Source organism: Embiotoca jacksoni, unplaced genomic scaffold (genome assembly GCF_022577435.1).
Source record: "Embiotoca jacksoni isolate LCO1_2020_lvr unplaced genomic scaffold, fEmbJac1.0.p SCAF_1, whole genome shotgun sequence".
Lineage (NCBI taxonomy): Eukaryota > Metazoa > Chordata > Actinopteri > Embiotocidae > Embiotoca > Embiotoca jacksoni.
The window spans coordinates 16,823,259-16,882,496 of record NW_027185229.1 but is presented as its reverse complement, the minus strand read 5'-3'; the positions used below and the strand labels follow the sequence as shown (position 1 = coordinate 16,882,496).

Here is a 59,238-nt window from a genome sequence, read left to right as displayed (position 1 = left end):
AAGAATTTCTTGTTACAGATTTTGGGTAAAAAAAAAAAAAAAACTATTTTGTGAAATTATGGTCAAATTTAGAGATTTGGCGACATTTCAATTTGCAACAGATGTTTTGATCAGATTTGGAAACACACCCAAAGTGTTTTGTGAGGGACTTTAAAGTCAGCCAACATTTGTTTGACATTTGTTTTACTGCATACATATTTCTTGGACAGAGGAAATTAAAGTGCTATAAATATGATTATTGTTCTACTTTCTACTGTCCTTTCTCCCCTACAGAAAATAAACCTAATTAAGTTCGGGATTTCATAAAACACAGACCTCAGCACGTGTTTCTGCTATCATGAGGTATCGTCGGTTTCACAAGTTCCTAGATTAGCAACTGTTAGGCCCAATTCTGCTCCTTTGTCATAGGGAAGATTTGAAAGGCTTCTGCAACAGAATACCAGTGACATTTGAGAGCTTCTCCACAGCTAAACTGAGAGCCTCCGCAATGCCACGGTGCATTAGGAGATTAGCATACAGACCAGAACAATGTCTGAACCTCAGTAACCGATACGCTTGCCAGAACGATATTTACACAAGGTTAAAAAATGCTACATTGTTAGTGTCTTGCTTTATTTATACACTTTTAACATCTACCTCCAGTTTAACAGCGTCTGATGTGTGGCACCGTTAGTCATCCAGTAAAATTGTTTACGATAGAATAAATGTGCGCTGTGCTCTTTCTCTCCAGCTACTACAGCGCCTTAGAAGGCCGTGGTTTCTATTTCAAACAAATAAATTACAATAATTAAAATTAAAATATTTTTAATGAATACCTGGGGAAAACTACACTTACTGGTCATATAAATTTTAGTTTGTAAAACTCCGATAATTTGGTAATAACAGAAATAAGGAGAATCCACCATAATCTGTCATTCAAAAATACAATCTTTGTAATATTTCCCTTTTAAATTCTTATCATTGTCTAAAACTTCCCTCAGTACACAAGCAATTCTGTGTGTAAAGGTAACATGAGTTTAATCTGTGATTAACTGCCTGTGTTGATCAGAGACAAAAGATGCCAGAGATCTGTGTGGTGGCAAAAAAATACTCAAGCAAAGAGCATAAAACTTCATGACCAAATAAAGGAGGTAATTTCTGCTGAGTGAACATTCATCTCTCTATATAAGAAGGTAGGCTGGACGTCTCCAAGGACTGCCAGGAGACAAGCCAAAGTGAGTGAGTGACAGAGGAAAGCCAGCAGCTTATTGAACAATGCAGGGCATGACCACTTACTTCCAGAGACAGAGCTGTCAAGGATTTCAATGCACTGTAAGTCATCTTTTAATACAGAATAGTTTAATTATAGTTAATAATTTGAATTATTTTTTATGTCTTTCTTCAGAATCCTCCTAAAACCATCAGTAGTTGTTCTTCTGGAGAGAGGAAAGAAGGTAATTTATTTATTGTATCATAATCTCATTTTAACTAAAGACATTTATCAGAAATATCTGAGTTTAAACGTGATACTAGACTCAGACATCGATCTAATAATGCCATTACACCTTTAACTCATGTGGAATGATTGACTAATCAATTAACACATTACATTTTCTGCTTCTCAGTTTATTAATTTGTCCACAGCTTTTAAATAAATATTTTTCAGCAGATGTATGAAGTAATGGCATCAACAAAGATCAAACACAGTTAAAACACAATTGAACAAAGATGTTTTTCTGTTAGAAGATATTAACACAGTCCAGCTAAAACTGAAAACAATGTCCATTTTTCTACGTTCTTTTTTTGAGGGAAATATCCATCACAGCATTTTCCCTTTTGTATTTTCTTGCAGTAAAGAGTCATCATGGGGGATGCAGAAATGGAGTGTTTTGGCAAGGCGGCCATTTTCCTGCGGAAGCCAGAGAGAGAACGGATTGAAGCTCAAAACACTCCCTTTGATGCCAAAACATCCTATTTTGTGACTGAGCCCGCTGAAATGTACCTGAAGGGGAAACTTATTAGCAGAGAGGGCGGCAAAGCCACCGTGGAGACTTTGTGTGGAAAGGTGAGAGTGATGCCACTTTTTCACAACTCATGTTATAATATACAGTACAGATGCACTGATCGTGACGTGCTCTCATTCAACGCTCAATGTAGCACTGTGTGATGGTCTCTGAAAAGTTTACATTTTGTGATTAAAAGAAAACTATGGAGCAAAATTTGAGTTTAGAAGGGTTAAGAAATAAGTTGACAAAAAGTGAATGAATTCAGTGAATGTATTGTGTTGTTCAAAGCTATGCTCTTTCTCAGATTAGCCCTTAAAGGGAGAATTTAACTGATTTTGTATGCTTTTTAAACCTGCAGACTGTAGTATACTGTACATGATGATGAATTGTGATCACCTCAGTTTTTCCTTTCTTATCTAAGAGACTTGTATGTTTTATTCTTTGCATCAGACTATCACTGTGAAAGATGATGCAGTCTTCCCCATGAACCCTCCAAAGTACGATAAGATTGAGGACATGGCCATGATGACCCACCTCAGTGAGCCTACTGTGCTGTATAACCTCAAAGAGCGCTATGCAGCATGGATGATCTATGTGAGTTTGTCTTGATCATCCCATCAATAGATCAAAGTTACAATGACACAGGGAAGATATGTGTCATGAACGATCCTCTCTGTCTCCACAGACCTACTCAGGGCTGTTCTGCGTCACTGTGAACCCCTACAAGTGGCTCCCGGTGTATGATTCAGGGGTTGTCAATGGATACAGGGGCAAGAAGAGGATTGAGGCTCCACCCCATATCTTCTCCATCTCTGATAACGCCTATCAGTTCATGCTCCAAGGTAACTTGTTTGTTTAAATATAACAAAAATTTAAAAAAAAACTTTGCCCTATTGTTTAGTTAGTTTTAATTTAATTTAATTATTCTATTTTATTTTATTCTATTTTAATGTATATACTGTGCATTTTTATTTTTAATATTTTTTACTGTTATTTCATTGCTTTCCTGTATCTATAAATGCTGCTCTAGCAAAAAATGTCCCCTTGGGGATTAAGAAAGTATCTATCTATCTATCTATCTATCTATCTATCTATCTATCTATCTATCTATCTATCTATCTATCTATCTATCTATCTATCTATCTATCTATCTATCTATCTATCTATCTATCTATCTATCTATCTATCTATCTATCTATCTATCTATCTATCTATCTATCTATCTATCTATCTATCTGTCATGTGGTAAACATGTTGTGAATGTCTTAGGGAGCCTACTGTGTTAAGTAGCAGCTAACCTTACCTATCTTTTGACCTACACAGTGCTGATAGTAGTATAAGTATATATTTTTTTACATCTGTTAAAGTAAGTAATGGGCTCAAAGCAAAAACTTAGCAATTATGTAAATAATATCAAAATGTGTTCCTTTCTTGCAGACCGTGAGAATCAGTCTATCCTCATCACGTAAGTTTGCCTCTAAAATACAAATGATTCATCAAACATAAGGTCAACCTGCAGTCAGTGTAACTGCATGTCAAAAACTAATTCATATAGAGTAATACTGACTGGGTAGTATGCACCACAGCACTAATCAGAACTGAGGTCTACTTCAGTGTTTGCTTAGCTTGCCTCAAACATGGTGGTTCTCGGGCTAATGAAGCTGTTTTATGTCTCTAGTGGAGAATCTGGTGCAGGAAAGACTGTCAACACCAAACGTGTCATCCAGTACTTTGCGACAATCGCAGTGGCTGGAGGAAAGAAAGTTCCTGAGCCAGCGAGTGGAAAAATGAAGGTAAATGAACACATACTGTATGTTCTGAGAGAAAAATGTCAGACAAGTTCACAGACAAATTGAACATGACCTCTTACCTTCAGGTATTAAGCATTGTTATTTTTTCCCCACTGGATCGTTTTCGGAATTAAGGGGTCGCTGGAGGATCAAATCATTGCAGCCAACCCACTGCTGGAGGCTTACGGTAATGCCAAGACTGTGAGGAATGACAACTCATCCCGCTTTGTAAGTGTTTGTTGACCTGGTCTTTCAAAATAATATTTTAAAAAGCAGACAGTTATAATTCTCACCAGCATTCTTCTTTTAAATAGGGTAAATTCATCAGAATCCATTTTGGAACAACTGGAAAGCTGGCATCAGCGGACATTGAAACTTGTAAGGCTGAAAATGATACTGGAGATAGCTCAGTTTGTTTCTGTACCTTCAGCTTATAGGGCACCCACTGGTTTGTAACTCTCATGCCATTCTGCCTCGGTTTATAGATCTGCTGGAGAAGTCTCGCGTGACATTTCAGCTGTCTGCTGAGAGGAGCTACCACATCTTCTATCAACTCATGACAGGCCACAAACCTGAGCTACTAGGTTTGAGATTAATGAATAAGACTTTAATTCTGTCTGTTTTCAGACAGAAAGTTAACAACAATGCTTTACCAAATATATGGAATATATTCTGTGATATTTACATCTTTTTTGCTTTCTTCAGAGGCTCTCCTGATCACCACCAACCCTTACGACTATCACATGATTAGTCAGGGTGAAATCACTGTCAAGAGTATCAATGACATTGAAGAATTCATCGCCACTGATGTAAGAACAACTTCACTTTGATGACTGCATTTAAATAGACCTCTGTTCACTTTTATGACTATTGTTTATGATTACATAAGGGGTAATATTTAGTACCCCTACAAACCATCCTAATCCCATATCAATCTCATCTCTGAGGCGCATCATTTTGAAATTTTTTTTTTTTTAAGACTTTGTCGGTAAAAGGGTGATTCAACTCTCTTCATTTCTGAGGCTGTAATAATATTTATGGTTTTGTTGTATTGAATTGAGAGGGCGTATGGTAGTAATGTGATGCAGGGCTGTTGCCTCAAAGCAAGAAGGTTCTGGTTCCAAACTGGGGCCTTCCTGTTTGGTGTTTGCATGTTCTCCCTGTGCCTGCGTGGGTTTTCTCCGGCTTCCTCCCACAGTCCAAAGAATATCAAGGTTGATTAGTGTTTCTAAATTGGCTATAAGTGTGAATGTGAGAGTGAATGGTTGTCTGTCTCTGACTGGCACGCAGTGCAGGATGTACCCTGGTTTGGCCCCCGTGTCCCTGTTCTTTGAGGATTAGTTCTAAAATGTATTGGCAATTGGTGGATGCGAAGGTCAAATAGAACACACATTCAGATTTGATCAATAATTCGCTTCTTTTCACTCACAAAGCAAAATTAACTGTATGTGGTCTGTGTTTTATATGTATTCATCTTTGAATTGTTCTTTTATTCACAGACTGCCATTGACATCCTGGGCTTCACTGCAGATGAGAAGGCAGGCATTTACAAGCTGACAGGAGCTGTGGTGCATCATGGAAACATGAAGTTCAAGCAAAAGCAGCGAGAAGAGCAGGCTGAGCCTGATGGCACTGAGGGTAACATTTAACTTTTCTTTTGGTTTGCAAAACTTTTGAAAAGTAGCAGTCAGATTCCTTCCTGTCTCTACAATGTGAAAACCATTTTAAATCAATTCTCGTTTTCCCCTAGTCGCGGATAAAATCGCATACCTCATGGGCCTGAACTCAGCTGATGTGTTGAAGGCTCTGTGTTACCCAAGAGTGAAAGTCGGAAATGAATTTGTGACCAAGGGTCAGACTGTCCCACAGGTAAAATGTTCTCATACAGTCCTGTGATGCTGTTTAACCTGTTTAATCCTTATTTTTAAATACATTGTTTTGTACGATTTGACAACATCCTAAGTAATGATCAATAATTGTTCTCTATCAGGTCAACAATTCTGTCTCGGCTCTCTCCAAGTCTGTCTATGAGAAAATGTTCTTGTGGATGGTCGTCAGAATCAATGAGATGCTGGATACCAAACAGCCAAGAAGCTTTTTTATTGGTGTCCTGGACATTGCTGGGTTTGAAATTTTTGATGTAAGTATGTGTGGCTGATACATAACTTTAGGCAGCTTTATTTCAGTACTTCTGTTAATGAGTAGAGAACTTTTTTTAAGGCATTTGCTGATCTTTGGTATCTTAATGTCTTTAGTTCAACAGTTTGGAACAGCTGTGCATCAACTTCACCAATGAAAAACTGCAACAGTTTTTCAACCATCACATGTTTGTCCTGGAGCAAGAAGAGTACAAGAAAGAAGGAATTGAATGGGAGTTTATTGACTTTGGTATGGACCTGGCAGCCTGCATTGAGCTTATTGAGAAGGTGAGCCACATGCTGCACTGTATATTGACAAACACAGAAAATTGTCTCATGATTTGAAAGGTTTTGTTTTAAATCATCCTTTCATCATGACAGCCAATGGGCATCTTCTCCATCCTTGAAGAGGAGTGTATGTTCCCCAAGGCGTCAGACATGACCTTCAAGAACAAACTGTATGACCAGCATCTTGGAAAAACCAAAGCCTTTGAAAAGCCAAAGCCAGCCAAAGGCAAAGCTGAGGCCCACTTTTCTCTGGTGCACTATGCTGGCACTGTTGACTATAACATTTCAGGCTGGCTGGACAAGAACAAAGACCCCCTGAATGACTCTGTGGTTCAGCTCTACCAGAAGTCTTCAGTCAAACTTTTAGCTTTCCTGTATGCATCTCATGCCTCAGCAGAAGGTACATGCTTTTATATATCCTTATATATTATTGGATGTTAAAAATACAAATTCATTACTTGTACTGAATTTAATCACTTCACTGTTCACGTCATTGTTCTTTTCACAGCTGAAGGCAGTGCCAAGAAAGGTGGCAAGAAGAAGGGTGGCTCTTTCCAGACAGTGTCAGCATTGTTCAGGGTAAGATGTCAAAGAATAACTTCATTGCATTTATGTTTAATTTAATGAGTTTTGCTAATGTAATGCCCTTTTAATTCTTCAGGAGAATTTGGGCAAGCTGATGACCAATTTAAGGAGCACTCATCCTCATTTTGTGCGCTGCTTGATTCCCAATGAATCCAAGACACCAGGTACATGACAAATCTCCACAGGGCAGTAGGGTAAAGCATTTAATGTGCTTGAACTGTTGTCTTTATCATTGTATCACTGTCTTCTAACTTCTATAGGTCTCATGGAGAACTTCCTGGTCATTCACCAGCTGAGATGTAATGGTGTGTTGGAAGGTATCAGAATCTGCAGGAAAGGTTTTCCCAGCAGAATCCTCTATGGTGACTTCAAGCAGAGGTAAGAGAAACATAATCTCTATAGTCATTGAATGAAGCTTTTTTTTAATCTATTAACTGGTTTGTGACTCAAATCTTTGCTTTTAGATACAAAGTATTGAATGCCAGTGTCATCCCTGAGGGCCAGTTCATTGACAACAAGAAGGCATCAGAGAAACTTCTGGGATCCATCAATGTGGACCACTCTCAGTACAAGTTTGGCCATACCAAGGTAGAGTAAGAAAGGCTCCTCAAAAAAGGCTATTCACAAAGAGTTATAAGACAAACTAAAGACAATGATTAATAACTCAAAAATAATTGAAATTATTGACTCTCAGGTGTTCTTCAAAGCTGGTCTGCTGGGAGTTCTGGAGGAGATGAGAGACGAGAAACTGGCTCAGCTGGTTACAATGACTCAGGCTCTCTGCAGAGGTTTCCTTATGAGATGCGAGTTTGTCAAGATGATGGAGCGGAGGTACTGTAGACACTACAGCTTTATAAATCAAAGGGCAGCTGTATAATTGTAGAAGACAACTTCAATGTAATTTCTTATCCAATTCTTTCTTTCGGGGTCCAACCAAAACTAATTAAATTAGCTTTCATCTAAATAAATCTATTTCCCTCAATATCTTTTATCCCCAGGGAGGCCATTTATACCATCCAGTACAACATCCGCTCATTCATGAATGTCAAAACGTGGCCATGGATGAAGTTGTACTTCAAGATTAAACCTTTGCTGAAGAGTGCAGAGACTGAAAAAGAGATGGCCTTAATGAAGGAGGACTTTTTAAAGACCAAAGATGATCTAACAAAGGCTCTGTCTAAGAAGAAAGAACTGGAGGAGAAGATGGTTTCTCTGCTACAGGAGAAGAACGACTTATTATTGCAAGTGCAGTCTGTGAGTTTGATCACCACACTGTATGTACATGTCCACCAATTATCCTGTTTGAAATTACTCATTTGGTTAACAAACATACTTGCATTGACTTTTAGGAAGGAGAAAACCTCACGGATGCAGAGGAAAGGTGTGAGGGGCTCATTAAAGCAAAAATCCAGCTAGAGGCTAAACTCAAAGAAACAACTGAAAGACTGGAGGATGAGGAGGAAATGAATGCTGAGCTGACTGCAAAGAAGAGGAAGCTAGAGGACGAATGCTCAGAGTTGAAGAAAGACATTGATGACTTGGAGCTCACCCTTGCCAAAGTGGAAAAGGAGAAACATGCCACTGAAAACAAGGTTATTACACTTGTCCTTAGTAAGGTGTTATTTTACTTTTGTGTGGATAAATATATCAGTTTAATTTGAATATTTGTAAACCTTTATAGGTCAAAAACCTTACAGAGGAAATGGTCTCTCAAGATGAGACTATTGCTAAATTGACCAAAGAGAAGAAAGCCCTCCAAGAGGCCCATCAGCAGACCCTTGATGACCTTCAGGCAGAGGAAGACAAAGTCAACACTCTGTCGAAGGCCAAAACCAAACTGGAGCAGCAAGTGGATGATGTGAGTCTTTAAAAAATGCTTTTGAAAATAACAATAATTTACCAGAAATCCCCACTGTGTCTTTATGAAACATTATTATCACATATTCTTGACAGCTCGAAGGCTCTCTGGAGCAAGAAAAGAAACTTCGTATGGACCTTGAGCGAGCTAAAAGGAAGCTTGAAGGTGATTTGAAACTAGCCCAGGAATCCATCATGGATCTGGAGAACGACAAGCAGCAATCTGACGAGAAAATAAAGAAGTGAGAATAAGAATTCATTCATCCACTAACACCAAAAGATTCTGTGAGGGCTCTTACAAAACAACTTAATTTTACTCCTTTCCCCCACTCTAGGAAGGACTTTGAAATTAGCCAGCTCCTGAGTAAGATCGAGGATGAGCAGTCTCTTGGAAGCCAATTACAGAAAAAGATAAAGGAACTTCAGGTATAATTAGTAGCATTAGTAGTAGCGCGAAAACATTCAAATAGCTTCAAAGATTTTAACTTAAACCTCGTGTTTTTCAGGCTCGTATTGAGGAACTGGAAGAGGAGATCGAGGCTGAGCGAGCGGCTCGGGCCAAGGTGGAGAAGCAGAGGTCTGATCTCTCCAGAGAACTTGAGGAGATCAGTGAGAGGCTCGAAGAAGCTGGTGGAGCAACAGCAGCTCAGATCGAGATGAACAAGAAGCGTGAGGCCGAGTTTCAGAAGCTGCGTCGTGACCTCGAAGAGTCCACTCTGCAGCACGAGGCAACCGCTGCAGCTCTCCGCAAGAAGCAGGCTGACAGTGTGGCAGAGCTGGGAGAACAGATTGATAACCTCCAGAGAGTCAAACAGAAGCTGGAGAAAGAGAAGAGCGAATTTAAGATGGAGATCGATGATTTCACCAGCAATATGGAGTCTATCGCCAAAGCAAAGGTCAGAGTGCTGCATTTTATTAAAGGGAAAATAAATGATCATCTTTTTGTTTTGACTAATAAATTCTTCTTTTCATCAGGGAAACCTTGAAAAGATGTGCAGGTCATTAGAAGATCAGCTGAGTGAAATCAAGTCCAAGAATGATGAGAATGTTCGTCAACTAAATGATATCAGCGCCCAAAGAGCACGACTTCAAACTGAATATGGTATGAAGCTCACTCTACAGGTTTATCTTATTCTGAAAAAACAAGGTTCCTACGCAAGAGGCCAAACCTGCATCTCTTACCCACATTGCAGTGGTGCCAATCTGCCCTGTATGAGGAGAAATGCAACCAGTAGCAAGAACCCCAAACAATGCCCTTTGGTTTGAAGTTTGTGTTAGCATTTGTGGATATTTCTTAAAGCTTAGGAAATTCTTACACACACAGTTTACATGTTACAAGTTCAAAATAAAGCCACCTGTTATTTGTGACGAGTTTTAATGGTTATGAGACGGCAAGTTCACAAGTTCCACATTCAAAGTATTTAAAGTTCTTTTCAAATTGCAGCAGTGGAAAATGTATGGGGCTATCGTGGTTTAGCAGAACACATTTATGTCAACAACGTTCTATACATTGAATCTTGTATATTTCCTGTTGTTCTGATTTACATTAATTATTTAAATATCTTTAATTAGGTGAAAGTGCACGTCAGCTGGAGGAGAAAGAAGCTCTTGTGTCTCAGCTGACCAGAGGCAAACAGGCTTACACTCAGCAGATTGAAGAGCTGAAGAGGCACATAGAGGAGGAAGTTAAGGTAACATTCTGTAAAACAGGAGGATAATCACAGAGGAAAACGCCACGAAATGATCAACATTAAATATTAGTCCGGTTCTCATTTGGATTTTAGGCCAAGAATGCCTTGGCTCATGCTGTTCAGTCAGCTCGTCATGATTGCGACCTGCTCAGAGAGCAGTATGAGGAGGAGCAGGAAGCCAAAGCAGAGCTGCAGCGTGGAATGTCCAAAGCCAACAGCGAGGTGGCTCAGTGGAGAACCAAATACGAGACTGATGCCATTCAGCGCACTGAAGAGCTGGAGGAGGCAAAGTAAGTCCTTTGTTTTAGCCTTTTCTACATGTAACGAGTTAAATGTTTTACTGTAAGTTTGAAAATTAAATGCTCTTAATAGGAAGAAGCTTGCCCAGCGTCTTCAGGATGCAGAGGAAACCATCGAGGCGGTCAATGCAAAATGTGCCTCTCTGGAAAAAACTAAACAGAGACTGCAGGCTGAAGTGGAGGACCTGATGATCGATGTGGAGAGAGCTAATGCTCTGGCTGCTAACCTTGACAAGAAGCAAAGGAACTTTGACAAGGTTAGACATTTTTGTGTGCTTATTCACCAGAATATGTAATGTGTGGTCAAGAAAGAAAAACAAATTAGATTACTGTACCTTCAGGTTCTTGCAGAGTGGAAGCAGAAGTATGAGGAGAGCCAGGCAGAGCTGGAAGGAGCTCAAAAAGAAGCTCGTTCTCTCGGCACTGAGCTGTTCAAAATGAAGAACTCCTATGAAGAAACTCTGGACCACCTGGAGACCCTGAAGAGGGAGAACAAGAACCTACAACGTATGAAAAAAAAAAAAATAATAATTAAAAAAAAAAATCCAGTTTTTGTGCAAGTGCATTTTCCTTAGTTTATCTGTAGTAGTTTGATTTTAATTCCTATGCAATGATAATCTGCTCCAACAGAGGAGATCTCAGACCTGAGTGAACAACTTGGTGACACTGGAAAGACGATTCATGAGCTTGAGAAGGGGAAGAAGACAGTGGAGGGTGAGAAGTCCGAGATCCAGACTGCTTTGGAAGAGGCAGAGGTAAAACTGAACTCTATTTGCTTTTTTACAGTTACAGTGACATCAGAACTACTTTGTCCTAATTTAAAATTCATCCACTGTACAATAGAAAGATACTTAGGGAAAACTGTAATATAAACCTCTTGACCAAACTTCAGGACATGAGACATAGAAGGAAAATCTAAAATACTGCAAAAAGAAAAAGTGCATGTTTGTATTCCTGATTCCGCTGAAGCTTTGAGACTAGTCTAAAATATAAGTGGAGCTGTAAAGCATATCTGTGAGTGACTCATCTAGCACAGTTGTTAGACATGACACATCTGAGCTATTTTTCTTCACGATGACTTAGTTTTTAATAAAGGAGATCTGCTGCAGTTAATAATGTCCAAACTTGTTTACAGGCTACCCTGGAGCATGAGGAATCCAAGATTCTCCGTGTTCAGCTTGAACTCACCCAGGTCAAAAGTGAAATTGATAGAAAACTTGCAGAGAAGGACGAGGAGATTGAACAGATCAAGAGGAACAGTCAAAGAGTGATAGATTCCATGCAGAGCACTTTGGATGCTGAGGTCAGGAGCAGGAATGATGCCCTGAGAATCAAGAAGAAGATGGAGGGAGACCTCAATGAGATGGAGGTTCAGCTGAGCCATGCCAACCGCCAGGCAGCCGAAGCCCAGAAACAGCTGAGAAACGTGCAAGGACAGCTTAAGGTACGACCACTGAAGGATTTGTGCACAGAGCACCTTCTTTCCCTCTAAAAGTAGCTGCAAGTGTTTGCTGATATCTATTGATTTGTTTTACAATTCAGGATGCTCAACTTCATCTCGATGAAGCCATTAGAAGTCAGGATGACATGAAGGAGCAGGTTGCAATGGTGGAGCGCAGGAACAACCTGATGCTGGCTGAGGTCGAGGAACTGAGAGCTGCATTGGAGCAAACAGAGAGAAGCCGCAAAATAGCTGAACAGGAGCTGGTGGATGCCAGCGAGCGTGTGGGACTGCTGCACTCTCAGGTACTTTTTAAGTCTGACGAATTTAACTATTATTCTTTAGTTAAACGAAGGTGATTTTTAATCGTTCTCTATTTATTATAGAATACTAGCCTCATCAATACCAAAAAGAAGTTGGAGGCTGACTTTGTTCAACTCCAAGGTGAAGTAGACGATTCTGTCCAGGAAGCAAGAAATGCTGAAGAAAAGGCCAAGAAGGCCATCACTGACGTGAGTCACCCTGATACATTTCTATGGAGTAGGCATTTCTCTACACAAATATAGCACACGATACAAATTCTTTGAAATTGCAGGCTGCAATGATGGCTGAAGAGCTGAAGAAAGAGCAGGACACCAGCGGTCATTTGGAGAGGATGAAGAAGAACCTGGAGGTGACAGTGAAGGACCTGCAGCACCGCCTTGATGAAGCTGAAAATCTGGCCATGAAGGGAGGCAAGAAGCAGCTCCAGAAACTGGAAGCTAGGGTAAAGATACATTTGTTTGCCAACTCATTCTTTTACAATATTTACTTTTTAACTCCCGGTAAAAGGATACATTGTTCTTCTTTCAGGTGCGTGAGCTTGAGACTGAAGTTGAAGCTGAGCAGAGACGAGGAACGGACGCTGTCAAAGGTGTTCGCAAATTTGAGAGAAGAGTGAAAGAGCTCACCTATCAGGTAGGAACCAGGTAACCATTTGCTCAATACTGTTGTCTGACAAAAGTGCATATCAATACATTTCAGATGTAAATTAATGTGATCCCGCAGACGGAGGAGGACAAGAAGAATGTCAGCAGACTTCAGGATCTTGTTGACAAACTGCAGCTGAAAGTGAAGGCTTACAAGAGACAGGCTGAGGAGGCTGTAAGTCACATACATTTAAACTTTGTTTTTCTATTGTCTTAAGTACAATTGCACGAAGAATACAAAAGTATAATAATTTTGAAAGTAAAAACGCAGTTTGACGTTTTTTACTAGAGAATTTAAGCCTTAAAGGATGTTAACTCCATTGTTGAATTTCCTCAAAGGAGGAGCAGGCCAACACTCACATGTCGAGGCTCAGGAAGGTACAGCATGAGCTGGAGGAAGTTCAGGAGCGAGCTGACATCGCTGAGTCCCAGGTCAACAAGATGAGGGTAAAGAGTCGGGAACTTGGAAAAGTAAGTAAAACACAAGCAGTTAACTAACACAAGTGATTTCATGTTGGTTGAGATCCATCAGTGTGCTCCTTGCATGACAACATATTTTCTTTGACGTCATACCTCTAAGTTTTCCACTGTTAGGCCAAAGTTTCCTACCATGTTTCTTTCTGTCCATTTCAGGGAAAGGAGGCTGAAGAATAAGCTGGAACCTCTGAGGGCCCCAAATGAGAATCATAAAATATGATTTTTCATTGAAACGCTCTCCTAAAATATGCACATCTACATTCAATAAATTATTTTGCCTGTCTGCTGTCTTCAAACCTTTATTTGCACAACAAAAACAAATTACTACCAAAATACTACTCATTGGGGGGAGAGAGAGGTGTCGTCACAGCTCCAGGACTGAAAAAACACTTGTGTACTAATCAAACATGAAATGTCTGTGAGCTGATTATGACTTCATGATATCGAGTTTCAGTGTTTTGTTGCTCAAATTGAAATCTGAATCTACAACAAAATACACAAAAGCCACTATGATCCATATTTCGACCATGTTTTCCAACTTTTTTCATGTTTATTTGCAACATTTAAATTATTCATAGGGAATTAGTTAATAAAGGAGAAGCCTGCATTGATGTCACAATGCAAAACATGTACCATGGAGTAGTTGCAGTATGTCTGACAAGCCTTCATCAAAAACTGTTTTGACGTGTTTTCACAACCAAAATGTTTCATTTTTGTGATAAGACAGAACACACGGTCTCCTGTGTGACCTGAACGCAAATATGAGCTCAAGGGCTCAAACTGGAGCTTAAGCTCACCAATCAAACTTGTTCTTTGAATCCACACAAAGAAGTGGAAAACCCACAAGTTGTTGGTTGAGGAAGAGTGCTGTACCAGACTATTAACTTCTCGAAACTTGTCATCAGTGAGGTTGCTAAGCAACAATCTGAGACTCAGTCAGATAACAGTCAGCTTTATGCAACAGACACATTTTCAGTTTATAGTAATGAATTTTAAAACATTAATTTTTATTTTTTTTTAAATTTTATTTCACTTTATTAATCCCCGAGGGGAAATTTCTTCGCTACAGCAGGGGGGGCTCTCAGGGGGGAGCTGCTGCAGCAGGCTGCCACTAGTGCGGCGCCAGGTAACCTGACCTGAGGTGCATGTTTTTGGATGATGGGAGGAAGCCGGAGAACCCGGAGAGAACCCACGCAAGCACAGGGAGAACATGCAAACTCTGCACAGAAAGGCCCAGGACCGGATTCGAACCCGGAACCTTTTTGCTGTGAGGCGACAATGCTAACGTCACAAAGCAGGGAAAATTCAACACAAGTATTTAACAAGCATACTTTTAATATGTCTACTGCAACATACTAAGACAGTAATTTCAAGATATTGTTTACGATGAGGTATGTTGGATTGCTGCTCTCCTTACATGCAAATAATGAAAAGTGAGTTACACAAATCCTTTGGGGTAGAGCAACCATTCAACATGTGTTTTCTCTGTGGGGAGTCTTTTCATTTACATCATGAAAACTGACAGCTGACTCCTCCCACCACTAATCTGCATGCACCTGTTTGCTCTTGGATGTATGGCACCATGTGAGTCAGACACGACATGATTGTTAGAGGTCTCTCTTTACTACACACAGGAGACAGTCCAACATTTGATGAGTCTTTGTCTACCTATACTCTGTGTGTCTTGTCTCTTGTTAATTCTTATGGATAAACACAGCAAAATGTACAATAGTATTTTTCTCTGCATACTAAAAAACTTTAAACCCTGTCCAAACCAAAACTCTGCCAAGTAAGTGTATATTAGTGAAGCATTGCATTCACTATATTGCATTAATTCAAAAGACACCACAATAAGCACTGTAATAAACCTTTGTCAAAGAAGAGAAATATCTGATTACATTATAATTACAATATCTGATTGTTAGTTGTTTACCCAGTTAACAACAGAGGATCTCCGATTTTGACCACAAATGAATTATGAAAGCAACATTGGTTCCATTTTACACAACCAACTGAATATTATTTCACAATTTGAAGATGTATGTCTTCTTGAAATGGAAGCATATATTAAATACTGTATATTTGTATTTGTAAAAACTACCAAACACAAATCAATACACATTGAAACATCTGGTGCATCAAACATTTGAGTTCTCCTCTCTGATTAAATGTAATTAGAAGCAGTTTTACCCAAAGAAAGTCACACTCTGCAGCAGACCTACAGTTCTTCTCCTCTGAACTCTTCATCTGCTCTGTCTCTTATGTTCATCTTGTGAGGTTCAAGCTACTAAGCTTTGCTAGATAAACCCAAAATGATGTGTTAAAATGACAATACGATTTAAATCGTTTTGCATTGACTGTCTGATACCATACAACTAAATCAAACTGTGTTTCTCTTTAAGCCACATAACGAGCTATCACCTATCCAAATACAACTACTGAAAGCAGCTGACGGGACTGTTGGTTCATTGAATCACAGAAGCCAAAACATCCTACAACTCACATTCAGAGTGGTTAGTGCCAGGGACCTATCGTCTTTCCTCTGAGGACTGCAGCCTTCTGTTTGATACCCTCACTGACTGACATCGAAAGCAAACGCCCATGAGGAGCATGCCAGCTGTTTGTTTCTTGGATTTCTTTACTGGTCCTCACCCAGCCTGTTGAAAATTCATGTTATAATCCTCAACAGCTGAAAGAGAAACACAGTCCCTCTGCACTAGATTTAGGAAGACCTGCTCACTGGAATGTACTGAAGTGATAAGACCTGGAAGCTTAATCTTAAACTGAAATCTTCACCCACTTTTAAACATTTAAAGAAACCAAAATGGAAGAAACTTCTCACTTATCTACCACATGGCTGAGGAGGTCAGAGGGCCAAGGTCACGGCTGATCTGCATAGAAATATATTTCTCACAGTCACCTAACAGTAATGTAAAAATAGTTAGCAATTGTTTTGTTTTGTTGTTAAAATTGTTAATCTGCCATGAAGGAGGAACAAAGCAACATACTCTCATTTAATCTAGTGCCAACACAGTTCATTAATTGCTCATTCAGTTTACAGAAAATTAACACCGTTAATCAATTGATTAAGTCTGACAAAAAAATAAAGTCATTCTCAGATTCAACTCTCTCTAATGTGAGGGTTTCCAGCCTCTTTGTCTTATATAATAGTTGGCACAATCCAACAAAGGAAGGAGGACCCAAACGTACAGCACTGAGGCAGATTGAAGCGAACAGGACTTTACTTACAAAGATTTGAAGGATATACAGAGGCAGGAAAGAGGGAGAGAGAGACTGGGGCCCTCTTGTGGGTGGATTGAGTGACACAGGAAACAAACTGGATAATGGAAACAGCAGAAAGACTAAAACCATGACAGTAATAAACTGAATCTCTTCTGGCTTTGGGTTTTTGATAAAGTAAGATTAGTTTAGACTTTTCGAACTGCTGATGCAATTTTTTTTGCTATTTTGTGGCATTTTATAAGCTAATTGATTGATTGAAATAATAATAAAATGATGAATGAATAAAATAAACTAATCAGTAGTTTCAACCCTACTTTTATTTTGGAACAATTATTTAATATTTCAGGCATTTGTGGTTGTCCTACTGAAGATTTAGGCCTTCATATTTTGGGACTCCTGAGATACTTCCCTGCATTTAAATATTTGCATTTCCTCATACAAATACTGTAGAGAAGTGAGCAAAATACATTTTGCAAGTGATTCAAGTATTTTGTTTTAATTTATTTCAGTCATGCTGTCATTTATTTAAATCCCGTGCTTCCCACAGATGGGGCGAGGAGAGTTAATGCAATGCTGTGCTAATTTATGCTTTTGCCCCTTTGTATTTTTGTCATTTCTAGCTCATTTGGGTTTAGAGGCATATTTTAGAATGAGAAAATTAACTCTTAAATAATATGCATGACAAATATTTGAGTAAATACCTGCCTCTTCAAACCAGTCACACATGTCAAAGTATGCGAAACCTTTCACAGTAAATTGTTTTTGGCTATGAGGAGACCGCCTGTCAGTTAAACTGAAGGCCCTTGTAGTGTATAAAATATTAAGGCAGTGTACAATCGTCCGTGCAGGGCCACTGTGTATGTCTCTGTAAATATTAACATGATCCGTCAAGAAAACAATGAGTCAGTGAAGAACAACAACCATTCAAAGCTCAAGTGAAAAATATCAATAGCATTTAATCACCAAAGATAAAAACATTTAAATATCCATTTTGTAATGTGACTGACAAAATCTTTACAAAGTTAGCCTTCATCTTCTGCTGACTGCTGCACATTGTCTGTACAAAAATGAGGTGGCATTGGAGACTGGCACAACGAGAGGAAACTGTCCAGAGTAAACAACAACGTCAGCAAAATGAAAAGCAAAGTTACAGCAAAAACATGAACATTCTTATCGTTTGATACTCAGTAAATTAAAGGACATAAGACATACAAGATATATACTGTAGATCATTTTTGTTTTGCTATTTTTCTTGTAAACTGCTTCAAGCTTCAAACACATTCAGTTCCTTTCTGTTCAATACAAATATCATTCACAATACCCATATAAATAAACAAATATATAAAATAACATACATAAATTAAATAAGCAACACTTAGATCTATTTCAAAAACAAAGTTAAGTAATAAAGGGGTGTCCCCAGACATGCCACTGCCTTATTTGTTTGTTATACAGCCTTTAAATGCATGAATCAGTTCCAGTGTTTTTATATCACTGGAAGACCTTTTTCCTAGGTAAATGAATAAAGTTTAATCAGGCAGTATGATGCTCATAACTCTAAACTTCTCTGTGCTTTTACTTGCTGCCAAAAGATCTAAATTGCAAACACTGACTGGTACTGTAGGCTTCACTGAAGTCAAACTTTCAGCTTCATTCATTTACACGTAGCAAAGAGCTCAGCGGTCCCCAGCTTCTCCCAAAATATCCACAGAGGGCACAATCGCTTCTCTCCACAGAGATAGAGTCGGGTGTGGACAGGAATGTAAGATATCCATCAGACTATGTACACAAATCTGTAAATTGTTCAAAATATCATGCAAATAAATACCAGTAATTTAAAACGAAACTACAACACTGACCTCAACAGTAGTAATATATTGTACTGCAGGCTATAAAGAGTTCCACAGAATGTCTTTCCTCAGTGTACAACAGTGTTGTTTTCATAATGCAAAACAACCTAAAGTAAACACTGTAGGTCTCAGAATAACAGCTGTTTTTCTGCTTGGTATCTTTTTTGAAAGCAGTGCTTGTGCTGAGGTCGTCAATCAGTGTTGAGCTTTAATCTGCTTCTCGGCGTCCCTGCCATGCTTGGGTACAGCAGAGATGCACAACAGTAGGTAATACTGTACATAAACATTCACTCATTTCAATCAGTCCTAACTGAGAAGTACATGTTTCCGACAGGCGTCAAATATAGAATATAGAATATACAGTGTGCAGATGGGACGAAGTACAAATCTATGAAAATGGACAGTGTCTGTGCTTTGATTCAAGGCTGAACCACAGTGTAGAGATAAACGACACGTAGCAGAAGGGCAGCAGGGTTCGTTCCTGGAGGGGAGGCCAGCTGCTTGACTCACTCTTGTTGTGCTCTTTCATAAATGTGCTCCTTCAAAAATGTTTCATAAAGAGCAATCTTTTTAACATTCCCTGGCCGAGGAATCTTTTTAGAGCTCAACCATTGCAACCTTTTGAAATTCAAGTGTGTCTTTCATACGGATGAATGTCCACATCTCCAGTAAGATCCGAATATCCCTGCCATCCAAAATGACGAGTGCAACAAGGCACTGCAGGGTGGAACACCAGGCAGACAGAGAAAAACAGCATTTTACAAATATTTTGTCAAAAAAGCTTTTTAAAAATATCACCTGTTATCTGTGCTACCAGATCAAATGATAACACAAAAAGACATAAGTGACTGAATCACTGTGGGAAACTGTTTTCTGGATTTAATCCTGCATCCTTTAACTTCCTGTCACTTTCTCAACACAAAAGTCATTTTGATGACCTAAATTCACACTCAGAAATATGTTTTCCCATTGTTAATACTCTGGGATGTTTGAGCTTCACTGTGCAGAATGATGTTGTGCAGTGTTTGACACTAGAAAGTTATTTTCCCATTCATCCACTGAAAGGGGGAAGTTTTTCTGAGGTCACCTTAGAATTGAGGTTTTGTGATAAAAGTTTGGAAGCCAATCATGGTGCAACATAAAGGTTAAAAAAAACTTGAAACCTTCCGTGCACATAAACTGAGAATGGACTTAGAAACACAAATATTTGCATATTTATAGATTTTCTGAATTATATAAAAAAGGGGGAAAGCATAGAATTTAAAAGAACACATCAAACACGAGTCATTTCTACAAACATGGTATTTTATGTCTTAAACGTGTCTGTAGGGTCAGACAAGAAGTTTAAAGACATCAGCCTCTGACAAAGCGAAGGGTAAGGGTGAGTCTTTTGTTCTTTTGGTATTTTTGGACAATTTAAAGGCAAAACAACTATTTGAAAAATAATTGTCATGCTAATCGAACACGTTGATCGAAGGTCCAATATTGTATGAACTCAGATTTCCTTTTTTTTTTTTTTTTAACGTGATAAAGTAGGTTTTAGTTGCTGTATAAATACTGTGAAAGTGCCCAAAAGTCCACAGAGAAATGAAAACAGCCTGTATTCAGCAACTGAGCCGTTTGGACTTCTGTGAGTATGTGAAATTACAAACTGAGTTTGTATTGTCACAAACTCATGTATCGTAACTCACTCATGCCATATATCAACCCTGAACACGGCACACTGTAAAATCTTTCCTGTGGAAGAAAACACTGAGTGGTCATTTTGTTTCAGAGCTAGCAAGCAACAAAACCCCCAAAAAAACCTGTGATTGGCCTGGGCCTGCATCACTCAGAAAAGAGTCAGCCAAACAGAAGAAAGGGTTGTTGATGTTAATGTGTTTTAAAGACACAAACATAAAACACCCTGATTTAGGTGAAGCTCCCGAGATAAATTTAAGGGAGACGATGTAAAACAACTAAAGTTAAGACGGCAAAGAACACCAGAACATTTGAAAATATGGGACCTTTAAGCATAAAGCCTGTTCCTGTCTCGAAATAAAAGGAAACAGAAGAAAGTCAGTTTTTAACTGAACTAAATCAAATCAATCGTATGAGTTATTTTCAGTGCAACATTTCTTGCTATTGTTGTCGGAGGTCTGTTGAACCAGATCTGTCTGTCTGTCTGTCTGAGGTATGCATTATAAAACCGAAACATTCTGCCACAGTGAATCATCACATTCAATGAGACGTCAGGGGAATCTCGACAGAGGATCAAAAAGCACAGCATTGCTGATAACATATTGATAACACTAAAAGCTTTTCAGAAGCTACATTCCCCATACAGAAGCATACGTAAGTGCATTAATTCATATTTGACAAATACAACATACAAAAACGGGACAAAGAGCTTGCCATCAATCAAACAACTGATGTAACATGTTTAAAAACATGTTGGCCACATACTGACTTCTGCACATGTTTGTGTGCCTTTAGACTACATCAATAACACTGCATGTCAATTATTCTTCATTTTATCAGCTAGAATCTAGAAATATCCAATAATCATAGCTTTATTGCATTTAACACTGGAGTGTTACACGTTCCAAAACATTGCAGTCTGTTGAGGATGCACTGCTACTTGACAATTAATGCTCAGATAGTTTTGATCGTCTGTTGTTTGATTTTACATCTTACCCGACTGGAAGAACTTTAACATCATACCAAACATCTGAGGAAGGATTTCAGCACAGCAAACCTCAACTTTAACAATCATGTATCACAAGGAAACTACACAAATGTGTCATGAAAAGTCAGTGGTACTTTTCCTCGTGTTGGCTTTTCTCATCCCTTGCCCTGCTTATGTCAAAGTGCTTTGAGGAAAATAATTTATGGGTAAAAAAAACAACTTTTTAATTAAATTCTGTCCGAAATCGGGTTGGTATTTAGAGACATAAAGGACAGAGCTTATTGAGAGAGCAGAAGGAAATCATTCAGGGTCCTGTCATTTATGATACAAATAATAGTACTAAAACTGTCTTGGCAAAGGTCAGAGGTGGATTGAAAGACACTGAAGTGAATGTGGAGTTAAGGCCCGGATCTACTGCCATGTAAATACATCAGGAGCTCCTGTAGGAATGTGCAAAAATGTCTACTAGAACCTGAACATGCAAATGAAAACAGGCGCAGAGGATCAATTTTAAGACGACAAAAGCAAAGTTGCCACGAGCAGCATCTGAGCAAACTACAGGTGGGAGTCTGGCGCTTATCCAGCAGCAGATTCTGCCTATTCATATTTATATTTTCAAGTCTGTGTGTGTTGTTAAACTGTCCACTGTGTAAATGCCTTGGACATCTTTACATATAAACAGTTAACAGTTCAGGTGGACAATTCAAAACACACAAATGCTGTTATAAGCTGAAAATCCATATAAATTACAGTATAATCAAAGCTGTTCAAAAACATCAGAAAGTGATGATGAAAAACCTAAAAGATCTGAATGAAGTTGTGTCACTGCGGTTCGGCCAATAATTGTGCTCCCCTGAATAAAAGCTAGTGCATGTGATGCAGCACTTTATGGGAAGTAACTGGCACCAGATACAGTTTTGGGTTGCTCCTGTACTCGTGCACGTGAATGTAATGCCTCTTAAAGTTACCCTGTGGAGTTTCTGACCACACAAGTAACACTATGAAGCAATGTTGATGATAGAGCAGGTTGCCCACTAATTGTAAGGTTGGCAGTTCAATCTCTGGTTTCACCAGTCCTTGAGCAAAACATTGAACCCCAAGTTGCTCTGGATGACAGACGAGCACCTTGCATGGCAGCTCCGTTGCAGCTGGTGTGTGAATAAATGGGTGAACTGAAAAGGGCTTTTTAGACCCTGTCTACAATGGTAAACTGGCAATGGCAAACCATTTACAATTTATTTAACCATTTAGAAGTGGGTCCTTGTTTAGTCTAAACGATACACAGGTAGCGGTAAGATGCTAAGAAATGCAGCAATGCACTGGCAGGGAAGAGGATAACTGATAAGTAATATGGATGTGAACAAATCAAGTTTAAACTCTAGAAAAAGAACTGCTCTGCAAATGTTTAATGGGTTTATCAGACAATCTGCTAACAAGAAAACCCCACAGAGCACCTTTAATATTTCAACCCCACTATATTGTAGAAAAATATTGTTATTTTTAATCCACTACATATATATGACAATTGCAGTTACAAGTGTCTTCTTATTCTGATATCCTACAGAGAAAATTATAATCAGTTTTTAAAATATAAGATTTTATAAACCCAAAAGTGTATAACATAGAATTTGCTCCATCTTGACAAACTACAACATTATATTACTGCTTAAATCAGTAATTATATTTTTAATGTATAATTTGATTCTGCTGTCAAATTAGAATTTTTGTGTTTTGATATTTTGAATTGTTAAAATGTTTAATTCAGAACGTGTAACAAAATAAGTTCCACTTGTAAAATATTGGCATACTTCCTTAACCAGTGTCGTTTTACCCACAAACAAATAAACTCAAATGTGTTTTTTAGATCTTTTAGATTTTCCCCACCAGGATCAAACTGTGACTGACCTCTGTTCCTGCTGGGTGACTGAATAGTTAAAGTACATTTCAGCTGCCCCCCCCCCTGAATTTTTGTGGATTGATGATGTTGCGAAACCCATGTGCAAAAAAAATAAAATAAAACATGCTTGTCCCAGTTTAAGTAGCATGCACACTTAACACATTCTCTTCCTATATTTTGCACTCAAGCCCTGAAATGCCAAAAAAAAAAATGCATAAGTAATAAGGCCAAAAACACTGTGAGCTGATCCAGCGATTTCTTTCCATGCACTATGCACTGTGAGCTGTTTTTAGATAAAAAATAAATAAATAAAAAAAGGAGAATTTTGCAGTCGCTGTTTGATGTGACCTTCAGTAGATCCGAGCCTGAACCCAAACAGATGAGAAATGTCAGAGTATGTGCTCGTGTGAGAGATGAAAGAGAGGCAGAGTAAGCTGAATGAAGAGGAGGACTCCGATGGAGGACTGCAGAGAGTGACCCCGTCCACACTCTGACGTGTTTTCCTGCAAAGAGAATTAACTATATTAAGTATAAAATTATATTTCATTGAGAAATTATGACAAGTGAAAGTAAAAGGGTTTAACAAAAATCCACCGCTAACATTATAATTAAGGCCATCATACACCCTAGTTAGTTATGCGACATCATAGGTGTGTTTGATTTAAGTCACTTACCATGCTCACTAGGTGGTACATTAAAACATGAATTAATTAAGTCACATCAACCTTTTATGTTTTTTACCTCCACTGAGGCACATCAACATAATTTTTAATTATGTTGCATAGTTGTGCATTTTTGCACTGATCACACACTGCATGGCTCCACCCAGGTGAGACTGCCCCCCTGCCTGCATATTTTAGAAAAACCTACATCTTCTGTGCTGCAGCTGCTGATTTGGCTCCTGTATTTTCATTCGTCACATGATTTATAAAAAATGCCCATGTGACCATTGTTTTAAATTTGTCACAAATGCAACTTGACACAAAGCGAAGTACATCAGGTTTCAGAAAAGTACTCAGAAAGAATAAGTAGCCAGAACAAGACTTTGTTACAGTAACTAAAGCTAATTTAATTTGTTACTTCAACCCCAGATAACAGCCGACAGGAAAACTGAGGAAGATCCAATTTGCTGTTTTGTCTCTAATACCATTACCAGACGATTTGAGGCAAGAAGCCATCTGCCCCTCTGAGATCAATGAGAAAAAAATGCATCATCATTGTTAACCAGCCCACCCTCCTCTCTTTCTCCTTGTAGCAGAGAGAGTGCAGAGGCAGAGGGGTTGTTCAGTTGAGTATGTTAGTCTAGTCTGCCCGACTAGATAAAGGATAAGTGGCTAAAGGATAAGTGGCTTCAACCATGCATGGCTCTGAAATGTCTGTACCCTAACTGGGCTGTGTATTGCTAAATCAGATTGTATTGCTAAATGCCCCAATTGGGTCATGCCCCTGTTTAAAATACATTTATCACCTACTGATAATTACTGTTGATTAATATAGAAATCAAGAAGCATTGCGAGAATGAAAGACGGTTTTGATTAAAATGATAAAATTGTTGTTTTAAATTAGTCTGTGCTTCACTGACTATCTTAATAAGTAGCTACTGTAGCTAAATTCTAAATAAACAGATACAAATGATCTATTTTAATTAATGACATTTTATTTATCAGCTACATAGACCAGGCATAAACATCAATGTAATTCCTTTAGAACCAGTAACTGTTACGACCTCAAAGACTGCGTTTAAGATTAATTGTAGCATGCTGCCACCAATCATATCAGACATTTAGATTTATTTCAGTTCAGGCACAATTTAAGTTCTTTTTTGAATTAACTGTGCTTTGCAAGCTACCTTTCAACATAGCTCATCCGACTCTGACCATAAGTGCAGAGCTTGGATTTCAAAAGAGTGCAAATGTGTAAAAATGAATGAGAATAAGCACACAATTTTGTTGAGAAGAGAAGAGAGACTTAATTATTCTTCAAAATATAGTTTAGCTGTACAAAAAATGGTTTTATCCTCAGACTGTTCCATTACAAGCAAAGTATTCGGCCACAAACATAATTCTCTTCTACTTAATGTGTATGTACTTACTAAGGCACTGTAGTCAAAGCAGGAAGTCGGGCCTTTGCGATATCGTGCGTTGCTCAGTACTTCACATGGATTTTCCTCCTGAACTGATTGCTTTTAGTAAAGGGAGGTAACAGTGAACTTAACTGCCACACAGGACGGATGAGATTTCTACCTTCAGCAGAAACCAAAGCAGCACAGAGTGCGAGAGCAGAAAGGATACACTCCGTCCTGACCTGGGTCAGTCTCTCTATCTCACAGGAGCTGCAGGGAAGCGTTTCAGCCGCCACAAAGAGCAGGTTGGTGTTTTCTATCCGCTTTGCGTGAAACAGCCTGTATGAGACAGTGATGGATATTTAGCCAGCTCTGTGTGGACAGCACAGGCCTGAGAGCACAAACACGCTGCACACTTATTTTGCTGATGCTCCAAAAAACACACCGTGAGCAGTTTCCACAGTCCTGCAGCACGTTGTAGGAGTTTGTGGTGTTCGTAAAGTAGAACTGGCTTTGGATGGTCACACAGCTGCTTTCTCTTGTCTCAAAGCCCTCAACGAGGATATTGTCTGAAAGCCAAACACACATTCATCGTTTATGTGAACACAGTTTGATTTTTACTTATTGATGAGAGCTCAGATGTTTCTGGTAACAGAAGTTTGTTAATCCATCAAGGTCGTTTTGAAATAAAAATTCTAAAATTAGAGTTAACTTTTTTTTTTCCAATGTATTCTTTCTTAAAACAAAATAAAAATGAATGACTCATGCAGATATTTCCACAACACAGATTGCTTCACCTTGGTAAAGCCAGCTGTTGTAAGCCAGACTGTACAGAAGCTGCTGAGTCACAGACCTGAAAAAAAGGATTGTTTAAAAGTGGAGCTCATTGTGGAATCATCAATAAATAACAGTAAACAAGTGTCACAGTAACACAAAGCTGAAATAACAGCGGCAGCTGCCAAGCATGACAATAATAAAACCTTGGTTTCACGTGTCTGGACACATTTAAGATTGTTTTAAAGGCCGTCTCACGCGCTCCTGGTGTCATTTAATTTGCACCAAACAAAGTCTCACCATGCCACTGTGGACGTCCACCAGGCCAAGCTCAAGACGTCAGCAATGGATGGCTGCAGAGACAAAGAAAAGTAAGAACTGAAAGCAAACTTTCCCACCATCTAAAGTCTGCCAGCCTGTTGTTGTCTCTTACCACGAAGATGCCTCTCGGTGCTGCACCGGTGTGGCCGCTGCTGACCGGTTCACATGCAGACTGGTAGTGGAAGGACTGTCGTCGAGTGAAGATAGAGTTGTTGTAGAGTGCATGCATCAGGTAGGGGTCCACGTCACCGAAGAAAAGACCAATCTGTGACAGAAAGAAAGAAAAGACAATTAGAGAGGGGTCAAGAAAGTGTCGGGGAAACTGAACCTCATGGTGGTTTGACATAAACTTCTTAATTCTTCTTTAATTAATTTGGCCCTGCAATGACAACTGAGCAAAGTCAAACCCTTTAATGATCCTGTAAAAAAAGGTACCTCTGAAACCTATAAAAAAACACAATTTGAAACTGTAGAAAGTAGACAGTAGATGATCTACTGCATGGGAGTAGTCTTATCACTCGACACAGACATACCTTTTTCCAGTGATCTCTCTGATTGGACATAACCAGGAACCCGCCGTCATCAATGAGATAGCAGAGCAGGTCCTACAGACAATGAGGTATAGAACAAATACAATAGAAATGCATTGTAACACAAAGTGCTTTACAGGGTAAAATCAATAAAAACAATAATCCTCCACACACACACACACACACACACACACACACACACACACACACACACACACACACACGCACGCACGCACGCAGACAGCCTCATTCATGCACATGCATAAGCAATAAATGACTACCCTGTCAATCAAAATTTTTATAGAAACAGAAGGGAAGTCCATCAGAACACAGATAATCTCAAAATAAAGTTTGATGTGTGTAAAACTGGAAACCAAGAAAGGTTGTTTTGTCACTCAAATTACTTCAAGGTTGAGAATATAAATATGTTCTCGATCAGAATATAATACACTGGAAAATATACTTTTTCTTTCCTTTTTAAAGACAATTTTTCGGTGCCCACATCATAGTAAAGTACTAGTTAATATTCAAAAGATTTAAGATTTGTTAGAGTGTGATATCCAACAAGTTACAAGCAGAGCACACAGCTTTATTCTCCCTCACTTTCATAAACATATTCATACACAGGCAGTACTTTGGATTTTGATAATTATACCAGACATCTTCATAGTTGTTTGTTTCATTGGTATGATGATTGAAAGAAACAAGCAACAACAACAGCTCTGTTTTATTCTTTAAATTGATTGTATATGATGTGGAAGTGAAAAAAAGAACTGTTCTTACATCTGTGTTCACTTCACAGTCCATCTCACAACTTCTGGATGGTCCGCACTTGTTAACAAAAACAGTAATAAGACCAGATGAGTTTTTTTTATGAGTAAATTCAGTTTTACCTGGATGATTATTGGCAAGAAGTTATAGTGACGTTGTGCTGTACCTTGTGTGAGCTCTGTCGACTGTCTGACACATTGCTGGCCAGGATCTTAAACTTGTCTACCCACGCCTCCAGGTCCAGCTTCACTCCAACCACTGGGTGGTAAATCAGAGCAAAGAGAGACAAAGGAGAAAAAGTATCAGCACACAACAGAGGTGAAATATCTGAAAAAATATTTGACATGAAATGACTTAATCGCACATGGCACATAAAGTTCAGCACTGGGCACATAAAAACATTTCTTACCTGCAGGTTTGAGCAGTTTTCCACCTAAATTGACCTCTACAGCTGAACTAACCAGAATTCCAGCGGTGCCGTTTTCTCCTCCTACAGGGTCGTCTAAAGCTGCTCAGAATACACATAGATATAAATAGTTACTCATAGTAAGTCATAGTTACTCATAGTAATGGTTACTCCGGCTACTCACAGGCTCTCGATGGAGCTCTGAACATGTAGCCTTTGTTGTCGAGGCTTCGTCTGTAGAAATTTGAATTGAAGGGTTCAGGATCCTCATCCCACAACTCAGCAGCTCTGTACAAACACAATCCCAAATCGTCAAACATCTTAGATCACAATGTATTTTAACCACATTTCTCTGATTGAGTAAGTCCTTTAGTCTCACTCACATGTTGGGGAAAACACGTGTTATTCCTCCATCTGTGGATGCAAATACAGCCAGGAAGCCATACCTGTAACAATACATTTTTACCTGGTCAGATCTAGTGTTTTGGCACAATAGAAAGTGTGTATGCACACTGTGTGGAGCAACAACACGCTAACTCACGAGTTCAGGTCTTTGTTCTTCCACACCCGAGAGGCTAGCTGCCCAATAATCCTAGAATCCAAAATCAGGTTGTGGATGAGGCCTTGGTCACCTGCAACAAAGACACAAGCTGATTATCTCATCTGTGTCTGCAGCAGTGGCAGATACTGTCAAATACTAAACGCTGATGATGCACTTACACTCATCAGATTCAGGGGAGATGTCCAACATGAGAGAGAGAAAGTTCTGCAAAAACTGGGTATTGTTGTCAGAAAGCTGCAGACGCTTGCAGTATTCCCTGCGGAGACAAAATTATAAATAAGTACCTTTCTCTTACTAACAGAGAAAGATTGATATTATAAGAAATAAAGATGGTTACCTTGGAGCTAGGAATACATGTCCTGATGATTCAAAGGAGCTGGGCAGCAACGACTGCATATCTGTAACAGTGAAAAAGAGAGGGTGATGTTTCTTTTATGTCTTGTTTCTGTATGACATATTTATGAGACGCACATCTACTCACACTGGAGCTGAAGCATCACATCACTAAGGTCTGCCTGGATGTGGTACTCGTTGTAGGGAGGTAATACCAGACCAAGACTGCAGGTGGCAACATCCCAAAATGAAGATGCATGAATGAGGAGACACAGAGAAGGTGGGTCTGTGAGTGAATCCATCTGTGCTTGCAGTGGACATCAGAGCTGGCTGGTTATTATTTGTGATTCATAGTATAGTATTAGCTCACCTGTAATCTGTACCGTTGATAGGAGTCCAGGTGTAACCTCTGTATACGTCATCAATGTATTGCTGTAATAGTAAAAACATAAGATTTATTATTGCTTTAACTAATTCATGGAATGGACTTAAAGTTATTGTTGTTGTTGTTTTCTAATATTTATAAACATAGCAGGAAAAATTGATCATCTGTAAAAACTATGATCAGTAGCATGGAAACACAAGATGATAAATCACCACAATAAGCTTTAAAATCAAAATGGATGAGAACAGCTGCCAAGGGGACCTCAAGAGGAGACTGTTTACTTCAAGAGATAATGAGTTTTCAGACTAATTCTACAGACAGTCTGTGAAATGTAATCAAATGTACTAATTATAGTTATAAAAAAATTATGACTGGACCTTTACCACAATAACTTAAACCACTTATTTGGAAATATAATTATAGTCAAAATGTAATTGTAATGTAATAATTAAAGTGAAAATAATTACCTTTAACGTCCATATATTAAATTATTTATTGCTTGCAGAGCTACTTTCTGTTTTAGCCTGCAGGAATAACATCATGAACTCATCGTGTAATGGTTGTGTGTCTCATCTCTACATACAGTATTCGGCACATCACTGGGATTTTAGATGATAAGTTATTTAAATCTGAACTGATTGCACTGATAAAAGAGGAGAATAAAGTTGACCTTCAGAGGAGCTCTGCAGTAATTAATAATTCAGGTAAAAACGTTTTGAATTCTACATCTCATTTCCAAATAGGTGCTTTAGATAATAAAAGTTCAACAGCAGTTGTTTAACTGTCTGAGCAGGTTGTTTCATGGACCCACTATATAGTGTTGAAAATGTACGTGTATTTGAGTCATATTCATCGTACCACAGATACAACTAAACACGTGATAGATACAGTCAGACTAAAGGGGGGAAATGTTGGAAGACATTTAAAGAGATAATTTACTTGCCTCGTCAATCGACTTGATAAGAGTTTTGACCTGCATTTCTCCCGGTCTTCCATCAATCATTTGTCGCCGGATCTACAGAATAAAAACACAAAGCTATTTTTATGATGTTAAAAACCACGTTATGTGTGCCTTTAGTTATTTCCACAGACTCAACAGACTGGAGGGCAGCCTGTCCTGAGGTTGTGCACTGGCCCAGTAATAACTTTGAACACAAACGTAACCACAAGCAGAGAACATAAAACGCCTGAAAGCAGAGGTTTTTTAGCTCCGCTTGGTGCTCACCTCCTCTTTATTGCTGTCCTCCACTTCTGCATCCAGGAAGTCCAGCGTCACAGGCTCAGGGAGGTTCACAAGCTGAGAGGAGGATAGTCAGGAAGAGACAAAACATTAACATAAAGAAAGTAAAAATGACAGATCATATTGAAAACCAGTGTTACAGGTTCGCTTCTCAAAGCCACTACAAACACTGTCAATATAAAGCTTTTTGCCTGATCACCTTTGGCTGGAGATTAGGATGAAGAAGCAGATATCCATTTGGATCAATGGCAAATATATATCCATTGGCCCCGAGCTGTTTCAGACACACAAAAAGCGTGAAGAATAGCAGTCATGTGCTGCTGTGTTCTGTCCATCACGTCAAGTACAAATGAAGAGAAATGTGACAAATGTAATTTACATACATTGTATCGTGGTGTCAGTCGCTTTATCTCATCGAGATGCACGTCGACTCCCATGACACCCAATATCAGCTGATTCTTGTAAAAAAAAATAAAACAGCAGCAATATATAAAGTAAAAGTAGTTAAAGGCAAATGTACATTTTGGCAATGTACGTTTTGGAAATGTATTCATTTGCTTTCCTTCAGTCAGTTAAATGAAAAGATTGATGCCCCTTTCATGTCTTCACACTAAATATGAAGCTAGAGAGCTAGAGCTAGAGATATGACCCTGAAATAATGTCATGATATTTCAGGGTTTTCCTGCGATAATGATATTCTTAATGATAGGATAAAATACTGAAAGAAATATATCTGAAAATTCTCATTTATTCAGGTCACGGCCAATCTAAATTTTACTCAAAGGCAACTGGACTTGCTTGAAATTCTTGAAATCGTTTCACCTCTCATCTGAAAATCTTTGTCAGTTTTCAGTTCTGAGATCAGAGTTCAGTTCAGTTCTTTCAGATGAGAGGTGAAACGTCTTCAAAAATCTTTTGTCGAGTTGCAGTTATATTCAGTACAAACTGAAAAACCTATTAATGTGGTTAGTTTTACATCTGTTCTTTGGTAACCTAAAAACTCCCAAACGACTCAACTCGCTCTCCATTTGTGAACCAACTCCTCCACCGACGAGCGGATTTCAGCCATTGTTGTTTTTGTTCTTCACAAGTTATGCAGCATAGCATACGTCATTCTGCTAAAGTACATAACACTATGGCTTAAGCTATAGTAAGAGTAACAGTAAGATGTCATTATATCAACAAGTTATAACCATTTCCATTATCACAATATTCTTTTTTTCAAATGATTGTAAAAATGAACAATCCGATCTGGCACATGCCAAAGCTGCAGTGTAAATACCATTTACCTGTGAGTTTCCATCCATGGTGAGATTGAATACTGGCATTGTACCAGTTACGACCATGCCAAGACCCTGCAGAGTCCAAAAACAAAGCTCTAAAGCATTCATCTAAATTCAAATGATGAGCTTATCTTTTCAGTGTGCGTTCAATATTTGATCAAATGCAACCGTTGGGCACATGCATTCTCACCAAAGCATCCTGATACACATTGGTCCACTGAACCTGCTTGGCATCGCTGCCTGCCAGAACCATGGGGCGTCCCAGCACGTCGAGGTACTCCTGACAAAACACAGAAATACGTGAGCGGCTGCAGCTTCCAAACAGCCGACAACATCAGGCCACGGGGGGAATGGTTGTGCAAACAAATGAGCATAGCTGTTTCTACGTGAGTGAGTGAACGCCACAAGGAGAAGGAGAAACAGTGAACAGGGATCAGCTGTGTCAGAGGCACTAGACAAACCCACCTGGGTGTTAATCCTTATAGCACAGATGGAACGGATCTCAAAATAGTAACCTGGCAGGCGACGGCGAAAAAAGACAAACAGAGAGAGAGAGTGAGCGAGAGAGAGAAAGAGAGAGAGAGAAAGAAAGAGAGAGAGAGAGAGAGAGCATGTGTAAGTGGTCCTATCAGAAAAAACATTGGAGTAGTGCTTATAAATATTCCAGATTCGACTAGATGTTACTGGACCAGTGACTCAGCTACTTGAATCCCAAAGATAGGAAGCTTAAGGAGGAACACTACTGAGCTTTAAAACTGAGCTATCTGTATCTGTGCAGTTCAGTCAAGACCATTAGATCAGTTGAGTCTAAAAGGTCCTGCAGAACATAATGCCTAGTTATTCATACCAAACAATTTATTTGTCCTAATCCCTTATCATCCAGTTTTTTTCCTCTTATTTATCCCTGAGTAGCTTTATGATTAAAAAAAAATGCACATTAACCTAAATTATTCCATACTCATTGTTTTGTATTTGCCACATTCAATCAAATGTATATTTTCTGTTCATTGTAAAATGACTGGTTGTCTTGTGCAGAATTTCATACACACTTCTTGAAAACTCAGCCCAACATATTTAGTGTCTCTGGAAACTTTGGGATCTCTACTGCGATTTAATATTTATATATTTTTTCTAAATATCCCCTTATAAAGCAGCATTGCCCCACTAAATCAATAGACCTACATGCAAAATAAAACAAGTGTGGCTGAAAAGTGTTCTTAGTGTCAGGAAGTCACTGTCTCTCTGCCGAGAGCACATCTGATCTGCACGGGCATAACTGACCTCTACGTGAGCAAACAGAGCTCTTGTCTGCGCACCAACGCTTGTCTGCTCACCCTTCTTAACCCTCGTGTTGTCCTCGGGTCAAAATGACCCGCAGCTGTGTTCAACCAAGTTCTATTTTATTTCTATATTTTTATATTTTTTTGGGATCATTGGTCATCATTCTTTAAAGAAACCCTCACAGCCTCCTTGTCACCAATGATCCCAAAAAATATGAAAACAAAATAGAACTTGGTTGAACACAGCTGCGGGTCATTTTGATCTAAGGACAACATGAGGGTTAAAGTCAGGCCTTTTGTAGGATCAACGCATTATTCACAAAGCAATGAATACATGTTCACTTCCAACTGATGCTGTGCAACATTATGACGTTTGTAGCAAGGATCCAGTTTAGACACAGCAAAAAAACTAATAATTCAAAATTGATCTTTTAATTAAAATTATTTGTTGGCTTTGCGAGTGGAAACTGTTTGTAGTATCAACATTTGAATGTTAAAATTATGCAATTCAACGTGTCATTTTTTTTACCCTACAGTATTTGATGTTTGCTATAAATGAGGCGAAAGAATCACATAGAAAGTTCAGCTCACCTTTATTTGTACATGCAATCCACTGTAAAGGTGTGACATCATAGTTATGTTGGCCCACAGAAAAAGTAAATACTCGAACCTTGGGGGTGGAAAAATAGTAACATTAAAACACATTTTCATAGGGCGATTAGGATATTATAGTGCTTCCCGCAGGTGATTGAATTGTGTCTGAATTGTGTCTGTTATGATGTTCTGAGGAAGCTGACCGTTTTGTTGGGCCAGTTGTATTGCATGAAGACATCTTGAGCTCTGTCTTCTCCTCCATCAGTAAAGAGCATTATTATTTTATTGCAGTTAGCCCGGGGGACATTTGTCTTCTGAAAAATACAAAAGTACAAATAGATGGGTTGGTTGAAACAGTAAAACAGAGCATAAAATAACTCGTACTGACATAATCCACAGTCAAACAAAATCAGAAGGCCACTCACATTCAACAGCTGATTGAAGGCAAAATGAAATCCAGACTTGTAGTCGGTGGTGCCTTTAGCCTGCATCTGCTGCACTGCGTCCTTGAAAATCTTTTTGTTGCGCACATTAGCCTGGACTAAATGTTTGAAGCACGGGACCACAGCTTCAGCCTTCTCATTAAACTGAAACACATAAGTAGACACATTCAGGGATCAAATATGAAACAATGGAACAACAGAGAGGCGTGAAATGATGGAGAATCAGAGATGAGGAGTCAGTAATTGTTAACAGATACCAACCCTGGCCACATTGACGTAGTCATCATCAGACAAAGTGTCCAGCATTTCCATCACTGATGCTTTGATCAGTTTCAGAGTGAGTCCACTGACACTGCCGCTCCTGAGGAAACACAAAAGAAAACTGCCATCACAATTACATCTTCAAATACATACATATAAATACAAATACAAGCATAAACTATTATTTTACATGAAAGTCTGCAAAATAACACAGCAGCACATGTTTTAATATTTACTACTTGGAGGTGAGGCCAGCAGCAGTTAATATGGACAAATTGTTGATGGATCAGACCTAATTCTGAGGTTTTCAAAACACATTTCATGCAAATTAGTTCTAGAGTTGCATTTCTGTACTGTAGGCACAACAAGGGAGGATGTGTGAGGCGATAGTAGCTCAACAACTATAGAGGATAGAGTAGAGGATTTATTGGTGAACCTCTGAACTCCTTTTATGTATTTATTACTTACAGATTAAAAAAAAAATCAAATAGGCCTATTTTAAAAAGTACAGAATTAATTATTGTTACACTATATTTTTCAGTAGCTTTACAAATGCTTTTTTCCAGCTGTTTAATCACAGATACAGTTTAGCCTGCTGCAGTGACTAACCAACACTGATAAATCTTTTCCAGAAATCGTTTGTACTTTTCCATCCTTACAGTATGTTGCAGTCCAAAACGAAACACAATTTCCAGCACTGCGACTAAAATAACAATTAAAACTCCAGAAGAAATATGGACAAAGACTGTTCAGGACATATGCCTTGATCTCTGTTTATACAGGTTGAAATAATAGATCTGAAACAGATGATTTATTGTGTTTTGGTCCATTGTGTATTCTGCACTTTGTCTTTGCTGTGGTTGAAAAATAACAACGCAACACTGGACCACATCTACAGCTGGAACATTTCCATTTTTAGTTACTAATGTTTTATACTTATTACTGCATCAGTGACGATCCTAATGTGCATGTGATGAGTGAACCAGCATGCTCCATATTGCTGAAAGGCCGTTCACTGGGCTACTTTCCTATTTTCCTCATTCAGCTCAACAGCAGGGTTAACCTTGCAAAGAGTACCAGTGAATTACCCTTTACCAACGCAGTGAATAGCAACCATGGGGATAGTACAGTGACAACAGACTGCTGTCCTTAACCATGACCATGAGGTTGAATACACTCAGCCAAACGCGCTACTGTCTGATCTGCCTCAGAAACAGGAAACAAACAGTCTCTGGAACAGTTGCACGGAATTGTGGCAGCGAATAATCGCTCATTAAACAATAGAAAAAGAAAATAAAACTCTAAAAGAAGTAAAAATGAGTTGTGATGGTACAGGGGGAAAAAGGTGGAGAGTATTTAACTGTAAAGTTATAACGAATTTTCTGGGAGGAAAATCAGTGTTGGTTGTAACCATAATAATAATATTGATGATATGCGGTGGCAACAAAGTGAATCTGTTCATTGATTTTTTTTTTTTTTTCTATTTAAGCTGGCTGAATTGACAACACTCCAACATCAGCCGTACATCCATCTAAAAACCAATCAATGTCAAGTATAAGGATGCATGTCATGCAAGGTTCATTAGTATGCTTGCAAATTTGCAATGTGAAACCAAAATGAGCAGATCAAATGTATAAAATGTAACAAAAACATGGATCTTGGTCCAGACTTTTAGGTGTGAAAACACCCCGAGTTATTATTATTAAAAAATAATGTTACAGCCAGCTCAAGTCTCCCTCTGGTCCAAAAAGTGTTTGTCTTGTTGTTGAAGCAACTGTTGTTATTGTCGAATGTTTGAGTTTCACTGTGCAAATAGATGTATGTGCAGAGTTTGACATTAGAAGGCTGTTTTCACATTAATCTGCTTTAGGAGGAAAGTTTCTCTGTGTTCATTGAAAATCTGTTGGGCCTACAAGCATTGGTCCAATGATCAACAACAAGTGTGATGTGGGAACATCTTGAGTCCAGCAGTTAAACTTTAGAATTAAAATATATTTGCATATTCATAGATTAAGGATTTATTAATGAGCAAAAAGGAGCAAATGTAATTTTAATGATTTTTACAAGATAATTGGAATTTTTCTTTTTTGTGTGGAAAAACCAGATCAGACACAAATGTATGTTCAAAGTATTTTAAAAATCTTTGAAAACTTGTCTGGAGGAAATCTTCAGCATAAAGACTGTAAACAGAGGGAAACTAGTTCTGTCTGGTCTGAAGATAGATTGATTTTTCCTGCCAGCACCTCTAAAGCTCACTATTTTAGTTAAATTTAAAGTTATCTCCTTTGTTTAATCAGGACAAAAAAACATAAATGAAACATGCTGCTGTTTTACATGGGCATGCCAGACTTATTCTTGGCTGGGAGCAAGAACTTCCTGGACTCTCTGCTGGTTGCCTGCCAGGTTTTTTATTTCCCCTGTTTCCAGTATTTATGCTCAACTGCCAAATTAGAAAGAAAGTGACATTTTTTTTCACTTTTAATTTTCCAACCAACATTTTTGAAATATTATTAATTACTTACACGTCAACTAGGATGACCATATCTTTTGGGGAGGAGGCGCCCTGGATGTACCTGTGACAAGAGAAAATAGAGGATACAAAATTTCAACTTTCTAAATCTACTGCACTTGGGATAGACCAACATGAAAACATGTTATGAGCAGCATACAGTACCATGGCCTCCTCCTGACATCATACAGGTCAATCTTATCAGGAGCTTTCCAAGGTGTTGCTGCAGAGATGAAAAGACCATGTTTACCTCATACTATTTATGTAATGTTGAAGTTGGCTTTGTTCAGCCCATTGAAAACAACACATTTTACAAGTAGCTCACTTGTGACATCACGTTTGGAAAGCTGGAAGCTGTAAAATCTACCTGGATAGTAGCGAGTGACTCCCGTCGCACTCCCAAACGCTTGCCACAGCAGTGACGGATCCTCTCGACTGTTCTCCATGAACACTTTTTCCAACGCCTGTGTCCAGTTCAACTCATTCAGAATGACTGGAGCTGAAGGGTAAACAGTAAAACTTCATGAATACACTCCTTAGACTTATAAGAAATAAATTACAATCATGTCTTTCCAGGCTGTTGTGTTTAAAATGATGACATAATGGGCACTGTACTTGCCTCCTTTATAAATGTCTGTGGGAATCTGAACAGCTGTGTAGGAATAGTTGACATTATTTTTGAAGTTTGGATCATACACAAACTCCAGCTTGATGTGGGAGGGATTTTCCACCTCTCCTTCTCCATCCATGGAATACTATAAGAACAGGACAATGCATACATGACATATAAAAATCATTTTATGAGGATAAATAAGCTACTGTACTTTAGACCAGTGGTTGTCAACTTGTGGCTGGCGACCCCGTTTTGATTTGGTTGTAAATGTGTGCATAAAAAAAAAAGTTGAAGGAAAAACAAAAGTCTGCTGCGCTTTTATTTTGAAGGACATTCACTAACTATGACACAGCATGTGCAACTGCTGTTAGCTGTTGTTTAGCTGCCAGTGTTGTCATGACAGTAACGAGCAAAACTAACAATGTCACATCAGCAGTTTGCTCTCAGTCCAGCATTGTAAACAGGATTCAAATTAGTTAAATTTGCTTGTATATTGCAATGGGTATTTAGCCCGAGTTGCTCTTCTGTTGTTTACTTCATGTTTTTTAGCATGCAGGAAGGCATTGTGTATTTTTGAACTATTTTTCCATTAAATACATTTGATTGGCACAAAAATGCTTGACTTGATTTAATGACTGAGGCAAGACCAGTTGAGAACCACTCAATTTAGAAAACATCAATTAGTCACTGTTAAATAAAAGAGTATCAGAAGAGTTCCGTTTATTTGTCCCATACTCACATAATCCAGCTCTGCCTTGGAGTCATAATAAGCCATGTCCAGCTCCTGGAAGAAAACAGATGGAGATACATATGAGGAGGCAGCAAGGCTGACAACTGTGAAACATTATGAGGACTAACAGTCATATATTCACTTGTCAAGTCATGTCTCTGATCATCAGCAGTTTATAATGGATTAAATAAATGTACAATTTAGATTTGACTTGTAATTTTTTTTTTTTTTACAAAATGCATTTTATCAGATAGGTTTAAAGTTAGGTTTAAAATATGATAAATTGTTAATGAAATTAATCCAGCCAATCTGAAAATCTGGGAGGTTTTCAGGTTAACTGATAGCAAATATGGACCTGCATTAGCATTGAAATTAACACACATTAACACAAGTTAATATTTACTTATTTTTTTTATACAAGTAGAACCATATCGTGAGCCTTTCTGACATTGCATTGGTTGAGCCAGGATGTGAAATATTCAGAAAAGCATTATAACTAATATCTTACACTGGCTTTTATTCTATTCAGTAGTAATTGTAAAACCTTATGCTATCACAAGAGTGAGACACAACCACATGCTTGGATCACGTCACACAAAGGGGAGTTACAACCGAGCATTAAAGCTCATCATCTTATGAACCTATTGATGTTTTGATTGTCAGTAAGATACTGTGAACCAAACGGGTCAAGCATAAACCTCACTTCTATTGCAATACTAATAGGGTCCATCGCCAGTATTAATTAATCTATTTATAATTCAATTCATAAACTGTGAACAAATGCACATGAAAAGTTACCACGTCCCACAGTTCTAATTCAAAATGGCATATTTCATCTAAAGAACAACCAAAAAAACTTCAACATTCTTCTGTTTACTATTATGTAAAATGGTTCAAAGTAGCAAATCTTTCCATTTGCCAAGCTGTAACCACCAAATGTTTCCTATTGTTCAGCACTGTCACATTGTGAATCAGTAAACAGGCTGGAAGGCTTCTGTGGAGCATCGCCATCTGTTAGTCAAAGTTTCTGAGGAGAGCCAACATACTTTAGAATACACGTGACATCTCCTCAGAGGTGGATAGGTTCCTATTTTTGGCTCGTTCCGATTACCAAATGTTATCTCCGATGAGCACCTCAGCCTGTATTACAATTCAACTAACAACTGTCTCAGTCTGCCGTTGGTCATCTTGTTGCTACTAATACACTGCATACGTCCTGTCCTCGGCAGAGTACAGCTCTGCAAACATCAGATGGTCTTTATCAGTCAGTCCATAGAAGTGACGTCGCTTATCCAAAATGTTCAACTCTCCTGAGAGCTCTGCTTTTTCAGATCAGAGTCTGTCAGGAGCGATAAAGTCCTCAGAGAAAGTTTCACCTGCCTCATACGTATATGGTAAAAGGAGATGTTTAGTTTTCACTCTATAATATTTTGACTTTTGAATGAGCTCCTGTAGCCTCACCCTTCTGTAAAACAGGATGGTGACATACATAACATGTTGTAAGATACGCTTGTCTGCTTCCTTGCTGAGACGTAGATGAGAAGATTGATATCACTCCTATATCTGTCTTAACATAAAGCTCCAGTCAGCAGACCAGTTAGATTGGCTTAGCATAAAGTCTGGAAACAGCTGCACTGGCTCATCCAAAGGTATACTTTTAAAATAAGTATAAAAATGTGGTTTTATAGACTGTTATGTTCCCGACTATTTCTGCCCAGAGGCAGTGACTTTAAAATGTGAATTACGGAACTTTAAACAGGCTGGTAGAGTTTTGTTTAATTTAGGCAGAGCCAGGAAAGTGATCTTAATCATCTCAGAAAATTTGCCAAAATACCAAACTATCTCCTTAACATAAAATTATCTTAAGTTATACATGTATTATCAAACATGTTTGAAAAAACTGCTTGCCTATATCCATAGAAAGTAATGTTTATTGGAATTTATGATTTATTCCGATCTACAAAAAACTGCATGCGTGTTGATACACAGCAGACAAGTTGTATTACAGTGACCATACTTGCAGTTGATATGGATATTCACCAAAAGCAACTGTAGCCATCAGAAGCAGTTAAATGCTCTGGAAAAAGCAGATCATTGAGTGTCAACTCAGTACAAAAATATCGGACCATCTAACATTAAAGACGCATTTTGAAAGTCTGCTATTCCCTGGAAATGTTCAGTCAATTTCAATGTAATTCAAAAAGAGAAAAGAAAGTAAAACTACCAGTTGAAAGCAGGAAATCAGTCTGACAGCTGAAGGCATGCTCTAAAAGACGGTCAACCGTCTACACAGTTTTCAGTGAATGGGCAAAATACATGCAAAACCACAGGTGTGGTCGTTTTTTTAAAATGACAGGGGGATGCAGTGCCTCAGAGAAGGATGTGAGAGGCCATGTGAGAGGATGAGGTTAACCCCGTCTCATTTTGCCGGGCAAACGAAGCAGACCGAGTGGAAAAGTGGAACGCCAATGTGTGTAGGACTCAACAGAAGCGCACGGCTGAGTGCACTCAGTCATCTGCTTCACCCAGCTGAGCGCCGAGGGATCTGCTCAGCTGACTGGTATAAATGTTCTCTCTGTCTCTGGTCGTCCCATTTGGAGTCACACCGCTCAGAGACATGTGGTTTGAATTATTTTAAATCAGTGTGAGGAAATATATAATATAAACATCGAAATTAAAAAGGTAATTAAGTATGGACATATGAATGGTCTGACTAATACAACTAATATTATTGTCAGTGATTTGAAATGTGTGTACTTATAGGAGTACTTCTGTCAGTACTTCTAAAGTTATATTTATTGTAAAACTATAATGTACAAAAGATGTTTTGAAAACTATATAATTTCATGTTCAGTCCCACTATATTTTCCTAAATTCAAATACAGACACAGCAATAACACAATAGGAAAAGCAAACCAAAAACTATTAAGGCGTCAACATTGATAATATTCAAAAACCATGACAAAAAGTGGAACTGTAGTAACTGCACACATTATACAACGTAAATGCATAATTTATATTGCCATCATCCTATTATGTTTGAAGCTTTAAAGTTTTACCTTGATTCCATCCTGCCAAAGATGCTCTCTCTGGAGACGCTCTGCTTCACTGGCTAACCTCTGCATGTTTCAAACAGAGAAATCATCACATTAGAGGAGCAAATATTAGGATATGTCTAAGCTCTCTTAGGATTCCTCTGTACCAGACAAGGGTTGAGTGGCATTCGTAAATAATGCTGCATTTTGTGCCACATGGGGATCTTTTAAAGAAAAACTGTCAATCATACTTTTTTATCTTTGTCTAATTTTGTTTCAATGTATGCACACATTCAGGTTATAAACAGGGGAGTACAACCAATATATTTAGCCAATAGTAGCCCATCACAGATCCGTATTGGTGTATATGTTGTCCAAAAACCTTTTTTACAGCACATAATGCAGGAAAAGATGCATGGGGTAAATTAGGAATTAATCTATTTGTGTTAGTTCTTTGTAATTAGTAAATTCTCAGTGAGGTTTATTGTTTTAGTGAGCATTTTCATCGACTTAACCTCCTGCAGAACTAACAGGTCACTATTTATACGAAGGACAGACTGCACTATATAAAAACACATAAAACATACAACGTAGAAATGTCATACTATATTATCATTATTACATCTAATCATATTAAATTGAAACTTAAATTAGCAAAAATGTGAGACTTTACTTTAATACTGAACAGTGCACAACGTTGTCTTGACAAGTATCACTTTGCTCGCAGGAAAAAAACATTTCAAGTTAAAAACTAATAAAAAATGACATTAAGTAACATACAGTACACTTACATCAAGTGCTTTGCGTTTCTTAGCCAGGAGTTTCTCTATGTCCAAAGCCACCTTCTCCACAATCCTCCTTGGTTGATTCTTCACCAGACTAAACCGTCGTCTTTCTTCATTGTATATCTGTAAACGTTTGATGAATAATGTTGAAAATATAAGAGCAGTGACAGCTGCAGTCGTGCTGTAAACTCATTTCTGCTGACATATTTTTTTAACAACAATTATCCAATGCTGACTTTTCATACATCTGTGTTAGTGCAGCTGGATATTATGGGCTGTGTCTGTGTGATGTTTGACATAATGGTGAAATGATCATTATGTATTTTTTTTAATACTAATGAAACAAAAGAAAAAGGGGATACTGAGGAGTTTGACTCTTGGCACCTCAGAACAATTGTGAAAGCAGACAGAATAATTTGAGGCTCATGAATTTGCAAAAGCAAATCCTTTTTATGTTTGCATACCGAGCACACAGGGGAACTTGTTGTGGTTGTGTATTCAATCCAAATCTAAATATGGCTCCTTTCATGTAAATGTATTCACACACCCATGTGGCGTTTATTCACATTAAAGTACTTAAAATCTTTGATAAACAAGAGAACTGTCCCTGTACAATGAATTTTAGAACAACAGCTTTTGAACATAACAACCGGCCATCGTCCTGTGTGACCGCCACATGTAATGTATACACTCATTAATAACGAAAGCTGGTAACAATCACAATACAACAATGCAAAGTCGACACAAAGTATGACTATGTCTGACTAAGCTGGTATGAGATGATTATAAACTACTTAAAAAACCCTGAGCTGAACAGCTGGTGGCGAGACACTCTGTTTTATTGATTGTATTAAGAACATCTTCCAGTAAAGTGAAGTAGCCTGTGATGTTAAAGGAGCTGATCGGGCCTTATGCCTTAGATTAGGCTTTATTTTATGTTTGAATGAAAACAAATATTATTTTTGTCTTTTGAAAAACCTCTTTTTACCTACACACTCGACTATATGATAAACTCCAAGACTAAATTACTGCAAACCAAAAGAACCAACTTTACCCAGATGATGTTCTTAATACCCTTCTCCACACAGTCTGAATTTAAATTAGACCACACATGGCAACACATCACAGTTAACTTCAGAGGACCTGGAACATGGCATCTACACTAAGTATTGTTTATGATTTCTTACACCAGAGAACTTTATGGGTTATCGGGAGACGTATGGGAATTACACTGGAGTGAAATTGGATAGAACCGCATGGAAAAAACCTCTAATCTTTTTCTTTCTGACACATTTCTTCTTTAAGTTTTGTTTCAAATCTTTAAAGGTTGGAATGAATACCGTCATTACAACAGAAGATTTTTAAAATACTTTGCGGGCTAAAATAATTACGATAAAATGTTATTTAGTACTTACAAAATCTGCACAGTATTATTGATTTATAACGTTAATGACATACAAAGGAAAAAATATACACTTTTATATAATTGTTTCCCTCCATTACTTTTCTTATCAACATATAATGACAGCAACACCTTTCCAATTGTAACACTGAATATCAAACACCTCTGTTGAATCCTTGCTCGGTGCAGGTCTGATATTGAAGGTTAACAGTTCACATTTTTGCCCCAATTGTTTCCCTGCTACAGTCAAAATCTCTGCTTGTTTTAAATGTTTTTTTAGTAAAACTTTAGTAAAAATTTGGTGGTCTTGCAGGTGCAAAGCTAGTGCCGGTTTTCAAATGGCTTCAAATAACCTCAAGAACTTTTATATTATGCATGATTTTACCAGCAACATATCCTTATATCCATATATATAGCATTCACTTTCACACAGACACCAGAGTGGCAGGGAGCTCAGTAAATTCATCAGATATGCAAGGGGACAATATATTTACAGTATCTCACTGTGCTCTGTCTAGTGGGTTTGAGGTCATCAGAGTCTCTATGAGGAGAAATGAGAGAGAACCAACCAGAAGGAGAGACAGTGATCTGGATGAATACATTTGGCAAACATGCATGCATACTGTATGACTGCTTTCTCCCCATAAATGGACTTTGCAAAATAAACTTCAAGACACCCCTCAAGTTGTGTCCTGACCAGATGCTTTATTGGCCCACGCTGCACAGATGGGAACATGCAGCAATGAACAGGGTGTCTCTGTGAACTGTGTGCCGTCTATGAAAAACTGGGTTTTATTCAGAATATATTCAAGATCAAGGCATACCACGGAGGATAAAACTTAGATAATAATGATGTCTGCAGGCTGTTGGTCCATCACTTTAGTCCAAACATAAATAATGAAACTACTATCAGATGGACTCCCATGAAATTTTGACATTCATGATTACAAGAGGCTGAATACCGATTTAGCTAATCCCACCGTGGCGTTTGCATTTGTTGTCTTTAGAGACATTTCAAAAAAATTGGATGAATTTCCAGGAAAATCAGTGAACATTCACATTTTCATATACATGCCAACATTTAGGTTTTAAAATACAGGAGGTCTTTATGTTGCGGGAGGGAGCGGTAGTTGTCATACAGTAGCATTTTGCCCATTGTCAGATGGTTGCTTTACATCTAGTTCTCTCCTACTGCGTTTAAATGTCGCCTCTATATATTAATACAGCCGAATTCAATAAAGCTGCTCTCATTTACATATTTTTCTGGTTTTATTGTCAGACAATGGGACGACTATGAAATGCACCACTTCGTCCTCTACTTTGGTATGAGGCCAAATTCCTACAAAACTAAAGACATTCCCATCAGCTACCTCTCTTCTTTGTGTTTTACGCTAATTAGCAAATGCAGGTATGACAGTAAAAATTGGGGGTGATGGAGGGCTATTTACTAGCCCTACCATTACATATAATCATATTAGGTTTGTTTGGGATTAAAAACAACTGAAAAAATGTAATTGCTTTAGGATTTAATCCAAAACCTGCGTGCCAGCATCAAGTGTCAGAAACCTGATGCCAAGTGGGCCTGCATCACCGACGCCCCCACAGTTATCTGCAAATGTAAAATCCTGGCCTTTTATTAGTGAAGGATTTGAAAATAACGTTTCATTTGAATTAAACCTTTTTTGCTCGATAAGAGAAGATTTCACTGAGCTCTCCCAAGCTAAGAAGAACAATTTCTTTAACAGATCCAGAGTGTGGAGGGATTAATGAGGATTGAATGAACAAGTGAGTCTCACATCAAGGCATTACTGCAGGCTGACCATCTGCTCAGCTGTGACACAAACAGAGAGGACACGTGCCGCTGCTCTCTGCTGAGGAAACGCCCCCACACATCCTCCCTGAGCAGGGCTCTTTTGGCCCCTATAGATGATCTTTGGTCTGTTTTTTTTTTTTTTGGCATTTGCCTTTTCAGGGACACTGCCTCCCAGTCACCTGTTACACTGAGGATGTGAAATAACCTTCAAAATATAATGGTAACAGTTTAATGGATTTGAAAATGAAATATAATCCAAAAACAGACCATGTCTGCATGCACACAAGAAGCCAGGTCACTGTGAACAATCAGAAGAAAATCATGCATTTAGTCAGCACATTAGACAAATCTAAAACCCTAACTGGACATTTGGTCGAAATGTTTTATTGGGTGGTTCAACTTTATAGTTTCTTTATAATGATCAATACTGTTTAATTCAGTTTAAGACTTTGGATTTATTTAATTTAGGGCTGCAACTATCGATTACTTTCATAATCGATTAATCTGCCTATTAGTTTGATTAATCAACAAGCTGTAAAGACAAGCTTCTCAAAACCTTCCTGTGCAGTGAAAGTTAATGGATTCTCACAACACTGAAAATGCACATTTAAAATTTGATTAACTCTAGTGCTATTCCACATTTCAAGTCTAATGTTATTCTACATTTTTCACAATGTCAACAAATCCCATAATAACAGTGACCTACTGTGAGCCACACTGTTACAGTATACTACGAGACATGTTCCTACATTAGTTTATTTTAAGTTGATCTCACATACACAGTTCATAAATCTTAACTACCACGTGAAATGCTGCTGATGGTGTGTTCATGAGCAACTTGGAAAGTTCCACCCTCAGAATGGAAGAAGATACCTGAATGCCTGTTGAGCTAGAAATATCCCTTAATGAAAGTCAGAGCTTTCTAAGAGCTCTGAGAAGAAGGTCTGGCTTCCTTTTACATGGCAATGTACAAATAAGATGAAAATAAGTTGAAATAGTGAGACTTGGTTAGCCTAGCCTACCTAGTTTCCTATAAGTGTTGAAATTTAACTATGTACGAAAAACAGGAACACATTAAAAAGTGTGTAAATGTTGTGTACAAGTAAAATTAACCTCCTGAGCTCAACTTTTTCTATTGTCACAGCAAAAATAGCACAGATTTCCTTTTGGCGGCCATGTTGCCCGTTTGTTATCATCGTGTGAACACTCTCCAGCGAGGAGGTGGGATGCTCCTAAATGGGAATTTTTCCAATTCTCAGCTGCCTGATTGCACAATAAGAGCCCTTGATAGGCTGGGTTGGGAAGTACTGACACATAAATTGAATATCACCAGCTTTATTCTTTGAAATTTCATTCGAAACACCTCTTTTGCTGTGCTGGAAAGAAAAAATGTAACTACAAACTTCAGAAACTGTTTGAAGTTGAGACCATGTGACATTGATATGGAAATAATTTTACAGGATATGACAGTTCAGAGATCAGACTACTGCAGAGAGCCATGAATCAGATTACTATAATGTATGTAACGTAAAAATACATCAGGCCGTGTATTTATTTCAGGAAAGTGAACAATTCCACTATTAGCACACTTCACAGGCATTACATGATCAGCTCACCAAAGGTCTGAATTAGTATTCATGAATGTAGGTGTTATTAAACTCATGACTTCATGAAGCATAATACTAGAAATTTTAGATTCTAAATCGAACAACTGTAGGCATGTGTTCAAGCATTTCTTTTGCTTTGCAGGAATCATACAATGTGTGCAAGACTGCTAATTATTGCAAACAATACACAAAAAGCCAGCAAAATTTGGCTACATCTAAAAAAAATAGAGCATACATCGTGAAAACTGATGAAGACAAAAGCGATTAGTGAGGGTTTTATGTCTGTCTTGGGAAAACTAAAACATTGTGTTATTGGCTATTCATGGCTTGGCAATCGGGTCCCAGAAAAATGAAGAAAAGTGGTTTCTAGGTGACAGGCTGTAATTGTTTTTGCACCTATTTAGCTTTAGTTCTTGAATTTATGGGATTACAGCACATTGACCTCTCTCCATGGTGTATTACTTATTGACTTTATGCAGCACTAAAATAAGTAAGGCTACAAACCGCACACTCACCCCTTTCAACTGCTGAGCTCCAGTGATGTGCTGAAAGACTCTGTCAATCTCCTGCTCGATACGCCGGGCCCAGTGCATTATCCTGTGGATAAACATCACAGGCTGACTGTCACACAAGTCAAAACAGAGGAAAAAGATTCATTTGTGTGTGTGTGTGTGTGTGTGTGTGTGTGTGTGTGTGTGTGTGTGTGTGCGCGTGTGTGTGTGCGTGCGTGCGTGTATTTCACTGAGGTAATCAATGATGTCACAACAAATATAGCCTTTACTTGTGCAAAGATTAGAACACATTATAAAAAAAAACATACTTCATTTTACAAAAACTAAAACACATGGATTCCTTCAAAATGACAGTTTTTCTTTGATCCTGGTATCACACTCAAGTGTGTAATGTACCCTTCAGTCCATTAAAAGACACCGTGTCAGTGTCACATTTTGCCTTGCCTCAGCGTGGAAAGTTTACACGCATGTATGACTAGCCTCGAAGAAGGAGGTCACGTGACAAAGGTCATGAGACAAAGTGAACAAAAATGCTAAAGTCTCTGCTGGTAGGGATGTTGTGGATGGTAGGACAGATCAAACCCAGGACTATCAATCAGGAAACTAGGGTTCGAGTTCGTTAGAAAGCAGCGTGAATTTCTTCAAGAAATATTTTCATAAAACTAACCACGTGGTGTTTCAAGCTGAGACGAGGCAAAGCGTGACACTGACATAGTATGCTGTAGTGGACCAACGGGTTTATTCCACGCTTTGTCGTGATACCAGGTGTCTTTTGGCTCTATGACAAATAGTCTATTGTTTCAAGGTGTACTAACTGAATGTACGCTTCCACATTGCAACGAACAACTAATGAGGTAACAATGACTCCATCATTTCCGGCGGAGGAGAACTTGACTAATAAGTAACTTGGTAACTTTAGGACAAAAACAAGGTGGTCATATCAGAAGATTTTACGCCTTTGTAAACTCAAATGTGCTGATTGACTGCCAACAGGAAGCAGTTCATTCATGGTTAAATATATTAGTAACTTTAGTGATGCTACATGATAAAGCTTTGTTGGCTTATCATCATAATTCTGTTGAGATATCTATAGAGCAAAGATAAATGAACAATTTGCTACATTATTATTATGTTTGTAAATAGCTAAAATGTACTGCCAAGAACACACAGCCAAGATGTCTTGACGAAACTAGATTTTCTCAAAATGCCCCCCAAACAGAGCAACTAATGAGCTGGGATAAACAGAACATCCACAGTGCCGTGCGTATTAGGAGTAACAACATCAGGGCAACAGGGAGTAGTTTACACCCGGCTCTACAGCCGAGTGATTTGATGTCTGAACACTACAACTTAAAAGTAAAAATGCTTTGATGGCAAGACAGTTTTCAAAACTTCAAAACAAATTCTGAGATTTTGTTTGATTTCCAAAGTCGGTCAGTTTATTTTGCCTGAAAAATATGTTTGAAAAGCTCAAATTTTGGGGATAAAATGTGGAACTCTAATAGGTTTTGATAAATATATGTTAAATTATGCAAACTAGGACTAATGTGTCTTAAGAAAAAAAGTCCTTTCCTAAGATACATGTTGTTTATCATAAAAAAAATTAAGCATGTATTACTTTCACCTTTGTTCCCAGAACTGCACATATCACACAAATATGACTTTATTTAGGTTCAAATGAGCACACACACACTGTGGGTATGTTTTATGCTTGTTAGAGGCACCACTTCAAGGTCAGGTGATTGTTTTGTTACTGTAAGAGAAATGTTCACGTAGCATCTAAACTGTCCCAGAAAATCACAAAGAAACAAATACAAAATAAAACAAACATTTAATTCCGTAGCTTCTGTTTGAAGAACATATACTCTGCACCCAGCTACTATGGACTGCATAATGGATACTCATCCCACAATTGCTATGGAAGTCTGTCTGCTTTACCCATTATGCTGACTGCTTGTTTGTCTTTAAAAGCCACTGAGGTGCTGTTATTGTGAAAACTGTAGAGATGCTTGCTTTCAAACAAAATTCCCAGTATGTCCATGATCAAATTCCTATTTATTATGCATGTTGATTTAGCTCACTACTTGCTGATCTTCGATCGGTGTCCGTTGTAACTGGAAACAATATTCCACAAAAGGCAAAACACAAAACAGTAAAAACTGAGGTATTGTCAGAAACCTGTATACCCCATACAAACCAGCAACCCCTGGAGTTGATCAATGTGGATCTTCTTTAGTACGACCTTTAAAGAAAGCGCAACTTGGTGGTTGGAGTAAACAACACAACTATATACAGTATACAAATAATAATAAAAAAAAATGTCCCTATTCAGCTCCACTTTTAAGTCTAATGAAAGTTCAACATGAAAGACCTTCATTCCTCTATGGGTGAACATGTGCTTTTCCTGCTGCTATTCTTTCATTGCTTTCGCTTTCCCACGCTGTCAAGTCACTCATTCATACTCTTACTGTCACCATACTTGACCAATGATCTGTCTGCCCGTGTTTTTTGAGTCAATCACTTTCTTGTCCCCGTTCTTTGTAATTCTGTCATTCTGTCTTTCCGACCTCCTGACATGCAACCCTCCTGCTCCATATCATCATCTCATCCATCTGGTTTTCCTGGGAGCTTCAACTGAAGTTTCCATTAATCATCTCTGCTCTTCTGTCACCCCAACCGGTCGAGGTAGATGACCACCGAGTTTTTCCTTCTAGGTGTTGCTCATGTGGGAACTGTTAAATTGTTGGGCCCTATCTCAAGCCCAGTGTTGTATTTTAGCGCAACACAAATAAAAATATGATTTCGGCGTATTCTTCTCCACCACCTCCAGCGTCTAGGCTCTGGGGGTCCTGTTTATTCTCCTACATCCATTTTGGGACATTACTCTATGAAGTAGCCTTTTATTGTCAGAGTCTAACAACCAAAAATGTATTAGGCTACATAATCATTTCTTGAATTAATTGTTATCCTCAGGTAATGATATCTCCTTTATTGAACTGATTTGGTTGATTTTGATGTTGAGCAAATCCCTTTGGAATTGCAACATAGTCACAAATCCACAACATTCACAGTACTGTACTGTAAATAAAATGTCTCAACAATATAACAATATTTGAATATTAGAAAACAAACGTGAGCTGTATATGTTACAAAGCTAGTAAAACACATTGGGTTGCAATGCATGAAAGTCAGCAGAAATATCAACAACAACAACAACAACAACCAGTCCTTTATTTCTATTCTATTTCTGCACTTCTTATATTGAGGATAAAAGATTCTAAATGGAATTTTTTTTAAAAAACAATCCCTGACCCAGAGCTATTAAACCATACATCATGCTTTTTCAAATGTCTCTGTGGAAGATTCTTTGATTAATGTAGCACACCATTCACCAGGTGACTTTGGATCTAACCTACATTATCACACTGACTTCACTCAACTTGTCATTTTACGAATAATGTTTCATTCAAATGAACCTTATAAATACAGCATAGTATGTGCTCTTCAGAAAGACTGTAGCTATAATCATATTCCAAGCTGCAACTTGGCCACAGCACACGAAATCCTACACAACCTATCAGAACAAAAGATGCATCCTGCAGAATGAGAATTAGTGTCTTTCATATTCATTGCATCAATGCCATGTTGAAGTGTATGCCATTAACCTCAAGGATATATAAATACTTAAAACAAAAAATGTGTTTTAAAAGACTATACACTGAAGTAAATAATATATAATAAGTTAAAAAATTCCCTGTATGTGTATATCCTGTCCTCAAGAGACCCTGAGGATGGATGCAGCTTAAAGAAAAATACACATCTCGTTCTGATTATCTGCCTTACTTTCCTGGTTCAGCCTTCATTCCTCAGCTGAACAGGTGATCCTGCGGTTCAATCTGGACAAATGGGCAAAAGAAAAGTTTGTGGGGACGAAACATTTGTTACCTAAGTTAGGTCAAACCAGGTAATAAATCTCAATGGCCAGAAAATCACCCGTAAGTGCACAGAGAGTCGATTCATTATCAGTCCCAGAAGAGTTACGAGACAACATCATAGATTAAAGTCTTGTTGGACTTGTTTCTACTATCAGACGAGCCACAAACCCACACTCAACTGTCCACAGATAGACACAGCTCTCGGGATGTTGCAAAGATTCCTTTTTTCTTTTGATTCAAGTTGAGCCGAAATAGATGATGTGTAATACCTTCAGACCTAATGATGAACAGCCAGGCCTGAGTATAGTGCAACACTTTTCACAATCCTCTTTTTCAAGTAAAAATGTGCTTCTGGGTTTCAGGAAAGTGCCAAGCTGGAGGAACAATGTGAAAACTAAGATGTAAGCCATTATTTTTTTTAACTCCAGCAACATCAAGACTGTCAGTCTAAGGCCCATCTAATAGATCATGGGATGCCTGACAAAGTGTCTTCACACAGCACAATTTAAAAGTGAAACTGTGTTCAGCTCCAGGCATTCGAGGCAGCTGCAGAAAAAAGTGAGGAGTGCTGTTCCCTCTCCATACTGACAACACTGAATGGAGCAGTAATCAGAAAAATGTGTCTTTTTTTTAATTTACCCTTTTAAAAATACATTCCAGTTGTAAATAGGAATAATTCTCTATTAAGTTTCCATAAGCCAATGTGTTACTGGGATTGCTGCAGTCCTCTAACCGAACCCGCACAGGCTGATCAAACGAAAAATGCTTATGAAAATGATAACAGAGCAGTTCCTTTTTGCAACACAGACATTTTTCCAAATATAAATCATAACATAGAACAATGGTGACTAAGCATCTTGTGATTTTCAAAAAAAAATTATTTGTCTGGTATCTAATGAAAAAAATATCCCTGATAAAAAAAAAACAAAAAAAACAATCTGACTCTGCATTCAGTTAATCTCTAATCAAATTAAATTTAGGACAAGGAGCAAATCCATAGACTAAAAGAGAAATGAGCTCACAGAGCACACATTCCTCACACAGAAATCCTTAATGACAATAAAATTAAATTGACCTTTATGATTTATCACCGATGGCTGTCCTGGTTTGTTTTTTCTTAAATCTGCCTATACGCTGTGTGATAACATTGATCCTGCAGGTTCATTACACGTCACATTCTACAATATGGGTCTCAATCTGTGACGGTGCAATATCAACGTTGAAGGAATGCTTCATTAACTGAAGTCATCCATCTGCAAAACAAAAGATTCTCTCAGCGTATTCAAAGGACTGAAGTCGACATGGTTGTTCGGTCACAAAATAATTTAAAAGGTACAAAGGTCTGTGTGACTACATCGGGTTTATTACAGGACTGTAGCTCTGAGAACTGCAGAGCAGCTTTAGCGGTGTGAGTCAGTGCAGCTGATGCACCGCGTAAAGTTTTTTCACAGTGCGCTCCATTTCCTTTCCTCTCGAGCCCTGTGGGACATCAGAAACTCTGTATAGCTGCTCTGCGATGAAGCTGCCGAACAGCAAAGCTACTCTGTTACCTGCGATACTCACACAGTCCTCTGAGGAAAGAGAGAGAAACACTATACACAATGTGACCCATATTCACTTACGGCATAGAGGGTGAGAGGTTGAGAGGGTGGAGCAACAGAACCGTAGGTGTTGTATGAGAAGCAGACAGAATCAATCTATCCATCTATCCGTCCATCTTTTGCAACATAGTTTTCATTTGCAACTAATTTGCATCCTGAAGCTGATATTATTGCATTTTACAAGAGAAAACACATATAATGATCATATTTAAAACTATTCACTGCCAATGCGAAATGTCCATGCCGAACTCGGCTGGGTTGAAGCACGAGATGAGCGGTGTTGTCAATATTTAACCAAAATCATGGGCTGATACAATTAGTTGGTTAATTGATTAGTCGATCAACAGAGCAATCAATAATCTTCGAATGCCAGCAGTTTCAGGATTTGCTGATCTTCTTTATTTTACTGTGAATGTCAAAATAATTCAACAGCTTGTGGAAGAAAAATAGATATATCTGGACAGTTTCCCTTGAACTTTGGGATTTTTTTTTTTTTTTTTAATATCTCAACGTGATCTTGACAAATATCTGATCCTGTGGTTCTCAAGCTGTTTTCACACCTTCTTTTGAAGACATTCATGTGTTCCCTTTTCTGTAAAACCAGTTTTCACTATCTAGATTACAACATTAGTTTAAACATGAATCGCATGTTTCCTGTCATGTGTTATCATGTGCCATGCAAATAAATGCAAGATGTTTGGCAAGCACAAAGACACACCAGTGACACAGAGCTCTACTACACAGTGACTATAAGAGAAAAAAAAAATGGTCTTCTATCGAAGATATTGGATTTCATCAGTTTTTCTTCCCTCTCTGTTATAACACCATGTGTGGCCTTGTGGTAGCAGAAGAACAAAGATCGTATTATTTACTAGTTGCCAAGTTAAAAAAAAAAAAAAAAGAATACTTAGCAACTAGCAATTTAGCAAAACAAACTCATCCAAAGTATCATTGTGCAAAACAGCCCCATTCAAAGTGTTAATCCATCTATTGTCTATATCCTGAACATCAGGAACAGTGAGGAGGGGTACACTCTGAACAGGTCGCCATCACAGGGCCAACACAGAAGGAAAACCACTCACAGTCACATTCAATCCTACGGCCAATTTAGAATCACGAGTTAACCCAGAAACCAGAATAGGCATAAAAAAAACAACATGCACGCTCCACACAGAAAGGTCCAGAACCTTCTTGCTGTGAGGCGACAATGCTAACCACTGCACTAAAGTGCCGCTCCCCATTCAAAGTATCATTTGTAGCATATATAGTATCAAGATATTATTAAAGTGTTGGAAAAATGTACCGACTTTACATACGGTTCGATCCATATCAATACATCAAAAGCCTGTACTATAATATATACAGTGCAGTAAAAAGTGCCGTATTTGCCTCTGAAATATATTGGAATAGATTATATAAACCAAAATGTGATGCTGTTAATAGAAAGAAAAGGATAACACTTAAGTAAAGAGAAAGTATCTCAAATTTGTACTTGAACACAATACTTGTACTTTCATGACTGTTGTTTCGTAAGAAAAAATGTTAACACTGGCAGCAATACTGGCATCAGAATACTGATATTTGTTTATTGTTCCCACATGAAACCAGTTCGTCCAGCTTCAGGAACATTCCCTGCTTTTATACGTTCACGGTTATGGGCTCTCTTCCCAGTTGGAGAACAACTTGATTAATCAATAAATGAACTAAATACTAGTAACAACATGAGGACAGCAGGATGCAACCTAGAGCCTCCAGTGTCCAAGATATCACACTTCTTGGATAAGAAAAAAAGTGTCTGTGAATCTAATATAGGCAGCAATCACATCTCCTCCGCAATGTACTTGGCAAAGCAAAGTAGTAGAATGGAATTCTTTGTATCTATCTATCTATCTATCTATCTATTCTGTCTGTCTGTCTGTCTGTCTGTCTGTCTGTCTGTCTGTCTGTATCTGTCTGTCTGCCTGTCTGTCTGTCTGTCTGTCTGCCTGCCTGCCTATCTATCTATCTGTCTGTCTGTCTGTCTGTCTGTCTGCCTATCTATCTGTCTGTCTGTCTGTCTGTCTGTGTGTGTATGTATGTATGTATGTATGTATGTATGTATGTATGTATGTATCTGTCTGTCTGTCTGCCTATCTATCTATCTATCTATCTATCTATCTATCTATCTATCTATCTATCTATCTATCTATCTATCTATCGGCAGGGACAGACAGAGTCAAGACAGAAAGGGTGGGAGTAGAGAGGGCGAAGTAAGAGAGGGAGAAGGGGTATAAATCCTCACTGCTGCAGTATTAATTCTTAATTGGAATGAGATGCTGTTCTTCAGCATAGTGATTCTGCTTCATTTAGCTTACATGAAGAGACCCAGGGCACAGGGCTATGTAGCTGTTTCAGAGCACTCAGCAGAAAAAATCAGCAAAAGAGGAGGAGGAGTAGCGAGCAGCAGCTATACCCTACTTGAAATAACCCAATTCATCATAAAACACACGCCCACACCTCCCTGATTTATAGACCCTCTTTTCTAATTGGTAAATACAGATACGGATCTCCAGTTGTGATTGGCCAGAAATCCTCCACCGTGTGCCCTGAAGATGAGTGGACCATCTGGCCTGTTCCTCCCTCCAGAGCAGCCTGATTGCTGAGCCTGGAGGTGGGCCCAGATAACTGTAGTCTCAAGTTAAGTGCCAGCTGTACTTAACAGCAATGGGTTAAAGGTTCCGAAAGAGGAGCTAAGCACGGGATTGATTAAAAAACATGGAAATGTTAGTTCTAATGTTGCCTTCAGCAAGAATGCACAGTAAAACCACACCTTTCTTCTTCTGTGCCATATAGTAGGTATAGTGGGCCTACTACTGCTAAGCATGAAGTACTATTACAGTACTGTTGACTTCATTGGCTGAAGGAAAGGCGAGAGTTTTAATGAAATTGTTTTTGCTGGCCAGTATGGAAAAATCTGGAGCACAAGAACAGCAGGGGAAACAGTGAAAAAACACATTTCCAGTTTTATGACTGCACACACTTAATGTTGCATGTCAAATAAAAACAACTCCCAACTATCTTACCTAATTAAAGCCATTGTCAACCTCACATATAGCCTAACCTTACTGGTATTTAGTTATAGAAAACATCTCAACATCCTTATTTTAAAAACATATCTCCCAGATTTAACTACAGTACAAAACATGAGTGTCATTTTAAAATGAATACACAAACATCTGATAGGAGGTAATAAGCAAGAGATTTAAAGCTTACTGTGCACAGAGAACCAAATAAATTCATCATATGGTAATAGGGAGGATAAATCATTGGCCAAATGCTACACATTCGAATTAATATTAATCCTAACTTGGTAAATACACACTTCTGAGGTCTTCTGATTGGCAGAAACAGAAATAAGACAGCTCTCCCAGGCAAATGGTCTGGATATCTGTCTTGTGTATGCCCAGTCACAGTGTGGACTACACCTTACAGAGCACTGATCTTTAAATAATGCGTTTAGATTGATGCAATCAGATTATGTAACAGGAGGAAATAAAATTGGGTAACTCTTGATAGCAGAGCTGAGTGGTCAAGCTCAAAGTTGTCTCCCATCGGGAGCCTGGCTCTGTTTTCAGTCGGGGTTACTTACGTGTATTGCTGGGGGAACGTGAGACCCGCTGCTCCAGGCCACGATGCGCTGAAAATCAAGATCATCTGGAGAGATACCAAGCAGACGATGCTGCAAGACCTTTCGCCTATCGCCATTTTCCATTAAAAATTCTCGTCACGGGGTTTCGGTGCGTGAATGAAGCGCTCCGGACCGTCTCCGGGGGCATATACCTCGCAAAGTGTGCACGTCCGACTCAGTTTTCCGAAGACTTCATGTCGGTTTATGTTGTCAAGTGGACGCGGAGGAGGCAGGCAATGGCCGTGGAGTCATCGCGGACGGTGGGAGATGCACTAATAATGCAGCTGCCAAGACACTGCAGAGTCTCCCCTCCTGCTCCCACACACATCACCGACACCACCGCCACAATCACACAGGCTGGCGCGTTCACGACAGCCCTCTCTCTCTTTCTCTCTCTCTCATCAGCAGCGCCGTGGATCCAGGCGCGTTCACGCTCACCAGGCAACAGAGGAGCTGAAGAAGAATCTAGTTCGGCTTTATTTATCTCTGCAAAGCCACGTGGGAGTTGTCATCGGCATGAATTTTTTTTTTTTTTTTTTTTTTTACAAGACTGACCGCAAGCTTGTCGGTAAGGACTCGTTTTGACCAGGGTGCAACACTGAAGGGTCCCTGAATGCAACAAAATGAAGACATCTTTGTATTCACTACCACAAACTGAGATTACCCACCGGGCCCCAAACCCAGCTCTGTTCACACATGGCTACAGATACAAAGTTGGAGACAGGTTTTGTTAATTTAATTAGTATATGTTAAATCCCGGTTTTATCCCTGAAATTACCACATTTACCACTGCACTGCACAGCCTGTCAGACACACCCAGCAAGTGATATCGCCCCACCTTTTTGGCCTTCAAAGCCATTTTTTCCCCCTCCAAACAAAACCTGTAGCTCAGAGAATGGACTTACTAACCTCATCTGTTATTTTATTTGGTTAACATTTTATGATAATGACTGTTTCGTGTTTGTTTTGAATGTCTGTAACTTGTAATAATGCATTAGATTCCAAATCCCAAAAGACAATGCAGCATTATTGAAGTAGCCTATGTTGAAGTTAAATTAGCCTGTACTTCATTAATTCAACAATTTGTTAGTGCTGACATATTGATTTGATCTTGTAGGCTATTATATATTTTGATATCTCTTTCATGTACAGAAAAAAATTATTCATCCAAGTTTTTTCAATAATAGGTTCTTTTAGGTTTTGATAGGTAGTCACAGAGCCCAATTAAAAGCAGTGGTTTCCTTTGAGTCATTTAATTCTGACTATCTGTCAATCAAATACAAAATAATCGATTATTTTCTTTTATGTAGGCTATGTTTTCCCTCATATTTCAGATACACAGCTTACCAAGGGCTATAGTCAAACTTCATTAAAATACAGTAAGCAATTTAAATGTTTGACAGCCGAATAACTCTGCTTTAAGAACATATAACCTCTATATTCATTGGTTGTTAATATCTTGTTTAGTGTTCTGGAAAATTGAGTTTGATTGCAACATTAGGAAACGGTTTCACTTCCCCAAGGCTGTGTCACCAACCATCTATGGAACCTTAAAACTACAAAAATTTGGGTATCAGATTGTTCAAAAACATAACTAAATATATTAAGAAAAATTATACCTATGTTATTGAAGTTATATCATTATAGTCATATAATATATAATAATATACGTTGTACTAGTTATATTATTGAAATGGGCTTTTATTAGCACTCAGTCAGCACCTGTGGTGTACATGTCTAGAAATCCTTCGATGTTTTTTTTTGTTGTTTTTTTTTAATCTCATTTAGTTTTGTTCTTTAAAATATTTTTCTATCTTGGCACATATTTAATTGTTTTATCTATTTTCCCACTCAGTATTTCCCTACATGTCAATCCAGGGAAACAAATTGTCCAAGGTTTGTAAATTTCCAGGCTCCAAGCCATCTGGTTTTGGTCATTACATTTCTACCACTCAAAGAAAATTGCCAGAGAAATCAATACAAAATACATAGCAATTGTTTTGTACACAGCCTCTTTTATGTCCAGCCTGTGTAGGTCAAGCTTCGAATACGCCTCAGAGCACTCGCAGGATCAATATAAGAGGCAGTCAACATTCAGCTGCATTTTAATCAGAACAGAATACCAATGACATCGTTGGTTTAAGATCACAACATCACTGTAATACACAATGGTTGTGATGTTCAAACACAGTGGTCTCTCTGCTGCGGAGGAACATCACAGAGCACGGAAATAAGTCTGGCAATGGTAGACCAATGGTAGAATGATGTAACACATACAGTACTGGCCAGGCATTTTAAGCATGCTCTATTTAAGCAAAAGGGATTTAGAAATGCTGGGAAATAAATGACAAACCATAAAATGTGTTGTAAGGCAGAAAATTAGTTGAAAAGCAGGTTTGTAGACATGATAATTAGAAGTATTTTTATTAACTGACTAAAAGTAAAGGAAAAAGACAAACCTTTTTTGATTCTTCTACATTTCACATTCATTTTCAAGTTGTTCAGAGATAGAGCATCTCTCCCAACTGTCAGCCCTTACAAACAACAACACATCAGCCACATCAGAACAGAAATTTTCTCACAATTAAATACCTTTAAAATCTTCCA

General features: G+C 38.3%; 2 protein-coding genes across 2 annotated transcripts; one reads left to right on the top strand and one right to left on the bottom strand.

The window, feature by feature from the left end:
- The first annotated feature begins 1,395 nt into the window (after positions 1-1,395).
- Positions 1,396-13,802, top strand: LOC138194750 (myosin heavy chain, fast skeletal muscle). The gene is made up of 40 exons (XM_069143715.1): positions 1,396-1,433; positions 1,832-2,044; positions 2,436-2,579; positions 2,671-2,827; positions 3,423-3,450; positions 3,664-3,778; positions 3,911-4,003; positions 4,090-4,153; positions 4,261-4,359; positions 4,481-4,584; positions 5,275-5,413; positions 5,526-5,644; positions 5,766-5,915; positions 6,031-6,201; positions 6,295-6,601; positions 6,710-6,780; positions 6,863-6,950; positions 7,047-7,164; positions 7,251-7,374; positions 7,481-7,617; positions 7,785-8,040; positions 8,136-8,378; positions 8,468-8,644; positions 8,740-8,885; positions 8,979-9,069; positions 9,150-9,539; positions 9,619-9,745; positions 10,216-10,334; positions 10,428-10,624; positions 10,707-10,890; positions 10,975-11,140; positions 11,264-11,388; positions 11,769-12,077; positions 12,176-12,379; positions 12,461-12,586; positions 12,670-12,840; positions 12,927-13,031; positions 13,122-13,217; positions 13,382-13,513; positions 13,676-13,802. Exons 2-40 carry the CDS (start codon positions 1,844-1,846, stop codon positions 13,694-13,696), a joined length of 5,814 nt encoding a protein of 1,937 aa, XP_068999816.1. The 5' UTR covers positions 1,396-1,433; positions 1,832-1,843; the 3' UTR covers positions 13,697-13,802.
- Positions 13,803-17,693: 3,891 nt separating this feature from the next.
- Positions 17,694-57,005, bottom strand: LOC138194741 (voltage-dependent calcium channel subunit alpha-2/delta-2-like). Its single transcript, XM_069143703.1, has 38 exons — positions 56,593-57,005; positions 47,432-47,513; positions 42,101-42,217; positions 41,334-41,393; positions 38,284-38,328; positions 37,551-37,686; positions 37,299-37,430; positions 37,097-37,154; positions 36,945-36,995; positions 34,423-34,522; positions 34,144-34,305; positions 33,922-34,032; positions 33,716-33,794; positions 32,310-32,359; positions 32,035-32,124; positions 31,851-31,916; positions 30,945-31,019; positions 30,761-30,835; positions 30,547-30,618; positions 30,265-30,336; positions 29,307-29,368; positions 29,085-29,161; positions 28,941-29,001; positions 28,762-28,859; positions 28,583-28,673; positions 28,425-28,487; positions 28,226-28,329; positions 28,045-28,143; positions 27,802-27,893; positions 27,648-27,695; positions 26,868-26,939; positions 26,447-26,599; positions 26,314-26,366; positions 26,037-26,092; positions 25,685-25,808; positions 25,469-25,578; positions 25,270-25,352; positions 17,694-23,680 (listed from the first exon to the last, which is right to left on the bottom strand). The coding sequence occupies exons 1-38, from the start codon at positions 56,706-56,708 to the stop codon at positions 23,567-23,569; spliced, it is 3,309 nt and encodes a 1,102-aa protein (XP_068999804.1). The 5' UTR covers positions 56,709-57,005; the 3' UTR covers positions 17,694-23,566.
- Positions 57,006-59,238: the final 2,233 nt, after the last annotated feature.

Excerpts from the sequence above, each read along its gene's own strand:
- LOC138194750 (XM_069143715.1), top strand. The coding sequence starts at position 1,844 with ATGGGGGATGCAGAAATGGAGTGTTTTGGCAAGGCGGCCATTTTCCTG. Across the intron at positions 6,951-7,046 it reads CAATGAATCCAAGACACCAG|GTCTCATGGAGAACTTCCTG; the intron begins GTACATGACAAA and ends TAACTTCTATAG. Across the intron at positions 8,645-8,739 it reads TGGAGCAGCAAGTGGATGAT|CTCGAAGGCTCTCTGGAGCA; the intron begins GTGAGTCTTTAA and ends TATTCTTGACAG.
- LOC138194741 (XM_069143703.1), bottom strand. The coding sequence starts at position 56,708 with ATGGCGATAGGCGAAAGGTCTTGCAGCATCGTCTGCTTGGTATCTCTC. Across the intron at positions 28,860-28,940 it reads CATGTATTCCTAGCTCCAAG|GGAATACTGCAAGCGTCTGC; the intron begins GTAACCATCTTT and ends TTGTCTCCGCAG. Across the intron at positions 26,600-26,867 it reads AGAGAGATCACTGGAAAAAG|ATTGGTCTTTTCTTCGGTGA; the intron begins GTATGTCTGTGT and ends TTTCTGTCACAG.